At 38.4% G+C, this 72,089-nt stretch overlaps 1 long non-coding RNA gene across 2 annotated transcripts; it reads right to left on the bottom strand.

The window, feature by feature from the left end:
* Positions 1–22,085: 22,085 nt before the first annotated feature.
* LOC121373976 lies at positions 22,086–61,878 on the bottom strand. Of its 2 annotated transcripts, none has more exons than XR_005958163.1 (4): positions 61,681–61,878; positions 45,418–45,574; positions 44,693–44,771; positions 22,086–23,106 (listed from the first exon to the last, which is right to left on the bottom strand). It is a non-coding gene; the product is annotated as an uncharacterized LOC121373976 (long non-coding RNA). The 2 variants fall into 2 exon arrangements; XR_005958164.1 differs by lacking the exon at positions 22,086–23,106 and adding an exon at positions 29,239–29,558.
* Positions 61,879–72,089: the final 10,211 nt, after the last annotated feature.

Below are 72,089 nucleotides of genomic sequence, written 5' to 3'. Positions count from 1 at the left end.
TGCTCTCAGTGCATGCCTTCACTGGCTGTGATTCTATCAGTTCATTTGTGCGTAAAGGCAAGATGGGACCCCTGCGTGTGCTGCGAAAAAACCCACAATATATTCCAGTCTTCATAACTTTCGGTACAACCCTGACTCTTACTCCAGAACAGTTTGATGATTTGGAGGCATTCACATGTCTTTTGTATGGGGCAAGATCAGGCGTTAAGGACATAAATAAGCTCCCATATACTATGTTCATGATACGGTACACACCAAAGGACCACCTACTATCCAGCGAGAGTGGCATCGACCTACGTTTGCTTCCACCCTGCAGATCCTCGTTGAGGATGCATGTTGTACGTGCTAACTATCAGGCTTTCAGTTGGAACCAACCTGATATGGCATGTCCAGTTGTGCCAAAGCCAGGAAATGGTCACGGATGGGTACTAAAAGGAGACAAATTGGCGTACCAATGGACAGAAAATGAAATGTTTCTACATGATCTGGTAGATTTGGTACTGGAACAGGTTGATGACGAAAAGGATAGTGGAAATGACTACTACAACATTCAAGAGGACATATTTGATGATGACAACGAAGACGATGGTGATGGCGTTAAGATTTGATTGACATTCCAGGAACACTGAATACTAGACACATGTAGTAGACATTCACTTTTTCCAAAGGAAGTCACAAAATTAGTTTGCCCTTGATCATGTGTGATATGTTTGATGATGATGATGATGTAAGAGGATATGTTTGATGACGACGACGACGACAACGACAATGTTTAACCGGTAATTCAGGAACATTGAATATTTAAACACATAGCAAAATATTCATGTTTACCACAGTCATATATTTAGATTGACCTTGATCGTGTGTAATGACCTTGACCTTAAATTACCTAGGTCGTGATTGGAATCAACTAGACAGCTTCAAAACTATATATAGACACTTATTTTGTGTTTTTAGGTTGCTTGGTTACATAGATATGTCATTTTCTGAAATTCCAATGTTTCATCACTGTGTTGCCATGGCAACAGCCCTGGTGTCCACCCCCCACCATCAATTTTATGGCAAACAAGCAGATTATGATAACTGACGGTCCTGGCTAACTGAAAAACATGGCGACCGAAAATCCCTAAGGGGGTGGGGGGGGGGGGAGGGGGTGGGGGGGTGGGGTGGTTTCGATATGTTGGCCCATAGACTAATACAAGACATACCCACTGTATTTGTTCTCTACATGACAGAATCAGGATATTTTAATATTTATATAGAATCGTGTTTCAGACACACTTTCACAACAGAGTCCGAGCGATATACTAAAACCTTGATATGACATTATAAAACACATTATAAACATGCATATCCCTTGTTTCTCTTTGGTTTCAGACCATATACCACAATTGTCATGTGTCAGGGTGTCGTTGTACAAACACTTCCTTTCCCAACAGAGAAGCTGTTATATTGGAGAGAAGGATACGTAGGAGTATAACGACGTAGTTGAATTTGCTTGCACTACTAACCGATACTCGTGATGTTCTAGTATTACAAAATTAACCGTGTGCGTCAGTGCTTACTGTTTATTGGATTGCTTCCGTGTCTGTTGTCACTTATGAGACTGACGTTCGCCAGCTCAAACACCTACTCAGATGGTCTCAGGACAACGAAAACATTCACTATTCAAAAGCACAGTTTTGGTGGGTCAGTGCTTTGGCGTCGAACCTCGTATAGGTTATAACCGCTTGAGTGGATCACTGACCTCTTTAGGGCTTCTTTGGGGCCTCACCAGTGGTACATTGCTTGGTCTGGTATATCGGAGATGAAACAATCAAATAACCAATAAATTAGTCAGTCTGTCTGTCTATATGTCCGTCCGTCCATCCATCAATCAACAACAAAACACCAGCAAAAAAATATTAAAAAATCAGCTAATGACGATGATGATGATGATGATGATGATGATGATGATGATAATAAAATTTAAAACAAAACTATCTACAGTCGAAGTGTTACGCACTGTACTCAGGGAAAGTGCATATAAATCTGAACGGCAAACGTAATACATGGTCAGGACCACATCTCTGCACAATGCAGAGTCGAAAGGATATTTGGCAAAATGGTGGTTGATTCTATGATTCTCCATCTAGTGCCTCGTCTACAGGAGGATAGTCGCTCCCAATGATATCCTCTACTGGAGATGTCATCTCTCTTGCGCAGCTACAAGAGGACTGCCACTTCCAGACTAGTTTACTCAATCAAAACTAGCACAGGACAGATTTAATTTTAATAAGTACAGCTGTGATGACATGCACAGCTGTCGTCTGTCACTTCATGTAAAACGATAAAAGAATAACTGTGCAAGAGATTCGCCAAAGAGATGGAAAGCTATACACAAGTTCAAAATATGGAATAGCACCAGCCATCATTTTGGCCAGTGCATAAAACATATATCGCTGTTAATCGTCATCTATATCGTTTTCCCTTTCACAATGGTCCAACAGTCACAAATACCGTATGTATATTTAATAACTGCTGGTTAAACAATCACTTTCCTTTTGTTGGTCTGATGTGATGAGTAAATCCTAAAGGGAATCTCGACATTTCTCCATGACAGCACACGTGACGATTCGTGCGTCAAACAGGGATGAAAGAAGAAGTCTGCTAGAAAACAAATTAGATTTATTCCATTTAAATTCCACCCACGCAAACGAACTGATAGCAGCATGTACAAAAACAAAACAAAACAAATACATAAATTAACCAAAAAAAACAACAACAAATTACCCTCACCCCACCCTTTCCTGTTACATCTAGTTCCTGAAGTTCTATCAGCAATGAATTGATCGAAAGTTGTTTTGTAAAAAGGAAACAATTATCTAGTAAATAACCTGGTGTTCTGGGAAATCAGCCAGTATTGTGTTCTTCTCCCATACGTACTCAATCGTTCTGTTATTGGTTGCCACGAACCTCCTTCACCCTTCCACTAGTAATAAACAAGAGTACTAGTAAACAATGTAAAACATGGTCTTGATTCAATGATACCTCTGAAAGATCGAGACTGTTCAGTATATATTTAACACTACTGGCCCGATGTGAATCAGTATAGGGTGCATACTTCTAAATCACATCATATAGACGACAAAAGTATCATGTGAGGCTAAAACTGCTTTAGCTCAGTCGGTTGAGTGCTCGCTTGAGGTGATTGCGTCGCAGGATCGAACCACGGTGAATCCATTCAATTGACTGGGTTCTTCTCTCGTTCCAAACAGTGTACCACAACTGGCCAAAGGCCATGGTATGTGATTTCTTGTCTGTAGGAAAGTGCATATAAAAGATCGCTTTCTGCATTAGGAGAAATATAGCGGGTTACATATAAAAAAACAAAAAACAAATATGGAACCCAAAATTGTAGATAGTATAGGCTTGTTTTTTTAATGTGAAAACAAATACGAAACCGTAATAACTATACTTAGTACTAATAACACTTGAAACAGACTACACGATCTGTTACTTTAATATACAAATGACAGGAATAATAAGCATTAAAAATGGCCTTTGGTCAGACCAAAGAACCAGAACTGATGCGGCGACGCGGCTCTTTGTTCTTTTTTCCTTTTTTTTTAAAACATGGATTGCACAGAAAAGGTGGGTATATTTAGTTTAGTTCCCAGAGAACGTAAATCATAGGACTTGCATTGCTAGATATGCTAAACTTTGGACTTGTATTCCTAGAAGAAAGCTTAAAAGTACGAGGAGAAACTATTCCTGTGGACTTTTGTTTCCGTTTACACCGTTACTGGAATTCGAACTCGACACCAAACAGCCTTACAGTCGATGTATTAATAATGCCAGTAGGACATCTACACATGTGATCATTTATTCCTCAACAGAACACCGGGGTGCGTAGAAACAAGTTTGATCAATGTAAATGAAGTTTGGTTTCCTCGAAATATGTAACACGTCTCCCACTGATGTAGAGTTAAAGAGCATATTGATTTAATAATCATCGGCTATTGGATTTTCCTCTGTAGAGACGCAAACTACCATGTCAGGTCAGAGTGTTTAACGTGTACATTCAGAACAAGCTGTTGTAGCGCACGCCTGTCCTGGGCACAGTTGCCGGCCTCGGCCGTCTCCTCCGTCCAGGACACGCAAACTATAGTCCGTTCCATCCTTGTATAAAAAAAAAAATCTTTTTTTTTTGTAAATAATTTTGGTTTGGTTTGACGTAAGAAAAAAAGTAAAAGTGTTTTGGAAATAACAAAAAATTAAATTTTTTAAGTAAAATTAAAACTGTAATGCATACCATAGTAAGAAAACGACGCTTACGGTGTTATGGCCGCCATTTTGGTTTATAGACTGGTGTAATCTTGGTACGAGATAACTATATTTGATTAAATTCACTAGAGAGAAAATAGAGTTATCTCAATAAAGCAAAACTATACCATTCCATAAACCAAAATGGCGGCCATAAAGCTGTAAGCGTCGTTTTTTAACTATCGTATATATTACAGTTTTATTTATTTGTAAACCGATTGTTGTTCTTTTTAATTGCACACAAAAACTGTTTGTTTGTTGTTGTTTTTTTGTTTGCTTTTTGTTTGTTTATTGTTATTTCCAAACCACTTTTTTTTTCTCAGTGTTGAGTTGGTTCTCGGGAAGTTGAAAAATGACATATGTATAATATTTCAAACAATATTATAATGGGTTTTTTATTGGTTCCTGTCATAGAGTGTTTATGTCGGTCTGCGTCAATCAGCGCCCATTACAGATTTCATAGCAACTAGATGCAATTCCAGCCAACCATGTGTCCTCAACTCTTGCTAGACTGGTTTTTACGCTTCATATTAAACCGAATTACTCAGGAACCGGTTAAAATGGTTTGTAGATGTTTAGCGAAAAAAAACCGGCAGACTGAATATCAGCTTGAGTGAAGTGCCTTATAGTCCGTCCCACAGGGAACGCCTTTTTCATACTACGGAATGTACTCCAAGTTATTTTTTCTGAGCCGATTGTTTTCTAAATTTTGTTGTTGTTGTTGTTTGGTTGGGTTTTTTAATTATTTCCAAAACACTTTTACTTTTCTTCTTACGTCAAAGCAAACTGAAATTATCTACAAAAAACCCAACATTTTTTGTAGGAGAATGCCTTCAACACTGAGCTTCAAAGCAATTTTACATCATAGTTCGTGATAAACCTTTTATAACATTACAGCTATATGATATTTACAAAACAGATAATTTAAAGCATGTGTGTCGTGCAGATACTAAGTATACTGCCAATTCGTATTATTTATACACCTGCACAAAAGTTAAACCTCCACCAAAGGGAACTTTCTCCAGAATGTTCTGCTGATTTTAGGTTGTGTCTCTAGATCTCCATAATCGAGTTTGACCGTCCGTCTCTATACATTCATTTGACCATAATAAGTAGTACTAAACCAAACAACTTCCGGCTGGGTCAAAGTTCGAGGGGAACCCAACTTTTGATAGAAAGTAAGTGTGTTGGTTGTAAAAATGTTTGCAATTTTATTTCATCTAGTACCACTGTGTCAAGCAACCTTGTGCTTAAAACATGTATGGGGTGCCTGTAAACAAATACTCAAATTGTGTGCGGAACTAGGGTAGTCATAGACGCTACCCGTTATCTTTGAAAATTAGCAGCTTGACCCCAATTTTTTTCTGTTTCACTTTAAGGGTAAGGGGTGGTAGACTTTATATCGGTGGTGTTTATGTCGATTGATACGCTGCAGGGCCCCGTTCCATGAAGCGATCTTAGCACTAAGATCACCTTTAATGCATACGGTATCTATCCACTTAAGGTGATCTTAGAGCTAAGATCGCTTTGTGGAACGGGGCCCAGGTAGGAGTTATAGCCACACATGTTACTATTGTTGTCTATGGGATTTGATTTGGTACTATACACCCTGCACCCTTCTCCGGTGGGCTGGTGCGGTGCACAGCCTCAGACGCTCCTGTTTGTGATGTGGCTGAGCGAGTAGTGGACATCCGATTTGTTTCAGCCCAGCAGCCAGCAGTCTCCTCCTGGCAGTGAACATAAACACTGTGCTATGTGTTCTCCATCGCACTCTTAGCAGATGGTGTTTGTTGGTCAATGGATATCGTCTTGCAAGGTGTACTATGATTAGTTATTCAAGTGCATCAATTGTTTTCATCGACCATAGCTTGACCTACCCTTAACAGCATGAGTTTGGACACGTTTTTGAATCAAACGACTGATGTTTAAAGGGTCATTCCTGAGTTTGCTGCATTGTAAGATGTTTCCTACTAATAAAATATTTCTACGATTAAACCTACATATTAAATATATTTTCTTGTTTAGAATATCAGTCTGTATATTCAATGTGTTTCTGGTCGTCTTAATATTTGTAAGAAGCGCAAACTGGAGTTTGTCTTCAAATAATTTCGTACGTACGAAAAAAAACTTAGTTTAGGAAATAAAATGAAATTTAACCTAGTACAAATATTAGAACGATCAGAAACACGTTTAATATACAGCCACTAATATGTTATATTGAAAGTCTCTGCTAGTCGATAACATATTTAAAATTGCAGCAAACTAGGGAATGCCCCTTTAATGTCTGCCAATCTATCTGCATGATGTACCAATGCTATGCAAACGAATGAATAAATGAATGAATGTTTAACGACACCCCAACACCAATGTTATGCATGCTAACAACAGCCATTTCGTGTCATAAGGCAACCTTCGTCTTGCTTTTCGCACTGGTGGTAACATACAGAAAAAGGTATGACCGCCTGATAATGTGAAGATGTTTCTTTTCACTATTGATGCGAGCAGTGCTTAACGTTTGCGCATGTGTATACTTACCTCAACGTTCAAATAAAACAAGTCTTTTATAGTATATCTTCCTGGTTTATTTATAGAGCATTATATTCACCTACGTGTTGGAAGACAGATCATAATTAGTGACGTCATAATGGATACGCGAGATTTGTGTCACGTATGATCGTGTTTTTTTGTTTGTTTTTAATTTGACTTATTAATGGCGCATAGAAAATACTGCTTATTTATTCATTTAGTGTCATCGTCTATGATTAACTCACTGTTTTATACATCTTCATTTAATCAAGGTGCACGATTTGTCTGATTAGTACTTAATAATAATTATAAAAAAAACCCTACACATAAAATTATAGGGCTATAATTCCTATTAATTTAAGCTTATAAATAGAAAAATACAGATGCCTCCATTTCGGGGTGTGGCTCAGTGGTAGAAAGCTCGCCTAAAGTACGATAGGTAGTAGAATTGCTCTCCTTTGATGAACCCTTTGTATTTTTCTCCCGTTCCACCCAGTAGTCCACGATATGTATATAAAAGACATTGATATGTGCTGTCCAGTCTTTGGAAAAGAAGGAAGGAAGGAAATGTTTTATTTAACGACGCACTCAACACATTTTATTTACGGTTATATGGCGTCGGTTGCGAAAGTAGGCCTACATACAGGTATACTACCTCCTGCTGCTAATCGGTGCATGTAGTATATACCAATTCAGGCACGGCGGATCGGGGGAGGGGGGCTGGTGGTGCTATTATTGGTAGTAAATCTTGAGGCATTTCAGGACATCTAGTTTTAAAACCGCCCGAAACCCCCAGAAACTTTGCATTGCACCCTCGGTCTCAGTCAGCCCCCCCCCCCCCCCCCCCAATATCTACTTGCTTCCGCATGCAAGTGTCGACATAACCACATGGTAGACACCAAGTAGCTGCAGTGTGCTGAGGTTTGATTAAAAAATACGTCGTTTCTTTCCTATAAAGCTGATAACTATATACGCAAGCATTCTGATAGTACTGGCAAAGCAATACACGTCCCCTACCGTGTCTAATGGATTTTCGTATTTCCTAATTTCAATGGTCATTACTTTGTGAAAATGGGTAAACTGTCTTCAAAGTCAACCTTGATATGTAACAGAACATGATAAAGCTATACCGGTACAAATTAACTTCAGCTCAATATCCTGGGGAATTACCAAAAAAGAAAACCCTAGAAAACTCATTTTCGTTAAAGGGCTATAACTTTGTCAAAAATTGTTAAATCGTCGTGAAAGTTAAATTTTGAAATGTACAGGATGAAGATATACACAAAATTTTAGTTCAATATCTCGAGGCATTGTGGAAAAAGAAAACGCCGGGAAAACTATATGTGGAATTGGGACAAAGATACAGAAAGACAGACAGACATACAGACAGAAGGACGGGGATTAATCCTTAGAGTGCCCCCTCCCTGGTTGGACCGGTATGGACTAATGATGAAACAGAGACATCATGCACGCCTTTTAAACTCAGCCTGAAAGACACAATCTCATGTTTGTGCAACTTAGCATATTACAGTTAAATAAAGGTATGACGGATGTGTTACCTAAATGTTACACCATAACACAATAAATATAGAAAACAGATTAGAAAACATATGTTCCGTGTGTTTAACTATAAAAATATATCTGGCATTGCAGCTTTAATAGTTTATCATTAATTTCATTGATTTTTTTTAAAGTAGTTTTTTATACAACTTGGTGTAATTCGTTTAAATTTGTTTTTACAAAAACGAATCTAGGACAGTTGACCATGTGCTGTCACTAGTGATGTAATTGGTCAATAAAAAGAGATAATATAACAACAGCCCACAACATTAAAAATCGCGTGCAATTACTAGGTGTCGTCTGCATCGCATATATATTGCATGACATGATAAGTGATGATGTGAGAATGAATTAAGTTACAATTTCGCTCCACCTTTATTATAACATAAAGTGAACAGTATAATACAACGCAAGACATTTTGCCTGAACGAATTCGAAGCAAAACGCTTTGCTATTAATTAGCATCTATCGGTTCTTTTGTGTTGGCGGCAACTAATTCTTGGTTGATTTTGCATGCATTAGGTTACGGGAACCGTTCACCATTTAGACGTTACGTTGAACGGTTGTGTGTGTATGTGTGTGTGTGTGTGTGTGTGTGTGTGTGTGTGTGTGTGTGTGTGATAGTTTGTGCGTGCGTGTGTGTGTTTGTGTGTGTGTTTGTGTTGTGTTTATGTGTGTTTGTGTTGTGTGTGTTTGTGTTATGTGTTTGTGTTTGTATGTGTTTGTGTGTTGTGTTTGTGTGTGTGTTTGTGTCGTGTGTGTTTGTGTTGTGTGTGTGTGTTGTGTTTGTGTTGTGTGTGTGTTGTGTGTGTATGTGGTTGTGTGTTTGTGTTGTGTGTGTATGTTTTTGTGTGTGTGTGTGTGTTTGTATGTTGTGTGTGTGTGTTTGTGTGTGTGTTTGTGTGTGTGTTGTGTGTGTGTATTCGTTGTGTTTGTGTTGTGTTTGTGCGTGTGTGTATGTGTGTATATATATGTGTGCGTGCGTGCGTGCGTGCGTGCGTGCGCATCTGACCGCCTTTCCAATAACGGTCATGAGAAACGGCGCTATTAGGTTAAGACTTCACAGCTCACAAACATGTATTTTTTTTTTTTTTTGCACAGAATAAACTTTTATTTGTAATTAAACAAAAATATCGCAAATTATTACAGAGTTAATAACCAGTTATGGAAGGGCTTTTCTCGGTCAACGGTTTTATTTACCATTCAAAGCCCGATACACCCGCACAGAATTAACTGTTACTTAACGAAATAAAGCCAGCATTGCATGCATTATTAACTATTAATTATTCTTAGCAGTGAACAAAAGAACCTGTTATATAAAAGCTAACAAGCAGTTCTTCGATTGTTTTTACCGGTAGCTTCTAGTTATAATGAGATAACAGAAGTGCGTGATTACAATTAATTTAGTATCGATTTACAGCACAGTAGCCCAGATAAACTAAAATAAGAAATAATCTTCTCAACTAAAATAAATAGATTCTTCTTTTATGATAAAATAATCTAATGACAAATGACAAATGGCTAAATTAACGCTACGTTTATTTGTTTTTGTTTTTGTTGTTTAACGACCCCATTAGAGCACATTGATTTATTAATCATTAGCTACTGAATATATGTTTGACATATAGTCTTAGAGAAAACCTGCTATATATTTTCATTAGTAGCAAGGGATCTTTTATATGCACCATCACACAGACAGGATAGCACATACCACGGCCTTTGATGTGTACCAGTCGTGGTACACTGGCTGGGGCGAGAAATAGCCCAATGGGCCGGCCCACCGACGGCGATCTGTCCCAGACCGACCGCGCATCAGGCGAGCGCTTTATCACTGGACTATGTCCCGCGTCAAATTAACGATACTTTCAATACATATTTCTAAATAGTTGGGACATCGTCGTACGAAAACACGTAAAACAATGCCTTTCCCACTGCCATATGTCTCGTCTTTGATACCCATCTGTAATTCCCCCTTATAACATCACATAACACAATTTACAATCGACTGCCTCTACCTGCCAGTCCTTGTCTCTCATAACGAGCTATGTGCATGCTCTTCTCATACAGCTGTCGTTCCCCATCGCCGTTAACTTAACTTAGTCTGGCTACCTAGGAGAGGCACCTGCCTCGGAGTTCTCCAAAGGGCGAGCACTATAGCTTGTTTTCGTTTGTGTTACAGTCATGATGATATGTTATGTCTATGGCTGTGATTTGCCATTTCATATACCTGAATTGGTATCCGAAGTATCCACTTTGAGGCTTAGCAATTAGACTATAGCAGGAGTTATTAGACGTAACGAACTGTGCCTTCGTGAACTACAAAAACACTACACCTACTCTGACACAGTTATCTGACAACTCTTTCCCACATTCTAGTCTCACAACTACCCACGTGCTTCTCACACACCTATTATTCCCATCTCCGATAACTGAGCTTAGTCTAGCCACGTATGATAGATTAGCGGTCACTCCTGCTGCTTATATATTAAAAGACCATACAATCAGACACATACCTAACAACGACCTTCCCGCCATGGAATCGGTTGCTGGCGAAGTCAGAACCCGAGTCCATGGTGGGCGTGCCTGAACCGAAAGGATGTGGGCACATTAATACAGTTCCCTTCCCTGACAACGATAGTTAGTGCTGTGGAGCAGGCCAGTCTATAAGGACATAAAGGAATGCACCTTCGTGAACTACAGATATTCTGTACCTACAATGACATAGCTATTTGACTGACAACTCTCCCCCACATCCCAGTCCTTGTCTCTCACAACTACTCGTGTACAGCCACGTGCTTCTCAGACATCTGTTATTCCCATCCCCGATAAGTGAGCTTTAGTCTAGCTACTTAGGAGAGGTTGGCGGTCACTCCGGGTGCTATATATTAAAACACCGCACAACCTGACATATACCTAACAAAGATAGTTAGTGCTGTGGGGCAGGCCAGATTTATTAGACGTAAAGGAATGTGCTTGCTTGAACTGTACAGATTCTGTACCTTCACTGACACAGTTATGTGACTGACGTCTCTTAATGGCGCAGATCCTAGTTTCAACTCTTAAAAATGGACACAAGTTTAGTTAATCGATAAACCTGTAACACATTTGAATAAAGTTACAACAGAGTGTAAGAAGAGTCTGTGACGTTGAAACTGGGAAATATCCTTAAAAATAGACTAGAATTCGAATCAATAACCACTACTTCTCAGACGCACGTGCGTTTTTTAAAATATGAAAAATGCATTTTGTGGTATTAGAAACACCAGGATGACCAGAAACACTTCGGATGTACGGAAATAGATAATCTAAACAATAAAATATAAGTAATGTTTCATTTCATTAATCATAAACGGCTCTAATAGTGGCAAATATGTCTTAATGTTTAAAAACTAGAGCTGTCCCTTTAAAAGAGAACTGCAAGAGATTGACAGAATAGAGTTAAATCATACTGGATTTGGAGAAGCGTTTTTGTTTCGTTTTGGTGAATTTTAACATTTAAAAACCTGACATAAAAATGTCTTCTGTGCCATTAATCGATCTGGCAAATTAACGACATAGTCAACTACATGATCGACTACATGATCGATAGTGTATGACCTACCTTGGAAAATGCCGGCATATAAGATGCAATGCGAGACCGACTTAATTGAGTGCATCTATCAAATACAGAATGGATGTCGTAAATAGAACTTCAAGATGGCTAAACATTTGCCGATAATTACGACTTACCTCCAGATTTAGCTTATATAATGTTCTTTATCGATTTTTACAGCTCACGAGATATTCCAGTCTACAGACAGTTACGACGACTCGGTTAACAAATCCAGTGAAGACTAGGCCATAGATAGATTAATTTGGACAAAAGTTGAGCTGCAATGACTCAAAAGCAAGCTGTCGTGACGCCGTGCTTAGACATCAAGTTGGACGCCCATGGTTAGAGAATCGGTGCAGTCATGTGTATAGCGGTATGAACTATCAAAATGCGTCTTACTAATATTAATAAAAGTTAATAATGCATTTTTAAATTGTCGTTAAACCTTCATCGGTGTCTTTCAAATTACGTTGGCGAATTCATCTGGCTATTCTCTAGACAGCTTTAACATAGAGCGCTCGCATGAGATGCTTCGAACGTAGGATCGATCCCCCTTGGTGGACCCATTCTCTGATTGGGGTTTTCCCGTTCCAGCCAGTGTCCCATGATTGGTATATCAAAGGTACTGGTATATGATGTTCTGTCTGTGTGTGGGGGGGGGGGGGGGGACGTAGCCTAGTGGTAAATCTCTCGCTTGATGCGTGGTCGGTTTGGGATCGATCCCCGTCGGTGGGCCCATTGGTCTATTTCTCGTTCCAGCCAGGGCACCACGACTAGTATATCAAAGGCCGTGGTATGTGATATCCTGTCTTTGGGATGGTGCATATAAAAGATCCCTTGATACTAATGGAAAAATGTAGCGGGTTTCCTCCTTAAGACTATATTTCAAAATGACCGAATGTTTGACATCTAATAGCCGAGGATTATTAAATCAATGTGCTCTAGTGGTGTCGTAAACAAAACAAACTTTTTTCTGTCTTTGGAAAATGTGAATATTAAAGCAATCTAATTATAATTAGCGCCACTGGTTAATTACTATTACCTGTGGATCTAACAGCAGCCCGTTGGAGCTCATGTCCAGCTGATCTTTCATTCGACAAATCAAAACCTTACTTACAAAATCATGCCAGTGATTTGAAAAGAATTTGAAAACATTCAGGATTATTTAGAGGGTATACGAAATGATTCGGGTGAATTACGAAGTATGCCGGAAACTAATTTCAATATAAAATTCGTTTCAAGAGGAAAAAATAAACGTGTGATGGTATAGCCATAAAATCTGTTTATACTAGTATACAATCCAGAGTTTATTACTGCACTTTTACCCCTGTTTTTTAATGTTGAAATAGACCAACAAGTTCGCCTATTGCATAAATAGTCTCTCCCGATATTATTAGAATTTGTATGCTCCCGAACAATACTATAAAAGGCGTAATTGGTCGATATTTAAATTGTTATTTATAGATGAAATGTCATCTGGACATGGGAGTCCACGCAATGCTTTAGATCTACTGGTAGACCAGCAGAGCTAATTTTAATCAGATTGATATTAAAGATTCCTTGCTACTAATGGAAATTTTGTAGTGGTTTCTTTTAAGACAACTAGTATATGTGAGAATTACAATATGTTTGATACTCCAATAGCCGATGGTCAATGTGCACGTATGGTGTCGTTAAAGAAACTTTAGAACGTTTCTTTGTAGCTTTGTACAATTTATTTTGCTGGATTGGCCTCAGATGTCGAGATCTGAAGACTGAACGTATTCAAAACAAGTCTTCATAATCTTCACCGATCTCTAAGGGTTGCATGTTGATGTTGGACAACATTACACAGTCAATGTTAAATACTCTATGACTGAATATTGAAAACAGTTTCGCCTATTCGTAAAGATTACTGACGACCCTGTCTTTCTGTTTACTTTTAGTTTAAAAGACTGCAGATGAAATTATTCCTAAGTCCATGGCAGTATCAAACCGTCCCAGTAAACCATTGTTTAACCAAAACAATTGTTTTGTTTAACGACACCACTGGAGCACATTGATTAATTAATTACCAGCTATTGGATGTCAAACATTTGGTAATTCTGACTCGCAGTCATCAGAGGGAACCCGCTACATTTTTCCTAATGCAGCAAGGGATCTTTTATATGCACTTTCTCACAGACAGGAAAACACATAACATGGCCTTTGACTAGTTGTGGTGCACCATATTTTCGCTACTCGTTGTAAACATATAAAAGGAAGGAATGTTTTATTTAACGACGCACTCGACACATTTTTATTACGGTTATATGGCGTCAGACATATTATGGTTAATGACCACTCAGATATTGAGGGAGGAAACCCGCTGCCGCCACGCAATGGGCTACTCTTTCCGATTAGCAGCAATAGATCTTTTATATGCACCATGTCACATACAGGGTCGCACATACCACGGCCTTTGATATACCAGTCGTGGTGCACTGGCTGGAACGAGAAATAGCCCTATGGGCTCACCGACGGGGATCGATCCCAAACCGACCGCGCATCAAAACAAAGAAAGAATTCCATCAGTCCCAATACGTATCACGAGTTCCTTGAAGAACACCGTGCATCTCCTGGATGGAGAATGGCATGTTTATTATTGTATTACATTTCTTTCTATCTGCAGTGGAAACGTGCACGAAAACATATTAAGTACAGTGAAATATTGTCTGCCAGTGCATTAAAAATGTAGCGATAAACTGACATCCGTGGGCGGGATGTAGCACTGTGGTAAAGCGATCGCCTGATGCGATGTCGGTCTACGATTGATCCCCGCCGATGGGCCCATTGGGCTATTTCTCGCTCCAGCCAATGCACCGCGACTGGTATGTCAAAATCCGTAATATTTGCTATCCTGTCTGTGAGATGGTGCATAGTATAGATCCCTTGCTACTAAAGAACATATTTAACGGGTTTTCTTTAGGAATATATGTCAAAAATACCAAATGTTTGACATCCAATAGCTGATGATTAATAAATCAATGTGCTCTAATGGTGTCGTTAAACATAACACACTTTAACTGTAGATATGACGTCCATTCCTGGCATACAAAATGACATAACAGTGTTACTGGGTTTTTTCTTTGCTTTTTCGTCTCCTATTCCAAACTGATTTCCCTGTCGTTTGGTAATTCAACTAGAAGACGTAATTTCTCTAAGATGATTTCTTTCTCTGATGGTCTGTGAGTCAGAGCCCCAGCAATATGTAACACGGTTATCTTCAGTGGGTTCTTGTTTGAACGTCTCGCTTTTTTATTACTGCATATCGGCGTGTATGCTCGCTCCAGCCAGCTAAAAACGACTGGTATATCAAAGGCCGTGGTATGTGGTATCTTGTCTATGGGATGGTGCATATAAAAGATCACTTGCTGCTAATCGAAAAGAGTAGCCCACGAAGTGGCGACAGCGGGTTTCCTCTCTCAATATATGTGTGGTCCTTAACCATATGTCCGACGCCATATAACTGTAAATAAATTGTGTTGAGTGCGTTCTTAAATAAAACATTTCCTTCCTTCTTTTTTGTGAATTATTAAAACATTTATATGTTTACAACGAGTAGCGAAAATATGGCGAATTTATTAAAAGTGTATTTGTGATACGAATATTCTTTTCGAAACTATGTTATAAAATGGCGAGGCGAGGCTGCAGCCTTAAAACAAAGAGAAGTAGTTTATTACTGACATCCAACAGAACTAGTCAACAATGATCAGTTAAGAACGTTCTTAATTATTCCGTACAGCTCATGTCACAGTATGTTGTCTTTACTGAGTGGAAAACCGTCCTCGGTGGCATAGTGGTTAGGTCATCGGTCTACAGGCTGGTAGGTACTGGGTTCGGATCCCAGTCGAGGCATGGGATTTTCAATCCAGAAACCGACTTCAAACCTTGAGTGCGTGCTCCGCAAGGCTCAATGGGTAGGTGTAAACCACTTGCAGCGACCAGTGATCCATAACTGGTTCAACAAAGGCCATGGTTTGTGTTATCCTGCCTGTGGGAAGCGCAAATGAAAGATCCCTTGCTGCTAATCGGAAAGAGTAGCCCATGTAGTGGCGACAGCGGGTTTCCTCTCGAAAATCTGTGTGGCCCTTAACCATATGTCTGACGCCATATAACCGTAAATAAAATGTGTTGAAGTGCGTCGTTAAAAAAAACCATTTCTTTCTTTTTTTTACTGAGTGGAAAAGGCAAAATTATTAATAGTTCATATTATTTCATGTATGTATGTAGTGAAGTGCTTAAATTTTAAACACTTGGACACCCTTTTACTTATTTACAGGGAATATATAAGACCAACATTTGTAACTGTGTTGAGGAATCGCTACGAAATCACGATGAGACCAAAATATCTGAGAAAAGTCTCAAACTTATCACGCTTCGACAGTGAAGTTTCTGTCTGAATACTTTTTACAACAGTCTCTTAACACATTATGGCTTCGGTGGAGGATTGGAGATAGCTGAATTGTTATGTTGTACTGAAAGGAAATGTTCACAATTATAATGGATTTGCTGAAGAACCCACGCACCAACCCACACATTGAAATTCCTAATGAAGACAGAGTTATCACCATATTGCAATACACTTCAACCACGGCCACACATTTACACACACACGTACACGCACACGCACGCACAAACACAGAGACAGACAGACACACACACACATGCGCGCAACACGCAAGCACACGCAACACGCGCGCGCACACGCAACACACATTTAAATTCCTATACCAGAGTCAGCTCCATATTGCAATACACTTTAAACATGACGACATCTTTACACACACACATGCACGCACAAGCAACACACACACACACACACACACACACACACACACACACACACACACACACATTGGAATTCCCATGAAGCCAGTTAGCTCCATATTGCAATACACTTTAACCACGACATCTTCACACACACACACACACACACACACACACAATACACGCACGCACATACATTTAAATTCCCATGAAACCAGTTAGCTTCATATTGCAAATACACTTTATCCATGTCCACGCCTTGACACAAAACCTCGCACACACACGCAACATGCGCACATACATATGTTTGACATGCCCATATTAACTCTTCTTGGTCTGAAGTATATCATGTCCATGGAGGATCAGCTGTCTGAAAAATAAAGCCAAACCAACAAAAATCCAAACAAACAATATTAAAACCCTCACCACCCTCTCCAACATTAATGTTAAGAGTCAATATATCACTAACAATTATTCAGGCTTCAAACCTCACCTTTAATATCCACACCATGAACAACGCTATTTTAACAATACTTGCATGGAACGTTTTTTTGTTTTTTTAACCGACGACCCTCTCACGTTTGTAATAAAATAGGAACCCTCTGGGTGTTTGCCGCTGGTGTGAGAAATTCGTGACCGCTCATTGCAACAATGCTCGACAAATTGGAATGAACGTTTACCCTTTTTGTCGATTATCGCCGTGGCATTGTCTTCCTGGAGGGATTGAGATGGTCGCGCGCGTCATAAGAAGTAGCTCATATGCAATTAAAAACCTTATTTCCATGGCTACCCCCTGGGATTCACAAAGTTACAGTTTGCCTGAGGCCGGTACGAAGGTGCGTGAGGGGGAAATTGTGTTGAGTATAGGCATATTTGCGCTAATTGGAACAATAAACTCATTTCAGAGAAGCAACAGACAAAAGTGCCAGCCAAACTATTGTCATAAGACTCAAAGAGTCTTCACGTAAATATAACACACATAAATATAAACGTTTTAAGATATCTTTAAATATTCTTAGTGCATGTTTAAAGTAACTTAGTTTTTATTTCTTTTGCGAATAGTAAATGTACTTGTGTAATTCCGTGTCAAATGTTTGTTAAAATTAAACTTGTAATTTATATGAAAATAGAAGAAGGAAGGAAATGTTTTATACAACGACGCACTCGACACATTTTATATACGGTTATATGGCGTCGGAATGAAAATAGATGTAACCCGCGTTTAGCACGGAAACGAAACCGATTGGATGTGGTGATCTTACACTGGGCTCTTCCTCAAAAGTACAACCGCCGTGTAGATAGCCACTTCTATGTTAAGTAACACAGATGGCGGCTTCCGTTGTTGTTGTATTGATGGAATTCATCTTTGAAGATAGTATTTCGCACGACGTGTGAACGGTAGTCGACTGGACTTGAGCGAAGTGCGGCATCGGGCAAGTACAACGAAGGCGGTCGACAGTGCATATCAAAGGAGGATAAGCGACCAGAACGATCGGAAACTGTTAAAACGGCCTGCGTATTATATTATAGATAATATTACAATTCCAAATTGGCCGCCATCATTAACAAAATACCACATCTGTACTAATTTTTCATTATAATTGTATTCAAAATGGTGCTTTCTAGTGGCCAATGCATTGCGATGCACTGTCAGTGTGTTCAAGCGTGCTTCAAGGAGTGTTTCCTTCGTTTAATATAATGAAATCAAACAGACATTCAAACATTGTGCAAAGTACCAACAACTTTCGTTTTCATAACCACACCAAAAACAAGGTAATAAATATTAGTCACAAAAGGCAACCCCCACACAATATTCTGTATAAAATCACCCGACTTGTTTTTACAGTTTAACCCTAGATTTTTATGAGTATGAGGTACATGACTTAAACAAACAAATAACTAACTAACTAACTAAGAAGCACACAAACACACACACACAGTCCCTCACTTACATACACATACACACACATATATACACTCACACACATACACATGTACACACGCGCGCGCGTGCGCGCACACACACACACACACACACACACACACAAAGTCACACACTTACATACACACTCTCTTCCTCTCTCACACACACACACACACATACGCATGCACGCACATACACATTTACACACACACACAAACACACACATACATTCAAACACACACACACACACACACACACACACACACACACACACACAAACACACATATACATACACAAACACACACACAGACACATAAACAAACACACACACACAAACACACATATACACACACACACACACACAAACAAACACACACACAACAAACACACATATACATACACAAACACACACACAAACACACACCCAAACACACATATACATACACAAACACACACACAAACACACCCACACACACACACACAAACACACATACGGACTAAAGCCTACCCTACATACTTGTATACACTTGGTACTTAAGAAAGTTTGAATGTTGAGTTGAGTAATATATTATTTGCATTAAAATAAAATCCCACCACTAGTCGGAATTTTTTTTAAATGGCCATGTTTCACAATGGCTGCAGGAAAAGTAGTCGTAACTCAAAGTATTGAAGAACAAAATCCAGGACAACTGTACTGGTGATAAAAACGAATCAACCTGACTTTAGATCTTAAGGCTGATTCCTCGTTTCTCTGGCTTTTTTTCAACCACTGTTGCATGGCCCAATTTCGTTTCAATTATTATTTCATATTTATTTATTTGTTTGTTTATTTATTTATTTATTTTTATTATTTGTTTATTTACATATTTTTATTATTTATTTATTTATTTTGATATGTTTTTCTTAGCTCAAAAGACGAGACCAAACAAATTTCTATCAATAAAGGATGTAAAGGATAACCCCTTGTGTCTTATAACACCTCAGTGATGGATTTATTAGCAGCTACTATAGACGGACGGCTGGTGTAAATGGAAATCAAATAAACACTACCAACAGCAGCAACATATCTCTTGTATGCACCTTTACACCTTCGGGACAGCACATACCACGGTCGCTGATGAGCTTAGTCGTGCACTTAGGTTTTTATCAGTACTTTAATATAATTTATAAACTCAATTTTTCTTTCTTTTTAAATCCATTTCATGCTTATATATTAAGTTCAAGTATGGTTCAAGCACGTTGTCGTGGACAAACACTTCAGCTAAATGGGGTATTTGTCCATGACAGTGCTTAATTGTTAGAGACATAAAAACAAAAACAAAGTAGCATAACAACGTATCACATCCTCACTGAACTATCATATACGTACGAGACAGGGAGCAAAACATCAAATTCGGCCAAAAATAATATTCGGACAAAATGTACTAACCTGAGATCTTTTCATCATGTATTTCCATCAGTCTAACCTAAAACGTAGTTGTAATTCATGTAAAAAAAAAGTGTAGTTATTCATTTGTAATCCTATATAGAGATGTTTGGTAATAATGCTAATATGAATAAATGTTGTTATGCGGATTCGGACATTTTCGTTTAATTCGAGCAAAAGCCAGCCTGACAACTCCAACCCCCAACCACCACTCCTACAAAAATAGGAGCATGTACGCCTATGTGAACTATTAAAATTCACTTTATCTAGGAGCCGATTTTGGAGTGCGGTCCCAGTACCTATCAGGTTTAACCACAGCACAACCGAGGCCGGCATACAACGCGAGTCAGCACACGCCTTGCATTGGGTGGGTTGAGCATTGCGCCATCAGGGTCGCGCCGTGAGTGAATGCTACCGAGGTCTGGTCAAAATGCTGCACAGACAAATTGGATTTGAGCTCTGTGAGTAGGCGTTCAAAGAAAACTAAACACATATTCTTTGAAAGGTCATCGTCGATTATTTCGCTGACGCCAGAAAATTAAATTATGTCGTTCAGTAATTCAAAAGTCGTGCATTTAAATATGCATGAGCTGTGCTGTTACATTTTTCACGAATATGTGTATTGTATATAATATTATAATGGTAACTCGTGATTTTATTTGTTCATGTTTGCATACTGTTTTCTTTGTTAGATTGTACTAAAAAAAAAAAAAACATTTTATCAAGTAAATCATGCATCATACGAACGATTGTTTAACGACTTCATTAGGGAACCACAGCTATTATATTTAAAATGTTAAAAAAGATATATATATTTACACCTGGAAATTAATTAACCACATCTTGTTTTGACCATGTGGTTTCTACTTCACAAGTAAACGTGACTATTTCGTGGATACAAACTACTGAAATTAATGTTCTGTGAATACAAAGGATGTTGAAAAAGGTTGACAGCAAGTAAGTTTGTTATTACATCAATATTTAATGTTCTCTGGGGGAATGAAAATGAATAGTAATTAACTATGAAACTGGGATCACACGGATATGCCGCTCGTAAATAATTTATTAAAGGGACTGTCCTGAGTTTGCAGCCATTGTAAAATATTTGCGATAACAGAGCCTTGTTGGTGACTACTATTTCATACTAAATACATTTTCTTGTTTAGAATACCAGTGTGTATATCGAATGCCTTTGCAGTCGTATACTAATGTTTGTAACACTTGGTTTTTACTTTAATTCGTAATTATTGGTAGGTAAAATCCGATTTGGGCAACTACAAACATTAAGACAACAACAAACACCTTGTAAATACAGCCATTGATATTCTAAATAAGAAAATGTATTTAATGTGTATGTTACGTCATCGAAAGCCTCTATTGGTCGTAAACATTTTACAATGGTTGTAAACTCAGGACTGTCCCTTTAATGTCATCTCAGTAAATAGCTAGTAGATAGAGATGATCTAAAAACTCTCAACATGTGGTTTAAACCAAGTCGACACAACCAAATACTTCTAAACGCCTTTTTAGCTGCACAACAATTCAGGAGGTTCTTAATTAATGTACAGTTTATTAATTATCGTACAAACAACAGCTTCATGTCAAAGTTAATTAATGTACAGGTTTATTAATTATCGTACAAACAACAGCTTCATGTCAAAGTTAATTAATGTAGAGGTTATTAATTATCGTACAAACACCAGCTTCATGTCAAAGTTGAAAGATGAAACACTATTTATAGAATATATATGGTGTTTATATGAAATTTGTTTTGTTTGACGACACCACTAGAGCACATTGATTAATTAATCATTGGCTATTGGATGTCAAATATTTGGTAATTTTGACTCGGTAGTCATCAGAGGAAACCCGCTACATTTTTCCTAATGCAGCAAGAGATCTTGTATATGCACTTTCCCACAGATAGGAAAGCACATACTACGGCCTTTGTCCAGTTGCGATTTACTGGTTGGAACGATCCTGCGACGCAAGTACCTCAAGCGAGCACTCAACCGACTGAGCTAAATCCCGCCCCGTGTTTATATGAAGATGATGACATTGTTTCAATGGATTTCATTTCAGAAATGCAAAAACATTTAAATCGTTACGCTATTTCATACGGTAATTATTTATTGACTATGTACATAGTGGGTGTGTGCATGCAATATTGTGCATGCATTACTTGTTGTGCATCGCTTTTGTTATGATCCGAGTTGAAATAATGTTTTGTTCTGTTGTGTTTAATCCTTTACAGCTGGGTGTCTGAATATAATAATAATTAGTTCACTATGAATTAATCATAGTCTGTCCCACAGGGAACGCCTTTTTTCATACTATGGAATTTATTACAAGTTATTTATTTCTGAGCCGACTGTTTTCTATCGTCCTTCCCACAGGAAATGCCTTTTTTCCATACTGTGGAATTTACTACACGCTAGTTATTTCTGAGCCAATAATTTTCTAAATTGTACACAAAAATAGTAAAAAAATTATTATTTCCAAAACACTTTTTTTCGTCTTAAGTCAAACCAAACTGAAATTATTTTTTAAAAGATTTTTTTCCAGGAGGATGGGACGGACTATACGTCTATGCATAGACATGAAAATATAGAAAAACATAATTAATCTCGGTTGATGAATTGTCAAACAACATAAATACACATTTTCTGATTTTAATCCCACAAATCTTGACAGCTGCCGTTACGAGCAGTATTGATGAGTGCTACTGCAGGAACGTGGGTGTTAGTGCACCAGACTACTAATAACAGGAATTACAAGACACCAGACCAATAGGTCGCATCCCGTGACCTCCTTATCAATCCTCTTTAACACAACAGACGTTCACACGACTCCAACTCTGCAATTTAAATGCTATTACTGGCTCACCAAGTGCAAGTCTTCTTGGTCAAATACCATGTCTACGTAACCTTGAAATAACTACATTGATGACAGAAGACTATATCATAGCCCTCATTTGGTAGTGCCTAAAAAGAAACGAAACGAAACAAAACAAAACATCAACTAAACCACAACGGAATAACAGAAAAAAAAGAGAAAAAACCAATGTCTCAGAACTAATGTGCTTACAGAATATTGTAATCGGAAAGAGCAATCTATTTGGCAGCAGGGGGTATTTGCTCGCACTAGCCCATTAGCATATTTTCAGAACTGACAGCCCAGACAACCTAGTTGCGTTCCCAGGACAACATACCTGAACCATCACTGGCTTCGATGGCGTCGTGGTTAAGCCATCGGACAAAAGGTTGGTAGGTACAGGGTTCACAGCTCTGTACCGGCTCCCATCCAGAGCGAGTTTTAACGATTCGGTGGGTAGGTGTAAGACCATTACACCCTCTTATCTCTCACTAACCACTAACAAACTAACAACTAACCCACTGTCCTGGACAGACAGACCAGATAGCTGACGAGTGTGCCCAGGACAGCGTGCTTGAAACTTAATTGGATATAAGCACGAGAATAATTGAAATGAAATAAAAAATGAACCATAACCGGATATGAAGATGGAAATGTTACTAGTAAATCCTCATCAGTCGTTGCCGGTGGCGAAGACAAGAGAGGCAAAAGAGGCAATATTAAAATGACAGTTTGGTAAATCCTAAAGTAATTTTTTTTTTTTTTTAAATTTATTGTCCCCAGACACAAATATGGCAGTGTCAGGGTTGGGGACCCTGATTTCACTACCTTACATCCATGTTATAAGTACATATGAACATTATTTATATATATAATATAGTGTAATTAGAATCAATATAATAATATTAATAAGCATGAATACATGAAAACATGGAGTTCACTAATATGTGGGGTTAACAGTGAAGATAGAGGTAGAGGAAAGATTTGAAGGAAATGGTAAAGGGAGAAAAGAGAAGGTAAGGAAGGAAGAAGGAAAGAAAGAGTGAATTAAATACTTTAATTTCGAAAGAGAAAACATATTTGTATTGAAATACCTCTAGAACATTGTATTGCCATGTCTTGTTTCTAGGTATCTGGACCAAGGTGCCCAATATTCCTCAAATTCTTGAAATTGACAATTTTTGAGAAGTATATATTTTTCAATTTCTATTTTATCTTTTAAAATATTTAAAAAAGCATATATGTTAGGTCCATGTTTCTGCATTTTAGATCTATATATATAGTATTTAACATTGATAATGAGCCAATTAATAAATACCATCTTGCTTTTTTCCCTCTTTATGATTCCAAACAAGACTGTCTGTTTATCGAGTTGTGTATGTTCACCTTTGTCCTGAATCCATTGTTCAATTTCCTTCCATAAAAGAAAGACTTTAGAGCAGTCATAGAACAAATGCTCCAATGTTTCTGGATGTCTATGACAAAAATTGCAAACATTTGATTCTGTGTATTTTATTTTATATAAGAACGTGTTTGTCGTGATTATTCGATGTAGAATTCTATATTGAAACCACTGTAAAGTTGTATCTTTTAAACATATAAATGGTAAATTATACACTTTCCAACTCCTGTAATGATAGTATGAAACCTAAATTGTAATATTTTCTTTGGGAAGTTGGCACTATTGTCGATTTGTTTAAAATATTATATATTTCTTTGTACCCTTTAGTAGTTTAAAAAAATAACTCCAATTTAAAAGGGAATATAGGATTTAAGGTGTTAACCTGTTGGTTGTTGATACTTGACAATGTGCAATGCATAAAGGTTTTAACTGCTTTGATTAACGATGCATGTTCTAAGAAGTTTGAATGTATGTGAAATTTAAATCTAAATGTTTCATAGGTTAAAAATCTACCATGTCATCCATTAAATCTTGAATAAATATAACTCCATTTTTAATATAGTTTTCATAATATATAGTAAAGTAATATTGCTATTCTGAAATGAATCATGGTTAGGACAGGGTTTTTTTTGCGTAATTATATACTATCTTCATTCAAACATGCCAATAAACTGTGCGCTGTATAGTAAGTTCTACATGTGTGAGAATATATGAAATGTGTTATCCAACAAAGAAAGAGAGTTAGAAAACAGACAATCGCGCGCGCACACACACACACACACACACACACACACACACACACACACACACTGAGAGAGAGAGAGAGAGAGAGGAGAGAGAGAGAGAGAGAGAGAGAGACAGAGACAGAGACAGAGAGACAGACAGAAAGAGAGACACAGACAGAGAGATGGAGAGATACCGAGAGAAAGAGACACACGCACACAGAGAAAAGACAGAGACAGACAGACAGACTGAGAGTCGTTTAACACAAATCCGATAAAGTTAAGTACTACATATTTGGCAGTTTCTGAGTTGTGTTCTGTCTAGGATACGTGGCTATATCAAAGTCCCAGAATTGGGTATATGCCAATACCAAAAGTTCGTTATCATGAGCCACGTGTCAGAAACTTCAATGGATGTGTGCTAGACAGAACATTATGTTGACAACGAACCGTGGTCCACATTCTAGAAGAACATCCACCAAATGAAATCGATCGCAGGAACTTGTGCACGTTAAGTTAATATTACCTTTTTTTTTCTTTCACTTTTGTCTTGTGGCGAGAAATTTAATTATGTTAGTCAGTCACCAGGTCTAACATTTACAAAATAAAAGTAACAAAAAGCACAGAAGCATTTCAGTTAGTTACAGGAAGAAAGGCATCAGAGAGTAGATAGTACCTCGAGGGGAACAAGATGGCGGCTAGCCGCGCGTCTCGTAATTCAGTTTGATTGATTGGCACATCCGGGGACCAGGGGATGTTCATTTCTGTGCATACTGACGAGAGAATTACGCAAATATTTCCGCCAGCCACCAATGAAATGGACAAATCTATTTTGGAGTAAAGCAATCATCGTGATCAGCAGAAGAGAAAGTGGCCCGATTGCCCAAACACGTCCACGAGCTTTTGATTTGCTATCTGTCAAAACGGAGAGAGGCCTAATTGACCTCCAGCTAAAGGTCAGCTGTGACGTCCACAGACGCTACCGTCAGACAAAGATCAGCTGAGAAGCTAGCTTTGATTTTCTAACTCACACATTCCAGCTACCAAACCAAAGTCTTTACAATAGCGCCAGGTATTTTGATAAAAGTGACTTTTTCATGTTATATAATATTTTCGATGATTTCTCTCTTTTTGTCACTTTCGGTTGTTTTTTGTTGAGGTTTTTTTTTTTTTACTTTCGTTTTTCTTCATTCTTTTTTCAATTTTTTTTTTTTTCAGTTCTTTATTCGCCTACACCAGCTGTTTAGTTAGCCAATTACAGGATTGCTGCGCACTATTATGGTTTGATGAAGAAATCAGTGACGTGTGCATTATTTATTTGTCCAAAGGCTCAAGTCGATAACCTGAAATGGCTGCATCGTTATCCTCATTAGTTCGAAATAAAAGTACGTTCTTTACCTGTAGATAGATTGATTCACTTGCTGGAAGGATGCGCAGAGTCCGAACAATTTTTTTTAAAGGACTTCTACAAATGATTAAAGCATCCGTTGGAGATTTTTTCTTATGAATGTATGATTTTAAAATCGATGCGAGATACGTTTATATGTTTTTCAGTTTTTAGCAAAATATCACTAACGGCATAAAGAAGAAATTTCAAGAAAAGGAATTGGCAATATCTAGATTTAGAACATTCTTGCATATTTTATAACGTAAAACACGACTGGCAAAATGTTAAAGCTGCTCTAAGGCATAGCGTTCTCCTGGCTACTCTGGATAGCAGTGGGTTTTTTTAATCCTTCAGTGGGTGTAAACAGGAAAAACTGATGTACTTATGTTGTACTTATCGTTGTCTCGGATGGCCCATGGCTGAATATGACCACCATGTTTGGGGAACATTGATAGCATATGCATGATATGGCTAACTTTCCAACCATTGAACACGACCAATGGTTTGAACGTTATTAATCCCATTAAAAACAAACTGTAGTACTATTAAAGAAGACTCATCAAACCAAAACTGTTCCCGAGGTTCAATCCTGTTTTCATAATAGGCAAACGATATTAGTGGAAGTCGTTCCAATATACGAGTGTTTGCCGATAATACGTCGCCATGTATAACTCCTGACAATCCTGACGCATGTTGCAATACTTATAAATCTGGAATGTGATAACAGATGAGTTAAAACGTAAAATTCACGCTGGTCATGATTCTTAGCCGTAAACTCGAACATATTACTAACACATCTAAACTAAATGCAAGTATCAGACGTTCAAATTCACAAACACTTAGTTCTACATTTCAGAAATCTGAACAGTGGTATATATATATATATATATATATATATATATATATATATATATATATAGAGAGAGAGAGAGAGAGAGAGAGAGAGAGAGAGAGAGAGAGAGAGAGAGAGAGAGAGAGAGAGAGAGAGAGAGAGAGAGAGAGAGAGAGAGAGAGAGAGAGAGGGATAACAACAAAATTATCAACTGCATCCATCACTTCAAACATAGTTCAATGTAAAACAAATATACATAGAGAGATTTTATTCTTCTGAGTTACCACTACAGTGGAAGTTTTAAATCTTTCTTACCAAAGAGTTAATGTTTGTTTTGTTTAACGACACCACTAGAGCACATTGAATTTTTAATCATCGCCTATTTGATGTCAAATGTTTGGTAATTCTGACACATAGTCATCAGAGGAAAACCGTTACATTTTCTTAATGCAAAAAGGGATTTATATATGCACTTTCCCACAGAAAGGAAAACACATACCACGGCCTTTGACCAGTTACTATCACAGAGAGTCATATGGTAATGTTAAGTTTGCGGAGCCTTAAATTGTTACTCTGCATAGTTAGTTTAAACCAAGACATATAAAGTGCATAAACTTGAAGAGGAAACACTACATATACTGAACATTTAACTAAAAATTGTAATTATCTTGTTTTAAAATCTACAACAATCTCGAATGTATATAGGTAGACAATTTGGAAAACATATAGGTAGACAATTTGGAATGTATACAGGTAGACAATTTGGAATGCATATAGGTAGACAATTTGGAATGTATACAGGTAGACAATTTGGAATGCATATAGGTAGACAATTTGGAATGTATATAGGTACACCCTTTGGAATGCATATAGGTAGACAACGTGGAATGCATATAGGTAGACAATCTGGTACACGATCTTGATAATAATTAAATATATGCTCTTCATACAATTGATAGGGTAACGTCTCATCAGTACCACAATGTAGGGAAACTAATTGTATACCTTTAGTAGAAATAAGAAAGCTCCATAAACTCTATTATTGTGATGTGTAAGCTTTAACAATACGTGTTACCCACTTCCTTAGCCTTACAATTACGTCATTCTACTACCGAGGTGAATCCACAACATGCATGTGGTGCATAAGACCTACCTGGTCTGAATCTATATTAAAATCTTATTAATGGCCATTGATTCGAGATTAATTAACATTTCAGCTATGGACTTGATGACTGTGCTCACGACGGGTACCACCGGTGAGGCAGGATATGCTCATCTTTCGCAAACACCTGATATCACCACTGGTTTTACAATGATTTATGAGTGCATGCCATCACAGCTGTTTCTACTGCACTGAGCTTTATCGTGTGTAAAATTGGGTTTTCTGAGTTAGTCTTGGGAGTGGCAGTCCTCCTGCCTGTGATGAAGAAGGGGACTCATCATGTATCGGATCTTCTAATGGAGTGGCGGTCCTCTTATGGAAGAGCATCATTTCGACTCTGTCTTGTACGATTTAGATATGGGAATACGGTTTTGTCGTTCCGACTTTGTATTTCTAATTCAAATCAGGCTCTATATAACGTAAACATAACAAACTATTTCACTCTCTGCTTATCTTTCAATTTCCTGCCTTTGTTACAATCTATAAATATTTAATTTATCAGATTTTCATCATCACGATTTACAGAATATTTTTATATTTGTATAACAAGATTTTGCCCGTTTGATTTCCGGTCCAGTATTATTGACAATACCGCTTATTGTTTTATTTGACGATAAATGAATACTCTTTAAACCAAATGACTGCACTAGAAATTGGTCCATTAATGGCCACCGTGTAAACGGCAACGGTGAAGTAATTACATTGAAAAGTGCCTAATGGATGATTAAAGATAACAAGGCTATGTAACCTGTTTTTATACAGAAACAAATACATAACAGGAAAACTCAGCCAAATTGTCGTACGTCACTTTAATCTCTACCGGATAATTAAACACAGCCTGCAGTGGCTGCAGTTTATCTGTTGCAGCTTCGCTGGTCATGGCGCCTAACTATTCAACCAATACTGTCATTTAAAAGATCACTAATTGCGCACGACAGCACTAACTCATTAGGTTAATAACAATGCAACTAACAGTATCCTAAACTTTATAATTTAGGATATGAACGGACAGTTGAGAACTTGGCTAATTGATATCCACGTAGAACCGCACAGCGAGCTGAAAAACAACAAAAGTGTTTTTGTATAATCCTATGGAATTCAGTTTGTTTGAATCTATACCACAAAACCGTTATCCACAATGAAGACCATATCTCTGCATAATACGGATTTGAACTGCCATTTCTAAAAATAGCTAGTGCCTCGTCTATAGGAGGAGATCCTTAATACATTCTTTCGGCACCGCCCAGAGGACTGCCACTCCCACAATAGCTTACTAAATCAAAACTAGCACATGGCAGAGCTCGTTGAAATAAAAAAGGAAGGGATGTTTTATTTAACGACGCACTCAACACATTTTATATACGGTTATATGACGTCAGACATAATATGGTTAAGGACCACACATATATTGAGAGAGGAAACCCAATGTCGCCACTTCATGAGCTACTCTTTTCGATTAGCAGCAAGGGATCTTTTATATTTATATGCACCATCCCACAAACAGAGTAGTACATACCACGGCCTTTGATATGCCAGTCGTTGTGCACTGGCTGGAACGAGAAATAGCCCAATGGGCCCACCGACGGGGATCGATCCCAGACCGACCTTGCATCAAGCGGGCGCTTTACTGGGCTACGTCCCACCCGTCGTCAGAATAAATACAGCTGTGATGACATTCAGTAAAGAATCACTGTCAAAACAGTGACGATATCGGGTGTTCGTGAAAGGTGAGCACACCCTGCCCCACTGGTGGCATTCGTGTTGAGGAATGAGGTAGTCAATATTTTAAAGCTTGCTGTGCCAGTAAAAACAGTTTCATGCATAATGATCTTGCGATTAAATAATCGACTTTTAAACTGTATTTATAATTAGCAATTGTTCGGGGGTAGGGTCCAGATCAGTCGGTAGAGTGATCGCCTTATAATCCGTCCCACGGGGAACGCCTTTTTTCATGCTGTGAAATTTACAAGTTATTTATTTCTGAGCCGATTGTTTTCTAAATTGGACACAAAAATAGTATGTATTTGTTATTTCTAAAACACTTTTACTTACTTTCTTACATCAAACAAAACTGAAATTATTTTCACACAAAAAAAACACATTTTTGTAGGAGGATGGAATGGACTATAGGTGCTTTGGTCATAGTATCGAACCCTTTCGGAGGACCCATTGAGATTTTACCAACCGTGGAATGTGATGTCATGTCTGTGGGAAAGTGCATATAAAAGATCCTTTGCTGCTAATGTGAAAATGTAACAGGGTTTTGTCTGAAAAATGTTTGACATCCAATAATAACTAATTAATGTTTTTTAGGGTGTATGTCATAAAATCAAAACCCATACACGACAATAGTAGCATATGTGGCTAAAACTTTTACCTGCAGCGTATCAATCGACATAAACACCACGAATATAAATACTACTATCCCTCTCCCTTAAAGTGAATCAGAAAAACTTGGGGGCACACGCTGCTCATTTCAGAGATAACGGGTAGGGTCTATGACTACCCTAGTTCCGCACAAAATATGAGTACTTTTTTACAAGTACCATATACATTTTTCAAGCCCAAGGCTACTTAACACGGTGGTACTTGATGAAATAAAACTGCATATATTTTTTGCCCAGCTGAAACCTTTTGTTTACTCACATATATCACCAATCTCAGGACTTACGGTGTTAACTTCTCTATCAAAAGTTGGGTGCACCTCAAACTTTGACCCAGCCGGACGTTATTTGGTTTAGTACTATCTATAATGTTTTTACTGTTTGATAATTCCATCGTTTTTTATAGAATTAATAACCTTGACATATTTACTTAATTTCTACTTGATATATTTCCCCATTTTACACCCTTAGAATTAACCGTGTGTACGAGTCAGTTCAGAAGTACCAGATGCCAAATCTAACAAAGATCTAGTCAAATATTTATTTAGTCGTCTTACAGAACTATGTCCCATAATAAAACAATGTGACAATGATGACATTGATTAATGACATTTACAATTTACGACCACCTTAGTTTTAAATCACACAACGTGAATTTGTAATCCACCACGTAGAATTTGTAAACTACGATAATAATTAAATCAATGGGTGTGCTGATAAACATTTTTATCTAATGTATATCAACTGACGCCATTATCGTTTTCTAAATGTCAATTTATTGTTGGAAATAACACAATTGTTATACTGTATTCAGCGTTGTATTGTTAAGATTTTTAAATATTATTTTTCAAAATTGTTTTAACAAGCACCAACTCTAGTTATAAGGCAGTGTAAATTAGTTTTGGCTATTACATTTTGTTTAGGGTTAAGTCATACATTATTTATAACATGATCAATTTTGGTAAATGGAATACGTTTCTTGCCCTTGTGTTAACAGTTTATAGCAGCTCCAGATGAAACAGAAAAGGTACGTAGGTATCTCGGGAACTGGGGGTAGTGACTTTAATCATAAAATAAATGATAATAAATTACTCCTGGTTTATTGGGAGACAAAATTAATGTAAACTTACATTGTAACAAAATGAAATTATTACTCGCTTCATAAAACTAATGTATTTCTAATGCGTCATCTTAACCACGCAAACATAGAGCTTATCTTCTGATATTATTATGTTGTCACTGCGGAAAAATTCATTATTCAACTTTCTGAAACTCGAAACTTAAATGTTTATTGTCCACAATTATATGTATTTTATTAAACATTGGGGTTTATGGATTGTTTGCCATTCAACATAAAAGCTGAGTTTGATATATCATCGAGATGTCCACATTATATTTGTTTCTGCTTGTGATGGCTCTTCTCGAAGGTCTGGGATTACCTAAACTATTATCATTTATCACATTTATAAATATTAAAAATAAAAGGGGCTTAAGAACCAATCCCTGGGGAACTCTGGTCTTTCTGAGTGTTTTATTTATTACGTTCAGTATTTGATCGAGTTCCAGTGGTAAAGCGTTCGCTTGATGCGCGCTCGGTCTAGGATCGATCCCCGTCGGTGGATTGGGCTATTTCTCGTTCCAGCCAGTGCTCAATAACTGGTGTAACAAAGGCCGTGGTATGTACTATCCTGTCTGTGGGATAGTGCATATAAAATATAAGTTGCTGCTAATCGAAAAGAGTAGCCCATGAAGTGGCGACAGCGGGTTTCCTCTCTCAATATATGCGTGGTCCTTAACCATATGTCTGACGCCATATAACCGGACATACAATGTGTTGAGTGCGTCGTTAAATAAAACATTTCCTTCCTTCCTTGATCAAGTTCGAGCTGAGCTAGATAGGTAGGCAGGTAGATAGGTAAGTAGGAATTAGTTCGAGCTGAGCTAGATAGGTAGGCAGGTAGATAGGTAAGTAGGAATTAGTTTACGATGCTTACATCCAGTCACGGTTCAAACACACACATTGTGGATATAAACTCTGACATAGCTAGAGTCTGTATCGAAACGAGAATGGGAGAGGAGAGGAGTTAACGGCGGGTTAGGGACAACCTGGAATAACACTTAATATTTTTTTTTTAATAAAATGTTTAACAGGCTAAACTAGAAATAACAGACTACTCAGCCGAAACTGTACATCGAATAAATAAGAGAATACAGATGGAATCAGATTATTTAACAATGTGCGGAAAAAATTAATTTTACGTAAACTTTGTAACAAAGTGTAAAGTCCCAACTACGTGTCCATGTGTGGCCTCGTTAAGGGCATTAAGATGCACAGCTGGTATAGACGAGATGGGTTGCATCTTGTCGTAACAAACTCAAACAAAACTAGTGTCAGTAAAAATGAAACGTGTAGTGCTGTGCGCAAATATAGATCTTGAGAAGTTGGATCTGTTCGGACGAGAGAGAATCACACTAGGGTTGTAATGCAGTAATCATCGTCTGTATAACGATGTGGACGAACCTGGTTTCAGTGGGTACACGGTAGTACCAACCAAAACAAAGTAAAGTCAGGAAATTAACAAATAGGGTCGACCCCGCTTCCTATTTATTCTTAGCGTAGGGTGGTCAATCTTCCAGTGCTGCTAGGACCAGGGGACAGGTAGAGAATAAACGCGAACAACTATGCAATACTGTTGAACATTTTCCAGTAAAATACTCTAATTCTATTACAATAAAGTAGTGTAGGACAGTTTTACGGTACAGGAAATGTTTTATTTAACTACGCACTCAACACATTTTATTTACGGATATATGGCGTCAGACATATGGTTAAAGACCACAGAGATATTGAGAGAGGAAACCCGCTGTCGCCACTTCATGGGCTACTCTTTTCGATTAGCAGCAAGGGATCTTTTATATGCACCATCCCACAGATAGGATAGCACATACCACGAGAAATAGCCCAATGGGCCCACCGACGGGGATCGATCCCAGACCGACCGCGCATCAAGCGAGCGTTTTATCACTGGGCTACGTCCCGCTCCCGTTTTACGGTGCAATGCTGTAAGGGCTCATTCACACAGCGAAAAAAACAAAACAAAAAAAACACTATTGTCAATGAAAGCATAAGAGCAGAACCGCATGAATCCAATGTGGATGCTATCGTTGGAAATAGTGTGTTTAATTTTTGTAGCCGCGCCACATCCACTGTGACTAAACCCTAACAACACGGAATTATATTTTTCTGGGATTATTTCTGAGTTGGACTATTCCGTCGCTCATATCTAGCAAGAAGCACATAGGGTACCAACTAACTGACAATCGAGCTGTTTTCACCTTGTTTATGGTTTAGTTTACTCTGACTCCCTTTCATAAAGAATTCAGTCTAGCAAGAACTCATTACATAAGCCTTAAGGACCAGACGTTTTAAGTTTCATAACAATGAAGAACATATTACACAAGAATATCAACTGACATATAGTTATTTTCCTGTGTGGAGCAACAGACTGTAAGGGATTTGTTTTGTTTTTTATTTTTATTTGTATTTGTTTTTTGTTTCTTATTTTGTTTGTTTGTTTGTTTTATTTATTTGTTTTGGGGTTTTTATTGGGTTGTTTTCATTTGTGTTCTTCTTTTTTAATTGTGAACAAATTAATTTTGTGATAATATTATTTACACTGAAAAAAAAACTGCATTGAAGGCAGCAATGCGCATAGACTACTATACCCTTTGTTGTACAATGTTTGATACTCTGATATTTCAATTTAATTATAACAAGTAACTGTGTTATCGACATTTTTCAGTTCTTTTTAACTTGATTTTTGTGCTTATATCCAATTAAGGCTTCAAGCACACCGTTGTGGGTACACACTTCAGCTGCGTGGGCTGTCTGTCTAGGGCCAGGATCAATGCTTCGTTGATGTAGTAGGAGTACACTTGCCATTTAGCCGTTAAAACGCGCTTTAAATTATACAGGTATAAGAACCCAGTACCTACCCAGGGGCGGATCCAGGATTGTTTAACAGGGGAGGGGGTCGCACTATTATAAAAATGGCAAGTTTGAGTTTTCCAAAGGCAAATAAGCCAGTTACCCAAAGGGAGATAGATCTGTCGGAGGATTTGGGGGTATGCTCCCGTAAATTTCTTAAACCAAAGATGCCCAAAAGACGCTATTTAGGAAAATATAGTGTTGTATATAGTGTATGATGAATTTCATTTTGCTTCAAAGTCATTAAAAAGGGCACAATAAACGGGAGGGGGTGGGGTTGTCACAGAACCTATGTCCACTGTGAATGTGCCGATGTCTAGCAGCCTTAGGTCCACTACACCACGGTAGCGGGTCTCTTCTAGACGACCACAGTCATACGCTTGCGTTATGTTGGTCAAGCAGTAGTGTTAGCCGCCCAGGCAGGAGACACAGCTCTGACGTAAATGGATGAGACTGATGAGTCGAGTGTCCGGATGTGGCGTGATTGCTTTCCAATAGTTTTAAGCGTGAAACGTCTCCAGGCAAACTAAGTCATGCATAGTATCCTAATACGGGTTTCGTTTTTACCCTGATACGCCAGTAATTAAGATGGATCGTATGTAAAGTATCAAACGCTTCGCCAGTTCTCGTGGGTCCAATTTCAATATCACGTTTTATGGAATTTGCGTACGTAGTGCTGGAATTAGATGGCAACATTTATTGTACGCAGTCGGAGGAATAAGAACGAGATATAGGGTATCTTATGTTTAAACATCCACGAAATGCTCAAATTGAACTCTACGTACTCCATCCCTCGCACAAGTTCAAACCTCGCCCGAAAATGTTCTAATTTAGTGCATGTTCTATCTTGACAAAGAGATTTACGTGCACATTCAGAGCAAGCTGTTGTAGCACACGCCTATCCTGGCCACAGGGACCGGCCTGGGCCGGTTCCCTCTGTCCAGGACTATGTTCTATCTTTACTTTAGGTTATTTTTATAGTATTTGATATGCGTATACGATTCAAGACTAATTATAATAGGGTTTAAAGTATTATCTTGGGGTTTTCTGTAACATTCTAGTATGTGCCGTAAGTGTGACCTGCCTCTCTCTCTCTCTCTCTCTCTCTCTCTCTCTCTCTCTCTCTCTCTCTCTCTCTCTCTCTCTCTCTCTCTCTCAATCTCTCTCTCTCTCAATCTCTCTTTCAAATATTGATTTGACTAGATTACTGTGTGGGACCCACATCGAATACTGGTACTGTCGTAACAATAATCTTGCTACATATCTGATAATAAATCAATTATAGATCTATATTTAAGACTTTTAGCAAACATATACGTCAACATTTAATTCTGAGTAATAAATTTAAACGTCATTCGAAAATTTTAAAATAATTGGTATAGCAATTCACCGTATATTCCCCTCTCTCTCTCTCTCTCTCTCTCTCTCTCTCTCTCTCTCTCTCTCTCTCTCTCTCTCTCTCTCTCTCTCTCTCTCTCTCTCTCTCTTCTTTCTTTTTTCTCTCTCTCCACTTTTCCTCTAGGTGCTGGGGACATTGTTTACGATGCGTACGCTCGTTTGCCACACGAACGTTCTCTCAAAACCTTCTAACTAATGAGACAATTGTCAATAAATCCACGCTGTCCTTTGCATGCGGATTACTTCTGGCTGATTTCTTCTCGCGAAATCACGTCTCCAGGGGAGATAACGAGATGTTGTGTTCTCGCTGTCTAAGACGTTAATTTCCGGTCTAGCGTGGCCAAACCTTCTGGGTGTTTGTCCCGTGTCCAGTCTGAATCCAGTGACATTTAAGTCATTATCGGAGGTAGTTAATAGAAAACAGCAGCTTATGACACACGTCTGCCAGCGTTCAGTACTCTACCCATGCCAGATTTAAGCCCAGTGGTAGTGTGCCTATGTCCGCCTGAGGAGCGAGAGGTCACAGGGACAATCCCCTACAAGGTCCGTTTCAAAGAAATAATCACATGGGCAGTCAGGGTTGGAATATGAATATGAGTAATTACTGAACATTTTAAAAAGACCGTCTCGTCTGCTCGGTCAAGACCCCCGACCCATCATCAGATATTATATCTGTGGTAACACTATATGGGAAATAAGGGCTGTAAGTTAAACGATGCATGTTTAAAGAACCCTTCGTCCAACATGGTCGTCAAAAGCAAGTGTTTAGTCGATGACATTTCACACCAACTTAGTTGTTTTATAAAATTAAAGAATGGTATTAAACCAAATATTATGATAAGTATAGCCTGTCGTATTTTAAATGTTCAATTAGAATGGCGTATGGATCAGCTCCTCTATACGTTGAATATATATATATATATATATATATATATATATATATATATATATATATATATATATATATATATATATATATACATATATATATATATAGGAGGGGGTATATTTCCGAAGCAATTCAAAACTATTTTATTGAATGTTTGATGGTTGTTTAAAAAGATAGCCATATCCTCACAGAAAACATATAGGTAACCAAATCCCTTTAATTTCTACCATAAATGAATGAATGAATGAATGAATGTTTAACAACACCCCAGTACAATGATGATCAACAACAATTTAAAATTACAAAAGTATTAATTAAAATAGTGTAGACAGCTATGAAAGAGTCACGTGAAGCATATTAACATTAAAAGACAAAAGTAAACGCTAAAGTCAGATCATGAAAAACAATGTATGGAGTTGTGGTAAACAAACCGATTTTGTACCGAATTATCAAGACAAAACGAAAAACACATCTGAAAGTAATTCGTTTTGAAAGATCAACAGAACATACAAAAAATAAAATCTTCGAAAAACAAAAAATAAACGTTGTGGTCAACAAAACAATATTGCACCGAATTATCAACACCAAACGAAAACTATATTTGAAAACATTACCCGAGATTCATATAGAACTCGATTTTAAAACTGCCAAGTGATACTGAATATGTGCTGTACGGATGACAATGTTGCCACGCCTATACCACGATGAGGAACAGCAAACGAAGGTTTCTACCATAGAGTCATGTTTTTTTATATCGCAGGTGCTTGCGTCGCAGGATCGAACCACCTCGACGGATCCATTCAACCGATTATGTTTTTCCTCGTTCCAGTGCATATAAAAGATCCGTTGTTGCATTAGGAAAAATGTAGCGGGTTTCCTCTGATGATCGTGTCACAAATACCAAATGTTTGACATCCAATAGCCAATGCTTAATTAATCAACGTGCTCTAGTGGTGTCGTTAAACAAAACAAACTTTTAACTTTAACTTTATATTGTAGACAGCTGTGCTAGCCCCTGTAATACCGTCAACGAATCATTGCTGCTAACAAAAAGGACACACCCAGTTTGATTGAGGCAGATTTCACCAGACTATGATTTGCAATTATTATAATAACACGTGGAACCTGCTATTTAATTAATATATGTGTTGAAAGGATCATTACACAACCTGAAACCCCATATTCATTTCTATGATGTTCTACATCGACAGTATGCACATTTAATGCAACGTGTGTGTTAAAAGCAAAACTATTTACATTTCACATGCATTTTAATATGTTTTAATCCACAAGGGACATACACATGCTACTGATGTCACCCCGATTAATATAGTTACTATCACACAGATGTTCAGCCGTGTAAAATAAAGCTTCCATTAATGTGATATTTATACAAGCGGCGTGCACGGCTTCACGCTAAGTACATGTCTATCTCTATTGAAAATACACATAATTGCTTCTAAGGGATTTACTGTTCAGTGTTAAAGTGCGATAAATTAAAGTAATTTTTTGTGTTTGCTGCCTGCAGTTTTCCAAATTAACTTTGCCACAGCCGTGTATTGTGACATTGGCTTTGTATTGCTGACTCATCAGTAATAAAACACTAGTGTAAACTCACCGATTACAGTACCGAATTGGAAGCAGGAGTGAACCCAATTATTGTTTAGATGTGCTCGATTTTTTGTGTAATAATGTCTACATATAGTACATAATTATTCAATTTTATTTTGAGGGTGGTACGGAGTGAAAATCAATATGGCTTCCCAATTAGTCATATCTGAAATAGCTGCCTGCATTACATGTTGTACTTTTACTGAAATTATGACGAGTTCATGATGTTCCTGCTTCATCAATATATTATAATAATGATATAACGATATATGATAGATATGATATGATATGTGATATGATATATGATATGATATGATATGATATGATATATGATATGATATGATATGATATGATATGATATGATATGATATGATATGATATGATATGATATGATATGATATGATATATTTAACATGTCATATAATATAGCATGCAAGGTGACATGTGATATATAATATATGATATGATGTGATGTGATGTGATGTGATGTGATATAATATGATAATGTTTCCCTTGAACTCTGGCCAGTCGTTGTTTTGATTCTTCCATCACATAATATTAACATTTCCCTAGTTTAACTGTTAAGATCATTAAACTTTATAAATATTAATATCAGGTAGCCTAAGGCCGACTACACGCACAAAGAAGTCTTTTAATCCGTCAGACCCAGCCAACCTTTGAAAGGACATTCCTGAGTTTGCTGCAATTTTTAAGCTGTTATCGACTAACAGAGCCTTTTTAACGATTATAATTACATATCAAATATATTTTTCTGCATAAAATATAGTTTTATTAGGTTAAATTTCATTTATTTCCTAAAATATTATTTTTTCATAATTACGCAACAGAATCCAGTTTGGCCGTCTTACAAATATCAAGACGACCAGAAACACATTGAATATACAGACACTGATATTCTAAACAAAAAAATTATATTTAAATGTAAGTTTAATTGTAGAAAAATTTTGTTAGTCAGAAACATCGTATAATGCAACAGACACAGGAATGTCCCTTTAATGGAATCTAAACCACTGATTTCAGATTTATTTCAAATACGCCACTGTGGTTATACCATATAATACCATATACTATAGGGAGTGAGGTGATATAAAAAAAACAGTTTATGGTGTCGTTACGTGTCCCCGATACGTTACTATATACGTAACTAAAATAGCAATTAACAAAGACATGTAGCAAACTTTACCTAATAAGAAAACGTTACAGTTAATTATAATCTGGAGTTGTTATTAATCCGATAAACGTGAATTGTTAGAACACGCACATATTAACTCACTAATTATACATTCTGCTTGTTTCGTCAAATAAAATGTATAATTCGGTTACTGTGCATTAATAATGAAAAATATTCCACTCTGCGTCCATCAAACCATCAGATCATGTCAACCGCCTGCCATTGTTTTAACCCCTTGGATGGAAGTGGGCTCTAAGTATTAACAGGGATTGAGTGCAATAAAGACAAGAGGAAGAAATGGTTGTATTGACTGCATAAATATGATACAGGATTCTGAAATACTTAATAGCTGATTTCCATCCAGAGTGATACGACCGATTTTTATCAGCTTCCTGTCTTTTCATTAGACCGTCTTGTCTCTTTCAAAATGGCGGCCATTTCGTGTTATTATCGGGCGAACCGGGGATCTTCGCTTCCCTTTAGCCATTCAATTACCTCTGGGATATTTGCGACTCGTCATGCGAACTGTTTGGAAACCTCGTAAAAGTGACATTTTCGCTCGCTTCAGCGCTCCTCCAGCACTCGCAAACAACTCGCGACGCTCCTATCATAATTCGAATCAAAATGGCATCAAGGTGGACGTGTTCGATTGGTCAGGAGTGTGTGCGTGTCGCAATAGGCTCTTGATTGATAGGCCTATCTTATCAAGTGAAATCCAGTGTTTGCCAGTCGTGGAGTGTAACACGTTTATTGAATTCCAGACGAAGCCCATTTTAGCCAAGGTTCATGTGGAAATGTATATTTTTTTCGAAAATAAAAAAAGCCTTCAGGTATTAAAAGACTTTATTCCCCACAAAATGCCATCAGAATTAATTAACAATATTTGTTGGAAAATACTTGTATAGCTGAAAGTGGCTTATGTCTTTAGTTATAGTGTTTGGGGGCCACTGGTCTCGTCAGAGGGGGGCCATGGGAGTCATATACCCAATCACACCTCTATCCACCACCACATTCTATATTTTGCTGTCTTCCAATTACACGACTCATAGACAATGGTAAAAGGTCAATGGTATATTTGTTTTATTACGATACGTGCATTAACATAGCTGAGGTGATTTGAGGTCAGCATTGCAGCCCAGTTATCGTTGTATTACTATTATTGTTCTCTTCTTCATTTTGATATATTTCCTTCCTTCTTTCTTAATTTGGGGCATATAAACGACTCTCGGTTTTCGAATTAGCTTTTTTGCAAATTGGTAATGACATATAAATGACTAGCAGTAGTATAAGGGCCTGTACAGTGCCATGACCTACTTTCCGTGACCTTGACCTTGGTGTCTGGCCTTGGTGTTAGTCATAGTGGTGTGGTCTACTAGGGTGAACGCTCGCCCGTGTCCCTGACCGACTTAGGTTGGTACCGATGTCCTTGGACTGGCCCTGACCGATTTGTTTAGCACTGACCGACTTAGAAGGCAGTGACTGGTATACCTGGGCAGGTGTGCGACCTTGATGTAAGTCATAGCCTTGACGTACTTGGTGTGTGACTCATAACCTAGCCTTGACCTATCTAGAGGGCAGTGAGTGGCATACCTGATTCGGGTAAGCAGCCGTGACTCATATTTTAGCCTGGCATACTTGGGCCGGTACTGACCTCCTTGGGCTGGCCTTGGCCAGGTTCTCACGTCCTTGGACTGACCTTGGACTGCTAATTCAGAGTATAAAGAGTATTTTCTTAGTATTTTTATTCGCTCGTCAAGTATAAGTATACAAACGAGATCTACATTCTGTTTTGCTGTGGGGAAAAAAGTTATTCAACAACCCAATTAGCATTGACCGACTTAGAAGGCAGTGACTGGTATACATGGGCAGGTGTGCGACCTTGGTGTAAGTCATAGCCTTGACGTACTTGGTGTGTGACTCATCGCCTAGCCTTGACAGGGATGGTGTAGGATCCCAAATTGCTACTAATGGGAAAGTGCAGCGGGTTTCCTCTCTAAAACTGTCACAAGTATGTTTCACATCCAATAGCCGATGATTAATAAATCGAGATGCTCTAGTGGTGTCGTTAACCTACCACTTCTAAGGACTGCCCGACGCGAGGTAGTGTATTTAATTTTAGCGCACTGAATGATGAATTATTATCACTGTTTACATCCGGCAAGTGATGGTATCTTGTGTTGTCAGTCTCTAAATAAAATACTCTACGGAACTTCTAGAAGTTACGTTCTCAAAGTCTGGTAGAAAGACGAAATGATTGAAATAGGTGAAAAAAGGAATTCTCGTTCTACACTATCTGATAGCGCATTCACAAGGTTATTATGAACTGACCTATTTCGTCGCTTCATCCCGCATGTCGAAGAAAGAGCTCTACCTGCAAATTATGCAATGGGTCGCATTCAAGAGAAAACTACCAGGCATACCCGCCTACGAAAGTGACGACGAAGAAGAAGATGATGAGGTAGAACCCTATCTGAAAAAAGTCAAGAGGATGCAGTCTTGCGATACGTGTGGTCTGGTCTTTAAAGATGGAAGCGACTTGCAGCGACATCTGCTATTTAAAACGTGCGAAAAGGGAAATGGAGAGCCGTCACCCGACCTGGAAAACGAAGGCATTCGTCTCATGGTGGAACGTGAATTCGACATCAATCGTGGCTATCTCAAAAGCAAGAGGAAACGCTACGAAGAAAAAAACATGTCCCAAGAAACCATCGAAAGAAACATGAAGACATTGCAATGGAAGTTATTTAAAGACACGTACTCTCGCTTTCTGACATATATGCATTACTTTGACAAAGGTCCCAACACCAGGAAACTTCTACAGTTTGTGAATCCAGACAGAGATGTGAGACCACAGATTCGTTCTAAATTAAATCAGTATCGTTCATGGATCGGCGAATATTTGGATGAACAAGACGACGACGATACCGACGATGAGGAGGACGACGATGATGAAGAGAAATGAACACTCATATTATTCACATGTTGCCATTAAGGCCTCTCGATGTAACCCAATGTGTGTCCGTTGTCTCTAGAGAGACCAGTGATTGTAATTTAGAAATAAAAAAATGAAAAACCAAACCATTGCGTTTGTTTTTTGTGTTTTTTACTCTATAACTAGATTTGTGATTGGATATTTCTACCGCTACTTTATAGTAGCAAGAGCTGTGTGTACAAGACAGAACATACCATGACCTTTGATATACCGGACATAATACACTGGTTGGCCATAGCTTAATGGGCCACCGACGGGGATCGATCCTAGATCGACCACTGTATTTACCCATTTGGTAATTAAAAAGCCCTGTAAAAAGGCTTGTACTCTAGGGAAATACTTGTGTTTAAAATGCAGTTAAAAGATAATAGGTTAGGTCGGTGGGTTGAGTTGCAGTCACGCGTTCTTTCTTCAAAGCAGTGGGTTGGGGATGTTTCACACACACACACACACACACACACACACACACACACACACACACACACACACATTCCTTTCTTCCCTTAACAAACATCCCTTTCTTCTCCTTAACAAATATTCCTTTCTTCTCCTTAACGCATATGCCTTTCTTCTTAACAAACATTCCTTTCTTCGAGACAAATATGTCTTTCTTTCCCTATGACTAAAACAAAATACTAAAAATAAATATTTGTATTCAATTAATCTTTATTTTACGAGGAAGGAAATGTTTTATTTACTCAACACATTTTATTTACGGTTATACGGACATATGGTTAAGGACCACACAGATATTGATTGAGGAAAGAAAGAAATGTTTTATTTAACGACGCACTCAACACATTTTATTTACGGTTATATGGCGTCAGACATGGTTAAGGACCACACAGATTTTGAGAGGAAACCCGCTGTCGCCACTACATGGGCTACTCTTCCGATTAGCAGCAAGGGATCTTTTATTTGCGCTTCCCACAGGCAGGATAGCACATACCACGGTCGTTGTCCAGTTGTGGAGCACTGGCTGGATATAGCCCAATGGGCCCACCGACGGGGATCGATCCCAGACCTACCGCACATCAAGGGAACACTGAGCTACGTCCCGTCCACACAGGGTTATTAGAGGATGCTTGTATTGGGTTCTGCTTGAACATAATAAATAAATAAACAAATAAATAAATAAATAAATAAAATAAAACCAAATAAATAAATAAATAAAATAATTATAGAAAAAAATAAATTCTACACCATGAGATACGAACGACGTACCTTTCACGCTCAAGTCGACTACGCTAACGACTGAGCTACTGGCAAAGCCTGTCATTTAAACCATATATGTGTGGGTGGGTGTGCGCTCGCGGGATGAAGCGACGAAATAGGTCAGTTCATAATAATCTTGTGAATTCGCTATCAGATAGTGTAGAACGAGAATTCCTTTTTTCACCTATTTCAATCATTTCGTCTTTCTGCCAGACTTTGAGAACGTAACTTCTAGAAGTTCCGTAGAGTATTTTATTTAGAGACTGACAACACAAGATACCATCACTTGCCGGATGTAAACAGTGATAACCATTCTGTGGCATTCATCATGCAGCGCGCTAAAATTAAATACACTACCTCGAGTCGGGCAGTCCTTAGGGTAGCAGCGAAGTAAATCATAACACACTGTCCATGTATTCATACTCGGTATGTACAAATCACTCATGGAAAGTGAGATCTCATTCAACACAACTGTGCACCATAAATGTAGGTGCAATTCCTGTCAAAGATCCAATTTCTTACCTATTTTCAAACTCGTATTTTAAAAGCACTATCTTCGTGGGCAACACGACGCTCATTGGTCAATTTACTTCTCTGCAACCTTAAGAACAAAAAATATTTTTCGGTTTACAAATTTTATTGCTCCAACATGAATACTAACAGTTTGCATTTCACGAAAGTCACTTTGTTATATGTTGACGACTGGTCAAGGGGAGATAACTCTTTGAGGAGTGTCACTGTATTGGTCTGATTTGGCCTGTAAAAAATGGGGGGGGGGGGGGGGGGGGAATTATTAGTGTGATACACTGGAATTGTTTTGTTTAAATAAAGATTTCTATTTTAGGCAAAGTCTGACTGAGTATCTTTGGCATATTGGGTAACCACTAGCAGCCATACGTCCACCATGACACAACAGCATGTTGTTTCAGTGTGTTGTTACTGCATACCAGGACAAAGTATTCAGTGGGGGGTATTCTGCGGACCTGGCAAATGTTTTCCCAGAGGCAGAATTATTTGTCAGTCAGATAATTTTGAAAAGTGAGAACATGTTTTTGTCACACTGGGGCAGACTACAGAAAATTATATTTATATACTGACATTGAGAAATTATTATGGGGAAACCCCCTGCCAAGAAAAAAAAGGTTTTGGGCAGACCCCCCTAAAAGAAAAAATGTATATGTAACTGGTCACAAATTCCATCACCAAAAAGAAAGTACACTGCTCCCGAATGCCACCAAATCACCTACCTGTACCAGGCTGTCCAGGGAAGACTTTGATGCAGTGGCCAAGCCGTCAACGAGTCGAGGTGCATCTTCATTTGTGGTCACCGATTCACAGGGGACGAATGGCAATATGCGGTTACTTCCGCCTCACCCAGCTGTTCCCGATGCCTTGGAAGATTTCCTGAAACAAAACAATCAAGACTTAGATGACTATAAACTTCTTCATTGTGGTAAAGTGAAATTGCTAAGAAAATGCCTAGAACTTCGACTCGGCAAAACTGCAGTTCTTAAAACAAAACTCAATACAAACACTCAAAAAGTAGAAAGTGTCAACCGGGCTTATACTAGAACAAATCCGAAACAAGTGACATTCTATCGCAACTTTGAAGCAAGAATACATAGTGCAGACCACATGCTCAACAAAGGCATTCTAAAGTCTACTGTTACAAGATGTCAACTAGTGGGAGTCCCACTGACTGGAAGAATACACGTGCTCGCAGAACTGAAAGCTCGGGAACGTGAAGACCGGTATCATGCTACTAGGGAAAAAACTACTCTGTACAGATCCTGAAGAAATTATCTCCGCAAGGTTCGATACCAGCAATATGACGACAAACAACAGTACTGCAAGAACAACCTACAAGAAGAATGTACTTGACTCCGAAGTTGTACCACCATGTCTAACAGATCATACATACCTGTCCCCAAGAAGAAAAAAACAGTCTCTATAACCTGGATGGCCGATGCAGTGTTTCGGGACAATGTTTAGACAGTGCTGACAGTTGTTGTTAACATAATGTGGTTCGAGGCTCACGTGTTCAATATTAACACAGAGGGGGTGGTGACATAAATGCGATGCATCCATGCTACGAGGTATGTCAAAGTGATTATGGTGGAGCATATACTGGAGTCGGTGTAATTTAAGTTTGGTGTTTTGGACGACCAGGTATTTTTGCATGAATAACTCCGTATTTGTTATAATCCATTCTTTGGTCCATTTTTGGCAGCCTGTCCAAATTACGCATCCCATATTTGGCATCTTTTCAGTCTTGGCCAATATACGATTTTTCATAGTCAATACCCAGTTTGAGTTCACCTCAACCTTAACATTTGTTGTTGTTGTGGTCATATTACATCAGTGATTATGTAATAAATTATAAAAATTAAAGCAGCCAATTTCTGGCTCCATTAAAATTATGAAATATACAAATACATTGTTATTATTACCTTAGAAACCAGTGTGGTGTGAATTCCAGTGGCATGTGTCAAGAGTGTCTTCAGGTAGCAGCGAAGTAAATCATAACACTATATTAACATAAATTTAACAAAATAGAAAAAGAGAATTTTCCCAGGTGAATCACACATGTAGTGATGATGGCCAGTCCTTGTTTTGTGCAGCAAGTATGTCTGAACTGGGTGATGTCAACCTAAATCTGGAAATAATCTCTTATTTTTGGAGGCACCCCCCATTTTGCCATTTCACGGCTGCTAGGAAGTCTCTCCACCCCGACCATGTATTCATACTCGGTATGTACAAATCACTCATGGAAAGTGAGATCTCATTCAACACAACTGTGCACCGTAAATGTAAGTGCAATTCCTGTCAAAGATCCAATTTCTTACCTATTTTCAAACTCATAAATTATTTTATTCAAATAGGGGTTGTATTTTAAAAGCACTATCTTCGTGGGCAACACGACGCTCATTGGTCAATTTACTTCTCTGCAACCTTAGAAGTGGTAGGTTAATGACACCACTAGAGCATCTCGATTTATTAATCATCGGCTATTGGATGTGAAACATACTTCTGACAGTTTTAGAGAGGAAACCCGCTGCACGATCCCATTAGTAGCAATTTGGGATCCTACACCATCCCTGTCAAGGCTAGGCGATGAGTCACACACCAAGTACGTCAAGGCTATGACTTACACCAAGGTCGCACACCTGCCCAGGTATACCAGTCACTGCCTTCTAAGTCGGTCAATGCTAAACAAATCGGTCAGGGCCAGTCCAAGAACATCAGTACCAACCTAAGTCGGTCAGGGCCAGTCCAAGGACATCAGTACCAACCTAAGTCGGTCGGGGACACGGGCGAGCGTTCACCCTAGTAGACCACACCACTATGACTCACACCAAGGTCAGACACCAAGGTCAAGGTCACGGAAAGTAGGTCATGGCACTGTACAGGCCCTTATACTACTACTAGCTTTAACTTTAAATCGTAGTTGGCGATTTGGTAAACGACAGCTTAAAGGCATATTGTCACTGACCTATTTAATGGTTTAATAAAGTATTACCTGAACAACAATTATTTGATTTGTCCCTAAATGTACTTTGTTCAACCATCTTCATAACCACCATACTCCATTTATTAAAGGAAGGGACAATTAAGGCATTTGGCCTGGTATGCATATTTAACGATATATAATGCACATTATTGCTTAATATCTACAAGTATAATCGTATAGTTAATTAATAAAACGGTTAAATGTGACGGCTATTATATATAACGGGCGCAGCCATTTTGTACCATCTCAGTGAGTACGCCCTCTGTCGAGCTGGTGATTACGTAATACTTAACGCGTAACGTCTTGAATGAGCCTTAGAACTAGAGAAACACAATCTACCTGGTTTTTGCGGGATGATATATAGTCATACACTGCAATGTTCTGTAATAATACACATCCCAGTAAGCCAGCAATAAGTATATCCAGCACTATATATATTACTTTTCAATACAAAATAAAATACCATTGTCAGAGTGGCTACACAACAAGTCGAAATAATTAACAATGTTTTGTCCATGCATTAACCTACGTACTGAAATGATACACGGAGTGTTTTCTTAGTTAATTGGTCTATGCTGTTAGTTGCTGCTACCTGTGATTCCTGATTGGCAGGTGTGTATTTGATTGGTGTGACGGTACATGCTCTTAATTTGTTTTCGCCTGTGGCGATTTTAATTGTGTTAGAGGGCCGTGTGCAGTTTCATTGCCCGTAGCCCAGGTGGGCAACTTGTTACGTAATACTTCGCGCGATCGGGCATTCCAATATGCACTTAGTCCAGCTGTGGAGGCCATGTGGCGAGTAGTTACGTAATACCTCTGCGAGTGCGGTTTTTACAACCGTGATTTGGCGACGATGGCGTCAGTAAGTCTGACGATCAGAGAGAAATATACCGACTCTAGTAGAGTTGGAATATCAGATGATAGGGGGAGGTACCGCCTTGTACCCCCAGGCGAATTCTGATTTATAATAAATAGCTAGTTTTAGAGATATCAAGAAGAAAGAACGGAAATGGAAGCTTCCTGGGAACGTTAGTCCGTTTGGACTTTGGTAAATATCATTTCTGCTCTGTGTATAACCTTGATGTGATTGATGTGATTTTAAATATTTTAATACTGTATTATACCAATATTCTTTAGACAGTGTCTTCGGTCATCTAACGAAGTAAATCGTAGACTTTTTGTTCTAACATTATACGAGTATTTGGTAATATAAAGCTTAGCCAGTCATCCTAGACGACCTAGGTAAACTATAGGTTATTGTCTTTATTGTGATAGGTACCTGTATTAATTTTGTGTTACAAGGTTACTGAATGAGTAGTTAAGGGTTAATTAAAAATTAACCAGTTAGGAATAGAGCTGTAATTCCTTTATTAATTAAGTTCCCCCTGGAAGCGTTCCTAAGTTATCACACGTTACTGAACGAGTAGTAAGGGTTAATTAAAAATTAACCAGTTAGGAATGGTGTTGTAATTCCTTTATTAATTAACTTCTCCTGGAAGCATTTCTCAATTATCACACGTGTGGGTGTGGTGTAACGGTGAAGTGATTCGCATATTGTGTAACTAGACATCTAGAGTTTAACTAATTAAGTGATCAGTTCTGGGTTGTTATTATTACTGTTATTAATTAACTACTACGGCTGTACATTTGTCAGCGTAGATTAATACAGATTCCAAAGTGTATTGTGTTTTTGTTGTGTTTCTAGAGAACTAACGTGCTATATTAATATATACTTTATATAAGATCGTATCTCTGATCATACCTAGAGACGAGCCATACTAGGGTTTAACAGCCTGTTACAGAGAGATCTAATAGATATACAAGTAGGAGAGACATTTTGATAATCGTGTTTTATTCGGTTACGGGAATTATAGAATCCCCGTGACAGGAGTAGAAAATTGGGGGCTCGTCCGGGATCTGAAACGGGACATGCATATTTAAAAAAGTATTGTTTGTAAATGGGGGCTTTATAAATAATTTTTACAAATTTACCAGAAGTAGCACGTTGTTCACTAGAAAATTAATTAATAATAAGTGCGTCATATCTAAACGTGGATAAGAATTTGCTGGATAGGCCTACGCTCAGTGTAGTGGAGATTAAGCGAGCACGTAAGGCCGAGTTAGTTGAAATCGCGGGTGAGCGAGAAATTGATTTAACATCAGCTGAAACCTTAGGTGATATAAAGACAATTATTATCCAGGAAGTTTTTGGTGATAGGCCTGTTATGGAAGACAGTGAGATTGTTCCAGAGATAGAAATAAATGAGTTAAGTGTGGAACAACAATTAGCTTTTAAAAAGCTTGAGTACGATAGAGAAGAGAAAGAGAGAGAAAGAGAAGAACGTGCATTAGATAGAGAGAGAGAGAGAGAGAGAAAGAGAAGAGAGGGATAGAGAAGATAGAGATAGAGATAGGGAAGATAGAGAGAGGGATAGAGAAAGGGAGAGAGAGAGAAGAGAGGGAGAGAGAGAGAGAGAGAGAGAAAGAGAAGATAGGGATAGAGAGAAAGAAGAAAGGAATAGAGAATTCCAGTTAGAAAAATTAAAAGTGGAACATGAGTTAAAGTTGAATACTGAAGAAATTAGACGTGAGGCAGGAAATGGTTTTAACATGTCGGAGGCTTATAGATCAGTGCCTGTATTTGATGACCAGGAGGTACATATGTTTTTCCAACTTTTTGAACGGGCCGCTAAGCAGCTAAATTGGCTGCAGTCTAAGTGGACATTGTTAGCCGTGTCTAAGTTTAAGGGGAAGGCTAGTGTAGCTTATAATTCAATGAGTGATGAGCGAGCAAGTCAGTACGACTTAGTTAAGACGGCAGTGTTGAGGGCGTATGAATTACGTCCTGAGGATTATCGTTTACGGTATAGCGAGTTGAGAAAAACGCAGGGTCAGTCTTATAGTGAGTTTGTGGCTAAGAAGGCAGGGATGTTTGATAAATGGGTTGTTTCTCATCAGGTAGAGTCATATACCGAGTTACGGGAGTTGTTGATCTTACAGGATATTAAAAATGGATTACCAGTTAGCTTACGTATTCACTTAGAGGATCGTGAAGTCAAAAAGATAGAGGAGGCAGGCATAGTGGCAGATGATTACGTGTTAATACACAAAGCTCAGGCAGTACCGGGTAGCTCTTTACAACAGGATGATAAGAAGAAATTTCAGCCAGGTTTTTCCCGGGAAAGTAACTATCGGGGAGAGTCATCTAGTTGGTCAGCTAGTCAGGCAAGGAATGCACCCGGTGGGCAAAGTAAGGATAGGCCTGCATTATCAGCCAATGCACGAACTTTTCGTCCACATTGCAGTTACTGTAAAAAGGATAACCATCTTATCGGGGACTGTTTTAAAAGGAAACGCGATAATGCGCAAGTGGTCGGTTTAGTGAGGTCTTCTCCGTTAGCGAGAGAGTTAATGGTTAGTCTCATGGCAGAGAAAGTAAACCCGTATGTGTCCACTGGTATGGTTTGTGATGTGAAACAAGAGTTGTGTCCTAAGGCTATATCAATCTATAGAGATACCGGGTGTAGTCAGAGTCTGATAACGCAAAAGTGTTTAGCTGGTATTGAAAATTCAGATACGGGACGTAGTTTGGTTTTAACCTCGGTTACTGGAGAAAATATGGTTGTCAGGTTACATAAGGTTTTCTTGTGTTCGAAGTTTGTGACGGGACCAGTCATTATGGGTGTTGTGAAGGACTTGCCTGTTGAAAACATAGGAGTTTTGTTGGGAAATGATTTGACTAGTCAGTGTTGTCAGCCGAAATGTGACCAATTGTTAATTAAAGACAGCACGTACCAATAAAAGAGTGTGAGGTTGATGAGATTAGTTATCCTGCGTGTGTAAAGACTAGGGCTATGGCCAGTAGGTTAGCACGGGACCTAGAGGATATTTGTGATTTGTCTGATACGTGTGTGAGCCATGAAATTGGAGTGGATGAGGTTATCAGTAAAATGGTAGATAAGTCAACTGAGGAATTAAATGTGGTGGAACCTGTTGATCTCCCGCAGAGGGGAATTGAACCAGTTGTGTTTGATAGAGGGGACTTACCTTGTAATAGACAAGAGTTAATCCTAGAGCAGGGGGCTGATCCAAATTTGTTGGCAGTTCGCACTACCTTGTTAACTGTGGACAAGGGAGTATTAATGAATAGGAGAGTTAGGGATAGGAAGGCTAGGAAGCAACTGAGCTCAGAGCAAAATAAAATCAGTGTTTGATAGGAAGGCTAAGAGTCGGGAATTTAAACCAGGGGATAAGGTGCTGCTGTACCTTCCCATTAAACGGGGTTCATTACAGAACAGGTATTTCGGGCCCTATGTTGTGCACAAACGGGTTAATGAGACAGGGTATGTGATAAACACTCCTGATAGGGTTAGGAAAAGTAGGTATTGTCACATCAATTTGCTAAAAGGTTATTTTGACAGACTGCCGATAGTTCCAGAGAGACCGGTCCAAATTGAGAGACACTCAATTTCCTGTGATGACGTCAAGACTGCAGAGAGAAAATTGGCCAACAGCCAGATTCTAGCAGACTTGAACCCCCGGCGAGAAAAGTTGACTACGTTGAAACAAGACAATATTTCCATTTGTCAGAACCTTCCAACGGTTACTAATACCTTAAGCCAGGATGTGCGCTTGGAACCCAACGCTATACCCATTCGACAGCATGCCTATCGGATATAACCTGGAAAACGTGCGACGCTGAAAAAGAAGGAAACGAAGTTCCATTGGTCAGGTGAATGCGAGAAGTCATTCAACTGTCTCAAGCAGAGGCGCTACTCGTCTCCCGTGATGGCAGCACCAGACTACCGAGTGCCTTTCAAGCTAGCTGTGGATGCCAGTGACGTGGGTGCTGGAGCAGTGCTGTTCCAAGAAGACGAAGACGGACTGGACCATCCTAATGAAAGCCTCCAACCAGAGAGTTTTGAGATGGAGTCTTGCTCTGCAAGAATACCCAAATACCATTGGACATATCAAGGGCACATCCAATGCCCTGTCCCGAAGTTGAACGTTATGATAATGTGTTGACATTCTTGATTTCTGTTTTGTTTATATATATTTTATTTTGTATACCATGGACTCAGAGACTCAGTGTGATTACTGGTAGTCACCTTATATTATTACATGTGTTATAAATGCCCGTATGCGTCGGTTAACGCACCTTTTTGTTTAAATGTAGTATATTTCCCTATTCCTAGAGTAGAGGAAATATCCTTTTTGAGGTGGGGGTGTGTGACGGTACATGCTCTTAATTTGTTTTCGCCTGTGGCGATTTTAATTGTGTTAGAGGGCCGTGTGCAGTTTCATTGCCCGTAGCCCAGGTGGGCAACTTGTTACGTAATACTTCGCGCGATCGGGCATTCCAATATGCACTTAGTCCAGCTGTGGAGGCCATGTGGCGAGTAGTTACGTAATACCTCTGCGAGTGCGGTTTTTACAACCGTGATTTGGCGACGATGGCGTCAGTAAGTCTGACGATCAGAGAGAAATATACCGACTCTAGTAGAGTTGGAATATCAGATGATAGGGGGAGGTACCGCCTTGTACCCCCAGGCGAATTCTGATTTATAATAAATAGCTAGTTTTAGAGATATCAAGAAGAAAGAACGGAAATGGAAGCTTCCTGGGAACGTTAGTCCGTTTGGACTTTGGTAAATATCATTTCTGCTCTGTGTATAACCTTGATGTGATTGATGTGACTTTAAATATTTTAATACTGTATTATACCAATATTCTTTAGACAGTGTCTTCGGTCATCTGACGAAGTAAATCGTAGACTTTTTGTTCTAACATTATACGAGTATTTGGTAATATAAAGCTTAGCCAGTCATCCTAGACGACCTAGGTACACTGTAGGTTATTGTCTTTATTGTGATAGGTACCTGTATTAATTTTGTGTTACAAGGTTACTGAATGAGTAGTTAAGGGTTAATTAAAAATTAACCCGTTAGGAATAGAGCTGTAATTCCTTTATTAATTAAGTTCCCCCTGGAAGCGTTCCTAAATTATCACACGTTACTGAACGAGTAGTAAGGGTTAATTAAAAATTAACCAGTTAGGAATGGTGTTGTAATTCCTTTATTAATTAACGTCTCCTGGAAGCGTTTCTCAATTATCACACGTGTGGGTGTGGTGTAACGGTGAAGTGATTCGCATATTGTGTAACTAGACATCTAGAGTTTAACTAATTAAGTGATCAGTTCTGGGTTGTTATTATTGCTGTTATTAATTAACTACTACGGCTGTACATTTGTCAGCGTAGATTAATACAGATTCCAAAGTGTATTGTGTTTTTGTTGTGTTTCTAGAGAACTAACGTGCTATATTAATATATACTTTATATAAGATCGTATCTCTGATCATACCTAGAGACGAGCCATACTAGGGTTTAACAGCCTGTTACAGAGAGATCTAATAGATATACAAGTAGGTGAGACATTTTGATAATCGTGTTTTATTCGGTTACGGGAATTATAGAATCCCCGTGACAATTGGTAACCAGACGAGCCAATTAATTGACGCTGTCTAGACACAAAAATACATACCGGTATTGTGGAATATTACCTGTCGCCCCTAAAATGGTAATGGACATGGCTTATTACTGTAAATAGTTCTGTAAAACTATTCATTAAGTAGACTTTTCCATCTAAAATCACAGAACTGACCAATTAATTATCACTTGGGTATCGTGGTTTGTCGTTTTTGCTCCAAAGTAGCATATCAATAGGCCTAATAGTGTACATTTTCCCTTTGGATTATTTAACAAAGAAAAATACTATAACCCCATTTTGTTCCGTTAATGCAACTTGAAATATATTTAGTTAAATAGTTTATTATATTATTATGTCATTTACGCTGTTTTACAAGTCAGGTTGATCAAAGAGAAGCGTCTTGTCGAAAATTACTGCTTTTGTTTACACTGTACATACAGGAGATGGTCAGGAGCTGACGTCACTTCGCCCCAAGCTATCCCACCAGACGTCACAAAAACGGAACAAAATGGCTGCCCCCAGTTAGCAGGAATAATCATGATTTTTTATTAACTCTAAAATTACGCGTTTTTCATTTGCTAAAGTGTCAGTATGTGTTGGTGGTCCGGGTATGCATCTTTCCAACACATAAGGCTCTTGTTTGAGTTGACCCTACCTTTAATGATATTTTGTAAAAATAATTGAATTATGGCAGTGGTTCATAATTCAAAAAGTAAAATTGTCGAGAGGGTTGACATGGATTTTACTCCATCATAGTTCAGTTAAGGTGATGCGATAGCTAGATTTAGTTTCCAACAATTAATATAAGTTTTATTTATTATCCATTTTTAGAGGAATAACGTCCTTAAATCCGTGACAATATGCCTTTAAAGCCTGTTTATAGGCAGATACTGTTCTCAAACCATGTACTTGTACAACTGTGAGTTTACTACGTTAACCTGTCGATCAACTTGATAAGATTTTTCAATAATATTAACAGCGGCGGATCCGGTGTCAAATCGAGCATGGGTCATACCGAGGATGTGAAGCTGGCGGGTGGGGAAGGAGAAGTTTGTTTTGTTTAACGACACCACTAGAGCACATTTATTTATTAATAATCAGCTATATGATGACAAATTTTTGGTAATTTTTTACATATATAGTCTTAGAGAGGAAACCGGGTACATTTTTCATTAATAGAAAGGGATCTTTTATATGCACCATCTCACAGACAGGATAGCACATACCACGTAGTGCACTGACTGGAACGAGAAATAGCCCAATGGGCCCAAACCAGCCGCGTATCAAGCGAGCGCTTTACCACTGGGTTACGTCCCGCCCCTGGCGGGTGAGGAAGGATAGGTGGTAGTAATACTGAAATATGTTTTATATTGTCACAACAGGCAGGGGCGCATGCGGGATGTTTCTAGGGAGGAAGTGCAATGCTTAAAAGGGACACATACTAACAGTATTCAGAAGTACACCAACAATGTTAGTAACATGTATTATCTGTACGGTAATCTTCCATAAAAATATCAAGCTGACCATTGTAGACATGTTCCCAACTAAATATCAATAAATGCATTGCATTTATTGGCTACACACTGGAGTTTTTAAGGAGCTTCGAATTTTGTAGGGGTACGCACTTCCACCACAATCGATACGAGGACAGTTCATGCGATTAAATTAATGCAGTGAACTGAACTGAATTAACCTCGCGAACATTTCCAGTACTGTTTTATTAATAGGCATTCGGGTAGCCATGACCCTCCTCAGTCACACACACATACACGCACGCACACACATACACTCACATACACATACACGCACACACAACGTACACACACACACACCACACACACAAAGATACACACACACATACACACACAACGCACACACAACACATACACACACGCACGTACGTACGTACGCACACACACGCTCGCCACGCGCACACACGCAATGGCAATAAAAATGTGTGTGGCCTCTCAATATAAAACCCTTGCTCTGCCAATGACTACTAGTCCGGGGGAAGTTTGCTATTTTTACATGCTACCTGGAATTTTGGTGTGCAAAGCATTTTATTGCATTTATGGAGACTATTTATAGTATAGATTTCAAATCCAATTGATGCCACTCTGTAACCTTTGGGCAATTTGAGTTATTAAGCTTCAAAGCGGCGGCCATCTTGGATTTACATATAATGTGTAACTTCACGTTCGGTTAATGGATTTTGATGGAAATGTTTTTAAATAGCAACTTGTTTCACTGACTAAGGTACTGGTTCATGTTTAGTAACTGTAAAATAATTCACCATCATGGATTCTGGAAGCCATATTAAATAATATTTGTTTGATGTCAAACGGTGAGCCATTTAACAGATGTGGCATGTTTGTTTCCTATACAGATATAATTTCCAATAGGATGCCATGAGTACCACCCTCTGATGAAGTAATGAGTACACAAGAGGCTGAACACTGTATATTTAATTGCAGTCGAGAAGAAGATGTCAGTACTGTAGGTCCAGCTCGTGTAAAGTCCATAATCGCTGCAAGTCAGATACGTGGAGATGATCTACACACACGTTTACACGAACAGTTGACAGCAGATGCACACTTAACAATACATTGTCACAGATCATGTGTGTCTACATACACATCAATGACACATATTGAACGATTTAAAAAGAAGAAACTTAAAGAAGCAGCAGTAGGTGAACCAGCACAGAAACGTACACGTCGTTCGGAAAAGAAAACATTCTCTTTCATCACAGACTGCTTATTTTGTGGCGAGTGTTGTGCAGAACGTGACCCTAAGCATGCAGATGATATTCACTTGTGAGGACTGTGGATCGTCCCAACCAGAAAACATTTAAGGATGTCATCCTTTCTGTGTGTGACATCCGAAATGATGAGTGGTCCAACCAAGTGCGCATTAGAATATCTGCGGCAATCGCTGATCTTCATGCAGCAGATGCGCGGTACCACCATGACTGCAAAGCACTATTCATGCACTCAAAGTACATTGATCTTTTAACCACAGCAAATCCTGGTGGGGAAGTGGATGCAGCATTTAAAGGAGTCATCAACAGTATGTTGCTTGATGAACAGTACATATGGATTAGTGTAGAATTGCTAGATATGTATCAGGAGTATGGTGGTAGTAGTCTTTGTCGTAAAACTCTGATTAGTTTAGTTTGTGACCATTTTGGTGATGCATTAATTGTATTGTCATCACCTGGTGTTGCTAGTTTGCTCGTTTTCACAAAAACATGTGCCATAAATATTGTAGCCGCAAATGATGACAGTAATTACCTTAAGAAAATTGCTACTGATATTGTGAAAGAAACTGCAAAACCAGATAAATCTGTGTACAATGTGAGACTTAACAAAGATAACATTAACACTGGTGTCAGTTCAACTCTACTCCAACTCCTTGAAGAATTAAAAGTTCCCGATTTGCCATCAGCCTTTGTGGCTTCTGTAATAACGAGCCACATTAGCAAGTCACCAACGCAACTTCAACTTGCAATTACAAACTTACTGCAGAGTAAGAAGTTAATCACAGAACTGCATCGTTTTGGCATTGCAACTACATACGATGAGTTCCAACAGTTTACTGCCTTTGCTGCTGCTGATGCTATTAAAACTGGGAAACAAAAATGCCTAGTGTCTGGAGGGAAGCTTGTGCAAGCTGTTGGTGACAACTTTGATGCCAATATCGCATCTCCTAATGGTATTAAACAAACACACAATATGGCTCTGATCATAACCCAGGAAAATCAATCAGCCAGTGAATACAAAGAAGCAAACAAATTCATAAACAGGTTGCGAAAAGTAGACTTGAAGGACATAAAAGTTCAAGATGTGGACACATGTCATTACCAAGGTCCTAAGAACCCACCAATGCCAAGTAGTGAAGCTAAACATGCAGTGACAGCTCTTAAAGTGCTGGCCCATCAAGTTGTTTCATTACAAAGGGCTCAGCATATTGACTTCATGTTTTTGAAATCAATAATCAGTGATGATAAGACACCCGAGTACAATGGTGTCAATGTGAAAGAAGTTCGAGAAGCTGGATGGACACTACAACCAGCAACTAAAGTGACATACTTACCCATGCTAGACATGTACCCTGCAGATGCTGATACCATTCTAACATCAATGCATGAGGTCAAACGTATCACAGAGGCAGCTGGCCAGGCATACACTATATTTACAAATGACCAACAGTTGTATAAAATCACTGTGCAAATGACATGGTTTCATGCCCATGAATTTGAGAGGTTCATTCTACGTCTCGGAGGTATGCACATGTTAATGTCATTTGTTGGTTGTGTGGGGATGTTAATGGCAAATTCAGGATTACAAGAAGTGATGCAAGCAGCATTTGCTGGTGTTCCCCATATGCTACATGGCAAAAAGTTCCCCCAGAACATACGCGCATTAAGGATGGTGGTTGAAGAAGTTCTACGTACAGTACTTATGCATGAAGATGTGCAGATTTTCGAATCGCTGATGTTGATCCTCGAGCAGAGAGCAATTCAAAGTCGTACTATTCGTCTCTGGCTTGATTCCTTGATTAAACCAGTACTGATCATGATGCTGTATGTCCGCGTAGAACGAGAAGGTGAGTGGCCACTTCACTTACTGGCTACTGATCGTATGCTTCCATACTTATGAGCTGCTGCCCACTGGAACTACTTCCGATATGGCACGATCTATTCCATGAAAATGGCAAAGATGCCTAAAGATCTCCTTAAACATTTCATGGACAAGGAACATGTTAAGCGACCTAAGCCAGGCCTATGGAATGCCATTTGGAGTGACATGATGATTGAAACAACTATGATGAGATATGGCCATGGTCCAGGTGGAGTAATAGGTATTACACTTAACCAGAAAGCCTTGCAGCGTTGGGCACTCGGTCTGCACATCAGAAGTCAGCTGCAGAAAGACCTGGTGGAACTGGATGAAAACTACAAGTCCAGTCATGTAACATCTCATAAAGAAGAGAGTATATCCAGAATTAAATTGGATAACGAAGACAGAAAGAAGATTCGTAATATGCTCAGTACATGTATCTCGCCACTTATTCCAGAAGAACATCCAGAGGAATTGGTGAACATTGCTACCGGGAAAGTGGCAACCAATGCAGTCAATGTGGATAGAGCTCATGAGATAGGCTGTATGCAGTTACAGACGTTCAAATCAAACTTACCTGATGGATTCTATGCACCGCTAAGTAAGAAAGTGGTAACAATGGAATCAGTAAAAAAAATCTATCACAGTTGGAGAAGTTGATGTGGTTGATACAGCATTGATTTACTCACGTGTGATAGCGTTGCAACTCTCTCGTGATTCACTCACAATGGACGATGTGCTGAAATATGAATTGGCACCAATTCCGACTGCAATGTTTCTGGATTCAGGTGACATGCGTATTGCAAAGAACAAAGCTGTATTGAAGAATAAAACAAGCATTGACGTATCTGCACGTTTGTATGCTGTACCAGAAGCAGTGATAATAGATGGCTCTGCGATATTATGGATTGTACACTGGCCTTCAAAAGGAACTGTTTCTGACGTTGTGTCGAATGTTACAGAGTATGTGTTGCGGAAGCTCAAATGCAGTCCAGTGTATTTAGTATTTGATCGATACTATGCATGTAGTATAAAGTCCACTACACGAGCTGAACGTGGCAAAGCAGCAGGAAGGGCCCATAAGCTGACCAGACAAACTCCTTTACCATCCAAGTCTGTTGTTCTGACAAACATTCAAAACAAGACACAATTAATTGACATCATATGTACAGATATCACTGAATGTGTCAAATCAAAGGACATGTCAAACATGCTTGTTGTAACTGGCAGTTTAGATGTTCCAACACAAGTGTTGCAGAACATTGACACACAGAGAACTGACTTGAAAACCACTCAGGAAGAAGCTGATATAATCATCGTGCAACAACTTATTCATGCTGTTATACATTGTGGGAATAAAAGTGTACATGTCATATGCGATGACACTGATGTGTTTGTTCTGCTAGTGTATTTCTACTGGAAATTGCATTTGTCAGTTACGATAACGATGGAAGCTACCAGTGGTGAAAGAAAGCTAATAGACATTGGACAAACTGTAGAAAAACACATCGACATTGTACCACATATACTAGCTGCACATGCAATATCTGGGTGCGATACTGTTGCTCAGTGTCATGGTATTGGAAAAGCAACAGTTCTCAAGAAGTTGAAATCAGGAGTTACTTTGAACAAAGTGGGACTGATCAATGCAGATATACAAGAGGTTGTACAAGAAGCTACTTCCCTCATTAGTAGCTGCTATGGGCACCCAAGTAACAATATGACACAGGCCAGAATAACAGCATGGTCATTCAAAACGGCAAAGGCACGTAAATCAGCACCACAGTTATCATCCCTTCCACCGACAACCGAGGCATTTCAGGAAAATGCTAAGCGTGCTCACTTCCAGGCAATACAATGGTACGCAGCACCATTTTGGTTGGACACGTGATGCAAAAGCCAAAACATTGATCCCAGTTGGAATTCCAAATAATGCATCAGCTGCTCCACCAGAAATCCTGCAACTAATAAAGTGTTCTTGTCGATCAGACCAACCATGTGCTACAAATAGATGCAGCTGTTTCGCAGCAAAACTGGCATGCACCATGCTCTGTAACTGTCGGAGGGAAGTTTGATGTATGCTGCAGTCAACATACTCAGGATACAATATCTTTATCTGATAATGATGAAGAATGCAATGAGGATGAAGATGAGAATGATGCTACTCTGTGAAACTGAGATCGAGAATTTGTATGTGCGAACTTGAATGTGCCTGATATGTGATGCCTACAGCAGCTTGCCAGAGGTAGTTGGTTAGGAAAACATCCTATAGTAATTGTTGAATATTATCGGATGATTGAATGACTTTGAATGACTTAGGTTGCCGATTATAAAAAGCCAGTGCATACTCCATACATATTTTACATTGATAATTGTGTATTTGTATTGCCTACATAAAGTTTGAATGGCTCCATAGTATATACATGGTAATACATTAAATAATGAACCAGCTTCTTGTGGTTTTTAAAATGCGTAATCAGTACCTGTAATGGAGGACTAAGTTAGATATAAAAATAAATCCAATATGGATATGACCAAAATCTAGGATACATAATTACTTTACAGTCATGAAATGTTAACCAGTCTCTTATTCAGTGAAAAACAAGGTATTTAAAAAAAAAGTTTGTTAAATTCCAATAACCGAGCATTAAGTTACAAATTCTACGTAAATCCAAGATGGCCGTCATTTTGAGGCTCAATAACTCAAATTGCCCAAACGTTACAGAGTGGCATCAACTGGATTTGCAATCAGCACTATAAACAGACTTAAAAAAATGCAATAAAATGCTTTGCACACCAAAATTCCAGGTTATTTGAAATTCTTCCAGACTATACGCATCTCAATTCCGACTTTCAACGGTCCTGATAAACAATTAAACAAACACTTACCTCTATTAATATATATCCACTCAACACTTTAATAAAAAAATATCGTAACAGAACAACACAGTAGTTCGTTGTAGTGTTAAATCCATGCACAGATATTTTACATTTATACATATTTAACATATATATGATCATTAAATGACAAACAGCGATTCTGTTCGCACTTTTCTGAAGTTAAAACAATAGTCAGAAGAATGTACGTCGTACCGCTTTGATATCAATAACCATATTAATTAAAATGTTAAAGCATTGTTGACGTCACGTCAAAGGACTGCTGACGTTGTTGTGGTAACGTTTCCGGACATTTTTGTAATCTAACGGAAAATGCCGAATTGCATTGAAATGCATACCCCAGCAATCTCTCTTTTGATCGGCGCCTGATGGGGAACAAAGGTAGCGCAGGACAGCGTACAGTAATAATCCTTTGTCTGTCAAGAGTAGGATTGATTATGCAAAGACGATAGAGTACATAAACAGCATTCATGTATTAAAATAACAATCAGTTGTTTGTTGTTGTTTGTGTTTCTGTCAAATTCAAAATGTTCCGTCACATATTAACCTGTCGGTCACCATTATTGGGCGTTTCAATCATACAAATTTAAAAAAAGGTAAATGAAATTATTTGGATGTATTTGTGTTTACTGGCATAACCAGAAGGGGGACATGGGGGCAATCACACCCCCCCCCCCCCCCTCCTTCCCCCATCACATCTATTTTCTCCACCACGGTATATATTTTCATGGCTTAACATGACGCATAGACAATATGGTTGCCCCAACCCCAAATATCAAATCCTGGCTACGCCAATGTTGTTGGGATTTTAAGATGTTATCGACTAACAGAAACTTTTTAACGATTGTAATTACATATCAAACACATTTTTCTGCATAAAATATTAGTGGCTGTATATTAAACGTGTTTCTGATCGTTCTAATATTTGTGCTAGGTTAAATTTCATTTTAATTCCTAAAATAAGTTTTTTTCGTGCATACGAAATTATTTGAAGACAAAATCCAGTTTGGGCTTCTTACAAACGCTAAGACGACCAGAAACGCATTGAATATACAGCCACTGATATTCTAAACAAGAAAATATATTTAATATGTAAGTTTAATCGTAGAAATATTGTTATTAGTCGGAAACATCTTACAATGCAGCAAACTCGGGAATGTCCCTTTAAGCGGGCTGCTGTTGCACGGATTGCGTCTACATCGGCGAGTGTCTATGATGTGTTATACAAAACAAAATAAGAGATTTAACATAGTTGTAATGGGATTCCTGATTTAGGTGCTTGCGCAATTTGTAATACAAAATATTTAGGGCTTGTGACCCTTATTTTTTCACAAAGGATGTGTCAAGGGATCCGTATAACACCCTCTTTGATCCGCGCCTGATAATTTTAAAGCGTTTCTACCTGTAAATCAAATTATTCAGTTGAGTGTAAACATATTTTATTGCATATAATGTATATACAAAAGGATTAGCACAAGTTATCCAACTTACGAGGCCATTTTCTAATTACAAATATAAAATTTTACAATAACGGCGACTGCAATTTTTCAATAAATAAATCAAGAAAAAAGAAAGAAAACGTTTGTGAGAAAAGACTGAATAAACTAAAAGAACAGAAAAGAAAAAGAAATAGAAGTAATCGATGGTTTAACAATATTCATTATTAACAGTTTTATCTTCTCAGACAGCCCAACTGGTAAACAATAGAAATAATAATAGTAACAACAAATAAATGATTCCGCATCATGACATTATACAGGTTTCTGGGTTGTCTTATTATTATTATTATTATTATTATTATTATTATTATTATTATTACTATTGCCCCAGAAATATATTATTATGATAGTGTCAGGGTTGGGTCTCTGATTCACTACCTTGCAAAGTACATAGTAAACATATAACAGTTTCTTAGTCAAATAGCTGTGTATGTTTAATGTGTTTGTGAACATGCTCAAATATTTCTTGATTGATATCGTCATTTAACGTGTCTCGACCATTTAATATTATTTGGTTGTATTGTTTTAGGGCATGTATATAGTATAATTTTTGCGTTTTGAAACAAAAAAGCGCAAATAAAAGATCCCTTGCTGCCTAAAAAAAAAAGGTGTCAGAATGACCATATGTTTGACGTCCAATAGCCGGTGATAAGAAAAAAATCAGTGTGCTCTAGTGGCGTCGTTAAATAAAACAAACTTTACTTTACTAAAAACGTTGATACCTCAAGAAACACCTTAAATGTACAGACAGGGGTATTATTAACAAGAAAATATATTTAATATGTTAACGTCGTATACCCTAGTTTCAACCTGTGAGAATGGACACTAAGTTTGGTCAATCTACAAACCGGCAACACATTTGGATGGAAATGCAATATAGTGAAACAATAATCTGTGACGTCGAAACGGGAAACTACCCATACAAAGTAAACTAGAACTCGTCTCCATACTAGTAACCGTTACTTCTCAGAGGTATGTGCATTTTTTAAATATATATATTTTTAAAACGAATTTCGTGGTATTTCATGATGGCCAGAAACACTTTGAGTGTAAAGATGTGGATTATTTAAACAATAAAATATAAATAATGTCTGATTTCAATTAAAACGGTTATAATAGTGAAAAATACACCGTAGTGCTTAAAAGCTAGAGTCTGTGACTTAGTCGTTATGAAGGTTTTCTTGGCTGAAACATGTTGGCAGCAAGCTCAAGACAGTCTCTTTAAAAACAAAACACATTAATTTTGTCTTTCAAGAAATGAAGTGCGTGCACTCTGCATTGGTGAGACGAAAAAAGCGCAGGACGTTGCTGCTGGGTTTTACGATGAGCATCAGGGGACTTTATTAACTGGCACTGCCACACATGAGGCTGGTCCCGTTCTGAGTGATCATGTATGACGTCAGTCTGCCGGAATAGCCAATCAATCATTCAGCAGAACCCAGGTACACAAAAAAATTGCAAATGACATCCAGAGAATTCCCCAGCAGTATCGGAGATGCAAGAATGTGTTAAATTCATGTCATTTCTATCTATTTTCAGGCTTAAGGTTCAAGGACGCTATCCTGGGCACACACGTCAGCTGTCTTGGCTGTCTGTCCAGGACAATGAGTTAGAGATCAGTAAGAGAAGTCGGCGTAGTAGCCTTACACCTACCCACTGAGTTGTTAAACTCGCTCTAGGCGGGAACCGGTACCTGGACACGAACCCAGTACCTGCCAGCCTTACTGCAACACTACACCACCGTGATTGTGGCCAGCAGGCGCTATATTCACCACTAGGAGGTTATAAACATATCAGAGGAAGGTGTGAAGATCACCCCTTTCCGCCTGTTTTATATTATATCAAATCCCATAAAAGACAATAGTAACATACGTGGCTAAACCTCCTACCTATAGCGTATCAATCGACATATACACCACATATCTCAATAATACCACCCTTCACCTTTAAAGTAAATCAGAAAAACATTGGGGTGTGTGTGTGAAGCTGCTCATTTCAGAGATAACGGGTAGCGCCTATGACTACAATGTTCCGCACAAAATTTGTGTACTCCTTTTTACAGGTACCCCGTATATCGTTCAAGTACAAGGTATACATTTTTGCCCAGATTTTTTTTTACAACAAAAACACTGACATTTATCACCAATGACAGAACTTGTCATGTTAACTGCTCTATCAAAAGATGGGGTGCACCTCGAACTTTGACCCAGCCAGAAGTTATTTGATTTAGTACTACCTATACTAACAACTTTTGGCATCACTAAACTACACAACATGATTTCAGGCACGTGTGAAGGGATAATTTCAGGCACGTGTGAATGGATGATTTCAGGCACGTGTGAAGGGATGATTTCAGGCACGTGTGAAGGCATGATTTTAGGCACCTGTGAAGGGATTATTTCAGGCACGTGTGAAGGCATGATTTCAGGCACGTGTGAAGGCATGGTTTCAGGCACGTGTGAAGAGATGATTTCAGGCGCGCGTGAAGAGTGACATTTTGGGGTCGAAACCCCTCCCTGCTCTAACAAATGTTTTTTTTCCAATATATTTTCGGCAGGAGCATGAATCGACTCCCTTATAAACTTCGGTCACCAGTCTAGATCCTCCACAGCTAACATTTCTGCACATGCGCATGGATTCTGTCGCTGTTTAAGTATCGGGAAAGGAGAATGATGTCAGAATACCGGCCTCGTTAGAGTTGTGGTTAAGCCATCGGACATAAGGCTGGTAGGTACAGAGTTCGCAGCCCGGTACCGGCTCCCACTCAGAGCGAGTTTTAACAATTCAATGGGTAGGTGTAAGACCACTACACTCTCTTCTCTCTCACTAACCACTAACAACTAACCCACCATCCTGGACAAACAGCCCAGATAGCTGAGGCGTGTGGGCCCAGGACAGCGCGCTTGAACCTTAATTGGATATAGGTACGAAAATAAATTGAAGAAAGAAAGATGTCAGAATAAGCTTTGAACATTTAATTGGAAAAGTAGTTGAGCTACAAGTCTTGAAGGTTTTAATTTAAGAGTATACATTTAAGTTCGTATCCCTATATCGAAACAAAGATTAACACCTCTGTTATGACAGAAAAATATGACGGTCTTAAATGGTGCAGTTATTACAATAATCGGGTCAAATGTAAGCCCCCATCCCACCCTCGTGTGTCTGTCAGTCTGTCTCTCTTTGTGTGCCCCGTCGGAGGGCCCATTTTGACTATTTCTCGTTCCAGCCAGTATACCACGACTGGTATATCAAAGGCCGTCGTATGCGTTACCCTGTCTGTGGGATGGTCCATATAAAAGATCCCTTGCTACAATAGAAAAATGTAGCGGGTTTCCTCTCTAAGACTATATGTCAAAATTACCAATTCTTTTGACACCCTATAGCCGATGATTAATAAATCAATGTGTTCTAGTGGTATCGTTAAAGTGTGTGTGTGTGTGTGTGTGTGTGTGTGTGTGTGTGTGTGTGTGTGTGTGTGTGTGTGTGTGTGTGTGTGTGTGTGTGTGTGTGTGTGTGTGTGTGTGTGTGTGAATGCATTAGATAGTAAAGTTTAATGTCTACGGTACAATGACAAGAACATTTGTTTGTTTGTGTTAATTTAAGCACATGACGCCCTATTTATATAACTTGATGTTTAAATATATTTAAAGTACCGTTACATTTTGAAATAATATATAATTGTAATTATTGTCCGTTTGGGTCAAGATGGAACAGATTAATTGGCATATAACTATATACTAAATGATGCTAAAAATCATATAGAAACATGATTAAGTTTTTAGCCCATACTAACTCTCATAATATTTTTTACAAAAAACAATTATAGGTAAGTAAAAAAAAAGTGTTTTAATAAAGTACCATCAAATTAATATATAGATTAAATATATTTTTAATACAGGGTGAAGACAAATACTAGAACAGCCAAAGTATACAGCATCACCTGCATCGTTACTGACGTAATCGATAATACAATACAAAATACGAAAGGTACAAATGAATGTACTTTATCTGGGTTGTTCCATCAATTGTCTTCATATCTGATAAAAGAGCATTTAACCTGTCCAAGTTGATGGTAATTTTGTAAAGAAACCTTTTTTTTTTTCATTGACACAGAATTACAAAAAAAGTTATTTCAAATGGGAGGGGTTTAAAAAGTAATAATATGTTTTTACCATGAATTTTAATTTGAATAATTATAGAGATACTTGGCATTTCATAGGTTCCGTTTGACCTAAACGGGCTATAATCAGAAATCCTTCACGAACTGTGATTGTTGTAAACCAGCTAAAGGGACGCAACTCTTGTTAATAAATTCAATAGTGCTTTAAAATGTACCCATTACAGGGGCGTGCGCAGGACATTTTGCAGGGGGGGGGGGGTCGTGGTGTCAGGCGAAGCCCGACACCGCGAGCGCCGCAGGCGTGAAGCCTGTGGCGGGTGGTCTGGGGGCTCTCCCCCAGAAAATTTTAGAAAAATTGACCCCTTCTAGGGCTATTCTGAGGTGTTTTCTGCTGGCTAGCCGAGCTGCTTTCGGACCACATTTTTTTGGAAAGAAATTACATTAAAAATCGGGATATTAAATTTTGTTTCGCCTTGAGCGGGGGGGGGGGGGGGGGTCGACCCACAACCCCCCACAACCCCCCACGCACGCGCCTGCATTACTGCCCTGTCTAAACACACGAATGACAAGCTATATGTAGCTTTTATTCGTAATTGAATAATGTATTTTTGTTATTGTCAGTCTGAATTACAAATGATTATGAGTATCATACTAGCGTGACAAAATCAGTGATTGAAGTTCAAATAATCAGCATAACCCATAATATGCGTGTCCAAGATTAACATTATTACATGGTGTATGCTTCTTGGGGTGCCGGGTAAGTGAACGAGAATTTGTTCATCTATTTCATATTCTTTCTTTTTATTTATTTTTCCCAAAATGTTATGAATGTCTGTGTTAGCATCGATTGTGAAATTAATCGTAATTCATGGTACTTCTGTCGTCTAAGACGTAAAGAGTGATCTCCCTTGTGAAATGAAGTTGCTTCAATAACAACATTCAAGTCTGACACGTAGTCTTAGAGGTAACCCGCTACATTTGTCCATTAGCAGCAAGGGATCTTTTATATGCACTTTCCCACAAACATTTCAGATATACGGCCTTTGAAACACCAATAGGGGGTCACTGGTTTGGGACGGAGAACAATCCAACGGGTCCGCCGGTGTGGTTCGATCCTATGACCCAAGCACTTCAGGCTACTGCGGTAAATCCCTATTCAACTCCTCGATACTTCTAGTAACAATGACAACCCCGATATCTTTGTTAGATCTATTTGCTGTCCTTTATTTTATTATAACAGATACAAAATATTTTAAGTATATAATTAACAAGTTTATTTATTTTATTTTAGACAAGTATCTTTACTTTGCTCTTGAAAAATAGTCCAGTAAGTTGAACACATTTGAAACTTTTGTTTAAAATAAATAAATAAATAAATAAATAAATAAATAAAGTCAAGTGTACATTAAAGTTAAGTGAAGTAAAATAAAATAAATATATAAACGTTTTTTTGAAAACATAATAATTATCGAAACTTGTCTAAATGGGAAAAACGATATTATGTTTTTTTAAAAGCTGCATTATTACTTATGGGTGAAAACAGTAGCCAAGAGGTTTTAAAAAGATGTATTTCTTTGTGTTAGTGGTGTTGATTGTGGTGTTTTGGGTGGGAAGGAAGTAAGGAAATGTTTTATTTAACAAGGCACTCAACACACTTTATTTACGGTTATATGGCGTCGGACATATTGTTAAAGACCACACCGATATTGAGAGAGTAAACCCGATGTCGGCACTTCATGGGCTACTCTTTTCGATTAGCAGCAAGGGATCTTTTATATGCACCATCCCACAGACAGGATAGCACATACCACCGCTTTTGATATATCAGTCGTGGTGCACTGGCTGGAACGAGAAATAGCCCAATGGGTCCACCGACGGGGATCGATCCCAGACCGAACGCGCATCAAACGAGCGCTGTACCACTGAGTTATGTCTCTTCCCCCCCCCCCCCCCCCCCCACACACACACATATATTTTGGATGGGAGTTCAGGTCATGTCAGTATAGAGGTGGAATTGTCATGAAGAAAGGCTAAAGTATCTTGCGTTATAAGTTGCAATTGCAGTGACCGAAGCATTCCTGTCTAATGAAGAATGATTTTATTCTTGTTAAACCTGTAACATTCTACAAGAACCTTTACCTCAATTTTTTACTTTAATATGCATTTAAATTGACGGGTTTGCCCGCTAAAAGCTATACGTTTTTCTGCAGTGTAATGCTCTAGATAGATGTTTATGAGGTGACTTAAACGCACAAGCACGATGTTTTAGAATAGTGTGCATTTTATTAGATAAAGTTCTGCTGAAAGCGACATAAAAGCCCACCTCCATCTTTACAGGTCAAAATATAGAATGACTTTTCATGATAATAATACTTGTGTCTCAATAATATGTAGACTTTTAGAATATCCCTGACGATGGAACACGCCCCCGCCCTGTCGTCCTACACATTATATCGCAGTGTTCCGTTAATATTAAGAATATTCAGTATTATTTATCTTGGTATTTTGGTAATTTTGGCAGAGTCTTAGACAGAAAAACCGCTACATTTTTCCATTAGTAGCAAGGGGTCTTTTATATGCACCATTCCACAGACATGATAGCACATACCATGGCCTTTGATATACCAGTCGTAGTTTACTGGCTGGAACGAGAAATAGCCCAATGGGTTATGCGGTAAGAGACCTGTTATAGGATGTGCACCGGCCTCGCTGGTGTCGTGGTTAAGCAAACGGACACAAGGTTGGTAGTTACGGGGTTCGCTGCCCGGTACCGGCTACCACCCAGAGCGAGTTTTAACGACCACAGCACCGACTTCTCTCTCACTAACAATTAACAACTAACCCACTGTCCTGGACAGACAGCCCAGATAGCTGAGGTGTGTGCCCAGGATAGCGTGCTTGAACTTTAATTGGATATAAGCACGAAAATAAAATTGAAATAAAATAAAATAGGCTGTCCACAGACAGAACATCGCATATCACGTCGTGGTGAAAGAGAAAACAATTCAGTGTATCCACCGGGAGGTGGGGTGGATCGATCCTATAACATATCGTATCCCAGGCGAGCCATCCACGAGCCACACCCCGCTGTTCTAGTAGTTACATTGAAAAGTAGCGTGTTTCTTCTAAAATGTATTTGTTTATGTGGGCTATATCTCTTATGTCGGATGATTTAAAACAAGAAACATCAGTTCCTGAATTTTCACCGACATGTTGGGTTCGTAAAACACCTGACAAATGGAAAGACATTTCACTCGGGATATAAACTTGATAAAAAATGGCAACTAGTTGGTATGTTATGTTTACGTTAGGAAGACCTTAGAAAAAACCCGTAATAAATTGTACTGCACTAAAAATATTAATATCTTATTAAACATAGAACAAACAGATATTCTAATTTTGTTTTATGTTGTATGTTTATTTTATTTTACGTCATTTCTTTAATTTATGCATTTATTCACTCTCGTATTCTCTCTATTTATTTATTTATTTATTTATTTATTTATTTATTTATTTGTTTGTTTGTTTTGTTTTTCTTTATTTTTAAATTTCAAAAATATTTATTATTTACTTGTATAAATCATAATATTTATTTTTCAATCTATTATTTTTATTTTAAAATTATTTATTTTTATATATTTATTTTGCTTTAATTAATTTTATTTGTTTATATATTTATTTATTTATTGCCTATTCTATTTATTTTTTAAAATATGTAACACATGGCAACTTCTTAAACAAACCACAACTTTTGGACTAATCATAACAATGCACTGATCGTGCCCCACGGCAAATTAACAGGAACAAAAACACAATAAAAACAAGTACAGCAGTCACATGTCATCGTCTCATGCTAAGTCATAAAGTCAAATGAAGCTAAAAACCCGGATTAGTTACACGACAATTAATTTGGCTAACTTAACCAGTCGACAGTGTGTCGACACGCGACGTAAACGTGGGGGGTCCTCACGAATGCGCTGACGCCCCGGGGCTAGGGGTGACGAATTGAGGGGAGGGGGCCGCGTCGCGCACTCGTCGTTCGAACCGGGCCTCGACCGCTCAATCCATCAATCAGCTGACTGAAAAGAGAAAATAATTAGAGACGCGTGTCGGAACCGAGCCCGCCTGACAGTTGAATGATACGTACTCCGCAATAAACCAACCCCTTTCAAATTTATTTAGATTGAAATTTGTGTTTAAGTTATTTTCCCAGCCAGTCTATAATGGGATGGCCCCGCTGAGTTCCAGAGAATATCATCGCCGTGCCGGTTTGAAGATTGCTATCAACATGTAATTTGTCTCCCATCCCGAATTGACGGCTTGACAAACTCGGGCAGTGTCATCCGGTCATAAAAAGGACCATTCACGCTGAATGGGGCTCCATTGCATTGTGTCTATTTAGTGTGCCATATGGTATCTTTGGTAGCGAGCACAAAATTTCGGCAGGCTGAGAACACGCATCCCCTACTCAACACCAAAAGTCTCGTGAGGATAAAGGACTGGGTCTGCGTTTTGTACAGGTCTAATTAGCGTCGCGTTCACTTTGACTACCGATATTGCACGACAGCAAAATTGAAGGGTAATTGCAAGAATTCAATTATTCCATATTTGCAATGCAATTTGTCGATTGGCATTGAGAAAAAAAGGAGAAATAATTCCCGAGTTAAATTAAATATGACGCGTATTGTGCTGGCGTTTCTAACAATAAATGCTAGTAAGTCGAGATGTATCGCACCAGTGACGAGGCGGACGTAACACGCAACCTACTCTTGGAGAGTTGA

This window comes from Gigantopelta aegis, chromosome 6 (genome assembly GCF_016097555.1).
Source record: "Gigantopelta aegis isolate Gae_Host chromosome 6, Gae_host_genome, whole genome shotgun sequence".
NCBI classification, from domain to species: Eukaryota; Metazoa; Mollusca; class Gastropoda; order Neomphalida; family Peltospiridae; genus Gigantopelta; species Gigantopelta aegis.
The sequence above is the reverse complement of the archived record's forward strand: the minus strand, read 5'-3'. Positions and strand labels throughout refer to the sequence as shown.